Source organism: Athene noctua, chromosome 21, assembly GCF_965140245.1.
Source record: "Athene noctua chromosome 21, bAthNoc1.hap1.1, whole genome shotgun sequence".
NCBI lineage: Eukaryota > Metazoa > Chordata > Aves > Strigiformes > Strigidae > Athene > Athene noctua.
In genome coordinates, this window is record NC_134057.1 from 6,843,565 (window position 1) to 6,915,653 (window position 72,089).

The following is a 72,089-nucleotide window of genomic DNA, read 5'->3' on the forward strand; positions in this document are numbered from 1 at the left end:
CATCTCCAAAAATTTCTGTGCAACATTAAAGATAATGCAATAGCATAGTAACAGGGAAATTACTTTTCTTCTTAATGCCTCATTACTGATATTGCTAGTATTCTGGATATCTGCAGCTGATACAAAAGGTATCTCAAGGGTAAGTTTTAGAAACACAAATGATAAATAATTTTGCCCTCATTTATCTAACAGGAAACACATAGAGTTTTCCCTATTCATAAGCCATTAAAAGGATTACTGAATGCCATATTCTTTGATTGCCTCATTATAAAGACAGAAGTCATCATTATAAGTGTCCAGAAACTTCCATTATCAACAGCAGTAAGAATTTGCTCCCCATCAGCTACCCTGAGCGTTACAAGTAGTTTGCTTACTGCAAGTCAAGGCCTGCTAAAAGTGAATGGCATCGCTTAAGTTTCATTAAACAGACCAACCGTCACCTTTATTTAATACTTCCTAAAATATTAAAAGAGATAATAAAGCCTTGAAAACTGTGTAATCAGTAGAAACAATGCTGTAAATAAGAGGATCTGAGATTTAATCGCGATTTTCATACTACATTTCCCTGGTTTCAGAATGACAACTGATCCTTCCAACATGCTGCTAATTATCTTAGCATGTAAAGTTGAGGAGCGGAAAGGAATCGGAATGCTTACTCCGTTCTACTACTTTTACATCCTACACCACTAAATGCATATATAAGACAGACAGAGTCTTCAGTCTGTGTTTGAACAGTACAGCTTTAAGAGTGTGGTTATACTGCATAGGCATATACTAAAAGATTTTTCTTTTACGACTGTGCTATGCAACGCTCTGGCAATAGAAAGATAACAATACTTCTATCTATCCTCAATACTCCAACCTATAGCTCCTGGTACATCTCACACAAAACAGTCTGCTTTAAATTTATAGAACCCATTTAGCTTCAGTAAGAACGCTCTCCAATGAGGAGTTCATTAAGTAAAGTTTAAAAGACCAAGATTTGAAATTAGTATCACAGCTTCTTTTAAACAACAGTTTAGGAAATGTTGACATGTTCAGAAATCCTTCCAGAGAAGATAGTCCTTCTTCACAAACCACAGCCTTTCACTTATATCAGATGCCTACAACCAATATTCTTTTCTTAAAACATGAAAAAAAAAAAAAAATAAATAAATAAAAATTATGATACTAAGAAATTATCTTTCCTAATCACGTATTCAATTTCAAATATGCTACAGTGCAGCATTACCTACTGAAGTGTCCCATGCTTGTTCGTTATTCCACAATATAGTAAAATTGCAACAAACACATGGGTACATAAACATAAGTCTTCAGTATTGTATAACCATCATTTAAACACCAGAGAGCAATCATTCACCTTAATAAAAACATTATTTTATTCCACCAAAACTTAGTACTTTAAGAGAATTTAGAAGATTCCAACTTAATGGACCCCAGCACTATATTCCTGTCAGAATTTCTATTACACATTTTAAAAAACTATACATAAAATCAGCTGTATACAACCAACACTACATTTCCATTATAGAAAAGAAAAAACAGAGAAAAGAAAGGCTGAATGTTTATGCCAAAGCGTGTGACAATGGATTTTAAAACTACCTGGATAATTTAACTACTTATTTCTCATAGTGAAAAATACATACTAAAGATTATGTATTCTCTTATGGGGAATGCACTTTCACTGTACAGTTTTAGGAAAAATGAGTGATTTGGAAGTATTAGCTAAACCTGATACGTATCCCATCATATGAATTCATGTTTCTTGCAGAGAAATTGCCTCAACAACTACGCTAAGTTAAATCAGCCTGACTAAAGAGAAACCTAATACTGTGGAACATGGTCTGTACTTGTCTTCGGACTCAAAATTGTGCTTTAAGTTGCCTTCAACCTCCTCTAAGCAGAGATCGTTTAATGAAGATGTTCCTGAACTAGTATCTTCACCAGGTGTTAGCAGCAGAACACAATGCTGTCGAGAGAAAAACTTCAAGCAAGATTCCTGATCTTGTTATTAAAAATAAGACGTATTTCCAGTAGAAGGAAAGTTAACATTAAAATCCATTCATTCAGGTGCCAAATGGTTTTGAAGTTGAACTGGACAGTGTTCTGAACTGAAACACGTTTACATCTTTCTTTCTCCTGGCACTAACAGGAGATACTATCAATACTACTCCTAAATTAAGCAGCTCACTTGGTTGACTAAAATTATGAGTTCAGACTGAAGCTCCCCTTCAGTAGGGAGTTACGTGTTACTGTTTGTGCTGCTAGTAGAAGAGACAAGAGCATTTCCAAAACACTATATACTAGGCTTTATGTAGTATTTGGGGGTCTGTATGGAATTTTCTATATTCATCACTGCAACAAGAGCAGTCTGTCCTTAGGACTACACTGGTTCTTACATAATGGAAAAAGTGCTCTGCACAAAGTTGAAACTTTGGCTTCAGTTCAGGGAATAAAGGATTAACTGCTCTATCTCCTCTCATTAGCACAGGTGGCTTTATTTACTTTTTTTAAAAAAAATTTAGAGAAATATCAGACTATTTGCTATACGCAGATAGTATTCTTATTTGGATGGTTGTATACCACTCCAGGTAGGATGCACAAGCTGTAGCATTCTCCAATATATAGCAAGGACTGTATGGAAGCATTATAGTCACTGTAATCTGTAACGCTATGAAAATGCTAAAATGCTTATGTCCCAGCAGAACATAAAACACTCCCTCCCAAAGATTTATATTAAAATAAAATGCATTTTTGCCAAGTCAAAATGACAATAGATATTTAGGGAATACTACAACTACATATTTTTTGTGCTCTGTCTGGTCTCTTGACTTCTGTTTTGAGGCACAGTTGAAGCTCCAACCTATTTCATGCCATTAAGATAGAGGTCTGCAAACATCCAGACAAGCATACGTTAATGAGTGAGCTACTTGGAAAACCATAAAGGAAATGTAAATTGAAAAAGGACACAATGTTGTGGTGCAAATGTAGGACCCAGCCTCAGGAAAAAAAATATTTTAGTGGAATGTAGTATACCAAGACTTATCATTTGGCAATTCTTCCCATTTTGTACTAACACCAAAAATATACTTCTGCTTGCAAAGGATGCAGAAGACTGCAAAATGCCAGAAGACCCAGTTCCTATGAAGAACCTGCCAAAGATGAAAAACTTGATTTAAATCCAAGGACCAATATTTCAGAGTCATTATGTGGGGCAACTTCGGAAAGCAATCACCAAAGCTCTGAATTGACATCAAAGGTGAAGCAAAGCTAAGGGAAGATAGACCAAAGCCCAAAAGCAACAGGCATGTGAAAATCTACTAGTAGCCTATGCTACACCTCTGTTTTTTTCATATCACTGCTATTGTTTTACATTATGTTCTACACTAGAAACAAAAATAAACCTTTTAATTGACCATTCATTTCACAGCTGGCAGCTTATGCTCAGTCAATAAATGGCTTTATAATTCTAAATTCACACAGCAAAACTCTTAGTTCAATGTAATCTATTAAAAATTAAGTTACAACTAAAATTAGGTTACTAAATCCACAGATAGCTCTAAGCAAGACATACCCTGACTTTCTAATTTGGAATGAGAGCTACTAGGTGCTGTCGGTGACAACTAGTGCGAGCTCATTATTTCTCAGAAAGCCTATTTGTGGTACCTAAAGAAGCTCCTAGAAATAAGCCTTTCAGATATATTCAAATTCTGTGCCTTTTCTCGCTTCCACTTTAGCTGCTTTGTAACATAACCACAGTAAAGTTTCCATAGGTACTTTTCTTCACTCACTCCATTCAAATAGCAGGACTCCGTCGTCTTCCCTAAGATGTTTGCCCTGTAAAAATTTTGTTTCTTCTAAGTCCTAAAGTACTAGTATGAACTGATGCAATTTGTGATTAGAACCCAGCTCTGGAAATCACTTAAATTTCTGAGTTCAGGTTACAGTGGCCTTTGTTCTGCTTCTTTATTCTTTCCGTTAACATGTCAGAAGTCCTTAGCTGATGATCACAAAAAGGCCCAAACCTAAATATTTCCCCAGGCCAAGCTCCCAGTATAAAAAAACAATATAAAATCAGATTCAAAACATCTGAGTATGTTTTAACAATACAGGGTATTATGTCATTTTAATTTAGAACCACTATTATGTCCATACAGATAAAAAAAAGGATAGTACATTTGGAACTGCCTAAAAAGTTATGTTGTCATTTAAAGAAGTATTTTATTGTTATTGATTCAGGCAGCTCTCAGGAGCACTACATTACTGAAGTACTGGTGCTTTTCAGACCTTCACTCAGTTAAGATGACTAAGATTCATGGAAACATTTTCATGTGTCCTTTATGCTTAGAGGGGAGGCAGGAACAAGCAGCATGTTGGGTAGGCACAGTAATGATATCAGCAATACCCTTTTAATCCATTTGCTTGCCTTCGTTACCAGAACATCAAGGAGCCATCATAAATAAGAGATTATTTTCTTAATTTAAACAATACAGCTAAACACCACACAACAACAAAACACCCTTAATAAAAAATAAATTGACTGATTTTGCTAAATCAGCTTTCTTACTTTTTTGATGTAGCTTACAAATGTCATCTTCCCCATTTCTTAGGCAGATGGATACACGGGAACTCAGAGAAGCCAAGCTGCAAACATACTCCTTATTTAAATGGCTGTTACTCAATACATCTAAGCCATATCTATTTCATTTCCAGATTTTCTATTTATAACTGCCTCCAAAAGGTGTTCAATGCCCTTTAAATTTCAACTTTTTAAAAGCAGGAGGAAAGTATTTTATTAGGGGGGTCAAGGAATATTTTGATTAGGAAAAATATTAATTTTCTACCTCACAAGCAAACATTTCAGAGTCCAAAGTTCCTCTCAATGTTCCTGGCAAAAATCCTGTCTCCTGTGATGAAGAATGCTTGCTGTGTAACACTCCAACCAGCCATGGACTTGAATGACTCGATCATTATAACCACCCTTTTCCCATAATCTTTGCCCCAAGTACGGATAGTTATACATCAACCCTGCAATAAGACCATCTATTTAGAACCTTTACCCTGAGTTTACACTAGCCATCGCTCCAAACACATCTCTGTTTGTGTATCACTACAGTACATGGTTAAACCAGAGCACTAGAACCATCACAGCTGGAGCTCTGGGGGAATAGGGAACTTTCGGAGTAGGACTTTCGTTAAGGAAGATGGTTAACTGACCTGTTTTCTCATACAAAAAGAAGAGGAAAACAGCCTTACAATTTTATGTATATCTATCAACAAAGCTATAACAACTGTCATGAAACACATTCTGTCAAACCGCCTTCCTTTGAAGTAATCACTATTCTGAAAACACTGCACTGGGATCCGCCAGTAGAGCGCTACTGAAGTGAGTTTTATGCCTGAGTATTGACGTACATTATGGAACCATCTGGCTGTCTTTGGAGTGTGTGGAAAGAAGCAGGTTAAGCTATTGGACGAAAACATCAATGCGGTATGCTGGAATGCTTTGCAGCTAAAAGCATTCGGTAACATAACCACTTGATATTCAAGAGACTGAGCTAGCATACAGGAGGAACAAAGAACAACAAATATGAATCAAGATGTTAAGCTTTGGATTTGTTCCCCCTTAAGGTAGAACAGCACCAAAACTCCCTAGTGGCAAATAGAAATAAGTTTGTCCTCAACTATATTATTTACTATTTCAATCATCTATTTTTAAAGCACTTTGATAATTAAACTACATCAGATTCCTGCAATGCCAGTTAATTTTTAGCAACAGTTAGATCACATGGCCAGCACTACCAAAAGCACGCACTCAGAAACCCTAGGTACAACACCCTAGGATGCTCAATGCCACTAGATTTTTCCGAAGATGATTTGGAAAGATACACATTGGTCTATACTGGAAATTAAGGATAAGTATACTGAAACTCCTCTCTTAAAAGATTACAAGATTAGCATCTCTATACGTACCAACAGAGCAGGTTTTCTTCAGCATGCAACACTACCATATGTCACGGTGCTTCAACAGATTTCCTTACAATACAGCCAGGTAGGTATCCCACAATACAGGCAAATAATTCAGTTAAAACAGAAAACTAATCTGTTTAAATTTCAGTTCAACGGCCTTCCTTCTCTAAGACAGACTTGTATATCACTTCTAACATGTTGAATCAAACCACTGGAATTAGTCTCAGACATTTTCATTATCTATGTGGTTTTCAATGTAACTCTTTTTCATACAAGATTCTTTATTAAAAGATGCCACGTGGTGGTTCTTTTTTGCTATATAGATTTTTTTTTTCCTGATACTTGTATTTTGTTCTTCTACAACTTTTTGAAAGCATGTTCACTGTTCTTGTTTGGAATGTACCAGCATATTGCATGCAGCCAATTATCTTTTCTGTTTGTCCACTCCCCCAGTCTATACTTCATTTATCCTAGAGAAAGGAATAAGTTCACTTGACTACTGTCTGAATTCACCTAGAATTTTTATGGAAATTGCACTTGCTCTATTTTTGACTAATCAATAGAAGTCGTTTAACATCTCTTTTCCTCCTTAGCAATTAACTTCTGGGACAGAAGGCAGCGGTCACGTTCCGCTTATTCACTAACGACATTGCTTGGAAGACATGGACTGACGTGTCTACGCTCACAAAGTTACAGCTTCTTTACTATTGCTGCTTTCTGAAACTGGTTGCCATGTTTTCCCCCCTCTTTCCAGGTTGGGCATCCAGCTGCCAATGCATTTGTAAAACGGCATTGTGCCACACTTTAGTGTTTGTTTCACCCAGGACCAACTGTTAGATACAGCTCAGCACGTTTGTGCACACTTCACGTGAACGGTAAATTTGTAGAAAAAGCAACAGCTGATGCATGACATTTACCTGTAGCATATTTTGTTATTTCTCTCCATACATACCTCAAGATAAGCTACTGAACCCTGTTACTGGGGTAAAAGTTCCTTCACCACCATACATGAGTGTGGCTAATATGACCATAGATTTTACACCATTTGAACAGATATCCTAGCACATATTCCCGCAATACCCATTGCTGCAGTAATGTAACCCAGGCTGCAAATGTTTCTTATTGAGACTATTGCACTTATTGCTTTTCTACCAGGGATTCTGTGCTGGACTTTGGAAAAGCCTCATTTAAAATGAAGGAAGTGGAGTGAACTTTTTGATATTGATGCAACGATATTTGAAAAAAAAATAAAAAAACAAAACAACCAAACGAAAAAAAAACCACCAGACTCTAAACGGGCAAAATTAAGATGCATTAGCAGCTGTTTTAAAATGTTATTGGTATACATTCTGAGTAAGATCCATTCAATTGTTCCATATAGTGATTAGATTCTCTCGACTGTTTGAAACCAAACTGAAAGCAGTCATTTAAATTTGTCGTGGTTTAAACTCAGCCAGCAGGGGAGTGGGGTAGAGAGTTGGAGGGTAAGGAGACTCATAGGTTGAAATTAAAACAGTTTAATAACTGAAATAAAATTTAAATAATATTAATATTGACATTGATAATACTAGTAATCATAGAAAAAACAAAGTAATGCACAATGTGGCTGCTCATCACCCACTGACCAATGCCCAGCCCGCTCCCAGGTAGTAATCCCAGAGAAGAGAGAATCCTGCAATCACCATCCCAGAAGTCAGAGCGAGGTTCCCAATACACCCTGTCTACATATACTAAGCATGGCATTAGATGATAAGGAATATTCCACCGGCCAATTTGGGTTGTTTGGACTGTGTTCCCTCCCAGCTTCTTGTGTACCTGTGCACTAGGAGGACATGAAAAGTTGGAAAGTCCTTGATTTCTTCGCAACAGTAAAAACCATCAGTACGTTATGAACATTCTCATATCAAATCCTATACTGAATCCAAAACATAACACTGTTCTAGCAGCTAAGGAAAAAAGAATAGCTCTATCCCAGCTGAAACCAGAACACTATTTAATCCCGTTGGTTTCATATTTAATTTATTTTTTGTTAATTTGTAACCCCATTATGGCTATAATATTGGCTGTTAATGCAAGTTCTAGGTTTTGGTTACCCACAACATGACAGTTATTTAAAGCCTGCTCTCCAGATCATGCGTAAGAAAGGGGAAGAACAAATCTTGATCAGCACATCTGAAAACTGTTTAATGAATGCACCAGTCCTTTCAGTTATGCACATGTACCAATTAGGCATATTTTCTGCATGCACCAGTGACAGTTCTTACCTGTAAGAAACCAAGAAACAGCCCTAAGAGCAAAACACAAATAAGGGGTGGGGTGGGGGAAGTGAGAATATGCATCGTTTCACCTAAAAGAAAATTTTGGTACAGCTAGATGTGGCTGAAAAATCTTCAAACTTTTATTTTCAGAATTAAAAAAGGAACATTAAAAGTGGTTTTTTTCCATTGTGATCTTACAGTTAAGACTATACATTACTTTGAAATGAACTGTCACTAACAGCATAAAGCTTTGGTCACATCGATTATTAAAATTAATGACAACATTGTTACTAAACTAAATCACAACATTAATGAGAACATAACCCTGTTTCAACAAGGGATTTTTTCTAACACTAAAATACGCTCACATTTTTAATATGCTATATATTAGTTCAATTTTTAATGATATAAATATGATTTTAATAGACTTAGAGTACATATTTATTGGTTTATTCAAGAACAGTTGTATATTAATTTTTAACTCCCATTGCTCTACACATCATCATTTTCATGGTTAGGACTGACTCATTGAATTGTTGATTAACTACCTAAAGAGAATATAGATCCATTTAGTTTGTTAGCAGAAAACAAAACATAATTTTCACAGAAATACTCATGTAGTACTCCAGAACTTTGCATATACCTATGCTTTATTGGGCACAGAGGACTCACTAACCATTGTTGAACTATCATGTTAATCTACTCTTGGTTTATTTACAAAGTTCCTTTTTACTCTTTCCTCTACTACAATACAGATTCTAATAATTGATTTTCATATCTTGCACCCTATTAGCATTAGGTTGCTAACCTAAACCAAACTTTTTAAGAATATGTATGGCTATAGAGAGCTTTTTGTAGATTCTGCTTAATACTATAGTTAGGGAATTGTGTTCAATCAATTCCTTCGATCACAGAAAATAAGAACATCTGCACACATTTTTCCATCCAGTTCTACTTTTCAAATCGTACTAATGTTACCACACATTAACACGCCCTTCTCTATTAGCTTCAGTGTAAGGTTAGCATTGATATTTAAAGTTTAGCAGCTTGAGAATGACTGACCTTACACAAATCACATTTTTAGGTTCTCTCTTCAGTTGTTTTCAGCACCAGAATACGCACAGCAAACAAAGAAAAGTATTGTGCTGTCATTCAATTCTCCAGAAGTTATACAGTTCATAGGAGGGAGATGGTTTTGGTAGGCTGAAGCTGTGGCTAGACAAAAACAAAGAATTTTTTTCCCATCCATTAATAGCTTGCCTTTGTTTTAGAAAAAATAGTTTTCATCTAGTCACAGTGATTTTACATTGCACTTGAAAAATTTTGGGAGCTATGTGCAGGAAGAATGTAGTATAAGTATCTTCCAAGTATTTATCTGTCTATTCTGAAAAAAAAAAAAAAAAAATTAAAAAAATGTATCTGATCAGAATAAAGGTTCGCGTCTGGTAGAGTCTTGGGAAAGAGCACAAGAACAGATGAAACTCTGCAATTTCCATTTGCAGCTCAGGGACATCTTAAGTCAGAAGTGGTGTGCTTGTACTTAAAAGCCCTTGGTGAATTTTCTTGACATGAACTTGCCCAAATATTTTATGCAGCTCTGTGGGATCTTATCATCACAGCATTCTGTGGCAAGGAACTCCACAGCTCAGCAATGAATTTTAAGAAAAACTATCTTAGCAGAAGTTCCTCCAGTGCATTTATCCAGAATGGATATAACGTTCACAGAAAACTCCCACCACCTCCTGAGAGCTGGCCAGGCAAAGACAGACTCATTAGATATAAATTCTCAATTACCCACAAAAGTCCTAGCACATGACTAATGAAATATAATTTCTAACCCTAGTCAGCTCATGCAGAATTAACCTTATTTAGTCCAATAAATTTAAAGTACAACAGAAGTTAGAGTCCACTGACTGCGAAAACAACTGTTAAGGCTCTGGAATTTGGACTCCAACTCAGTGCACTTACAAGCAATGACTGCACACATTATGAGTAAATACCATAAAATGAAAAATTTCATCTTTTTCATCGAGGTAAAGAGCAGCATATAAACTATTCAAAACTAATCCTAGCATTTCCCTTTTTCTTTTTTTCCCTACTGTTATTTACATGAAAAACATAGACATAAAAGGAGCGAGATCATTGTACTTCAGACGACTGAAAACTGTTAGACGTAATTAGATCAATTTAACGGTGAATTATTCTGCTCAAAATAGAGTTTAACAGGAAAGTGAGAATTTATTTAAATATTGGAACTATTACATTTACACTTTAAATATAAAATGTTTGGTCAGATACTCATTTCTAACAGTTTTGTAATTCAGAGGTTTGGGGTTTTTTTTGCTTTGCACACCAGTAGTTTCTAAGGTGGTAAGTTACCCTCTGTACAAGCAACATAACACTGTTAATTACAGCTTCAGTCATCTGCAGATACAGCACTATGGATTCAGTTATCTGCATTATGAACTTATGACCTATAGGAAGGTACCATGTCCCTGAATATACTTTTGATCTTGATAAATTCCTTGTTGCAAGCTGAGGACATTCAGTAGCTTAAAGCAGAAAGTTTCTTCTCATAAATATTTGCCACAGAAATATACCTGTATCTGTGAAGAAAAACAAAGGTGACAAAAATAGAAAGATAAGTATTTATAAAAAGTTCATTTTTACCATTAGATATAATCTTTTATTTGACTTGTGGGCATGTCTATCTGAGGGGAGGATCTGATCCCACAGTACTACCAATACTGTGGTATATGCCAAAATTAGATCCCAGCTCTACTGATTTGAAAAGCAATTTGCAATTTCCTAAGAATTATTCAGCTAAGTCATTATGATATACCCACCCATGCAGACTTATCTTACCATTTGTTTAAGACTATATATCAAGCGATACAGCATTAATACAATTTACTCAGTGTGCATGGATTTCTTCCAAATCAGTACCTATACTCCTACAGAACTTCTCCAGTCTCAACTGTTAAATATCTCCAAGTCTTGTGCATTTGTTCTTATTCCCAAGGAAATTAATAGAATTAAATTGTACATTTCTAATTCATCTGTACATAACAAAACGACAGAATCACTTTTACAATGAAATGAAATTTCAGGATTTTTAGTGTAAATTTGCCATTTAAAAGCCAAGCAAGGATTTGTATTTTGATGATGGCAATGTAATTGATTCTGTAAAGACAAAACCAGAAAGCAACACACAAACAAAAAACCAGCTGAGTTTCAAGATCCTAGGTGAGACAGGACCAAGTCACCAGATGTCAAATGTATCTAGATTTTAGGAAAGTTCAGATCTATATCCACGTTTCCTGACTAGTCATTTATCCTTAAAAGAAACTCCATAGAAATATGTAGAGTTTTTCCCCAAGATACATTCTAAAATTTTGACCTGCACCTTTATAGACATATCAAGTAAAAGCTACTAATTTGCATAAAAAAGAAAAATAGAAGCACCTTAACATGCTTTTGTTTTCCTCTGTAAAGGTATGTTTTTATGACACTCAATGGACAGCCTTGCAAGCTGTCTGCAAATTAAGATTCTCTATTTATTTTGATATGTGAAGGCTTTAGAGAAGAGTGTATCAAATGCTTTTTTGACCCACATCCAGTTGCTCCAAATAATTAATGATAGACAGTGTGTAGTCATATGTCAGACAACAGATTAAAAGATAATGGGCAGTCAGTTCAATTTAAAAAAAAAAAAAAACAGCCTGGAAAAAATAAAGAGAATGCCATTTTAAAGATTAAATGTTAATCCTAACTGAAGGTATTTGTCTACTAAGATACCCAGTGAGCTCCTCGGATTTGGGACAGTGTCAGTGTATTTCTTCCGAAGGCCATCCTCACCGATGAACGTCTGGCTACCACAGCTAAAGTTAATTCCACAGATTTAATTCAAACACACAGCAAACACACAATCAGAAATTGCAGCATTATCCTTTTCTTAAACAGGTTTGAAGACGAGCAGATATGGAACTTTCACACATGCTGTCAGTATCCTCATGCACAATTTCCGCAGCAACTGTTCTCTTACCAACTACGATGGGGTGGGAAAAAATATTACAAGTGTAGGTGGAGTGATAAATTTAAGTTGGCTTTTTTCTTGACCTCTATGAAGCAACCACCTTAAGACTCTAGTCTGGTTGCCTTTGCTAGCACAACTGTGCAATTTCCCAAAACTCGGGGCCAGCAGATTCTATTTGCTTTTACTCAGCAGATTCACTTAAACATTTTCCCCATAGTCCTGTGCATTGACATGCTGTGACAGGAAAACCTTGTCAAATCCAACACAATGTTTATTTTGTAGTGGAAGCAAAGCCTTCTCGCATAACTATAGACGGCTTTCTTTTAGGTAAAGGATTGACTGCAAATACCTTATTTCCTCAGGATACCACAGACATATCAGAAAATGCCTGTAGTCTGCTGCAACTTCCACATCTAGGAGAAATTCTCCAAAGTATTTTGGTTTGCCATGTCTTTGGACATTTTCTTGTATTGACATTGTCTATTAACAATACTCAAGTATTTACTAGACGGCAGTTCATAATGAAAATTATTTCCTCCCACCTTCTTATGTTCCTAACTGCCAGCTACTAAGATTAATACTCATGAAGTAAACTAGGGCAGTATAAAATTTTGTTGAATTATAAAATAGTTCCCAATACTTCAGTGTATTTTGAGATCTTCTACTGAGCAGGACATACAATAAAATAAATTTTCATACATGGATTAGGTTGCAAAAAGTATGATGTACCACATAAACAATTCCATAACTGAAATGTACACCAGTGAATAAAGATGGATGTATTAAAAAAGAAAAAAGTTTAACACTGTGTTATTACCTTAAGATAACTATTAGAGAAATCGGAGTTTTAAGAGCATTCATATGACAAATGCATGGAGAGGTCTCCAATACCTTAGACACTGTTCCTTTTTTTTTTTTTTAATATGGAGCATAGCAACGATTACAATCATCTGTACTTGTGCTCAAAGTTACTTCTCCAGGGAAACTGAAGTCTGAGGGGAAAAGGAGATGCTAATTAATATAAATTACAGAACCAACTGACAGGACATTGAATTCTTACCCCTGCAAGGGGAAACAAATGTCCTGAATCAAAGAAAGTCAATTAAACATGAAAGACAATCTGAATTAATGGACACCCTGTTGCAGATGCTTGCTGATTAAAACAAAAAAAAAAAAAAAAAAAAAAAAAAAGGACAAACTGATAAACTTGAGTGTGGAGGGATGTCTTTGTTTTGTGCTTTGCAGGCAGACACAAGTAAACCATGCCAGTGCTCCAGGACAGAAGAAAACCATGCATGACCAAGCGAGGGTAAGACTCTAGCCCAAGATTAATGGACCATGGACCATGTCTCTTATACTCCCCTCTCTACGCTGGGTATATTCGTTCAGTTACAAACAATTCTTTTTCAACTTGGATCAGGTGAAGAATGAGCTTTTATTTGTTCATGGTGTACAACCTACACATATGCACATGACAGGACTGCACATGTAGTAGGTAACATTAATTTTCTCTGTATTGCTTGTTGCTCTCAAGAAATACCACATCTTGTGAGAAGTGGCTGGTTTTTGATAACTTTGTCATTATCTCCAGATGATATCAGAACTTACCATACTGCCTAAATTTGTACCAAGGCTATTACTTGACTGCAAAGGGACATAAGACAACAGTCACAGTGAGAAAGCAGAGGGATACGTAAACTATTGCCCCAAAAGAAGGAAATCCCTTAAACTTCCAGCCAGTTCCAAAGTGGCGCCCTTGCAGTGCTTGTTCACACTGGGAGAGACCATCCACACTCCTGTGGAGTTCCACTGATTAATTTAAACATTGTTGACACCAGGAAAGTAAAGGAGTGATTTGCCTGCAGTAGGATCACTGCTCTTTAATCACCCAGGTCACAAAAGCATTCTGGACTTTTTTCTAGATCTTTCCAATATACGCCGCTATAAAGTACAGTTTTCTCATGACTCAAAACATAAAGTAAAAGATATCTCAAAAGGGGAAGAAAATCATATAAATTAATAATCACAAAGATAAAGCTGCAGTTTCAACTGAAAAAGTTTTTCTGTTCTGCTTTTAAACTTTTTTGATAATAAAATGAAAGAAATCATTGATTTCATAACTCATGCTATTGAATTGATATGTTCTTAAACCAGTAGCGCTTGAATATGCATTAACACTCAAATTATTCTTATTAAATACTTAAGCCACACACTGACATTATTATCCCTAATGCTTTTTTAAAAATGTCCACAAAAGAGTTCTGTTTCTCAAGACATCGATAGCATGGCCAAGACGTGAGGATGCATCCAAATCCTACCAAAAAGCAGCTAGTCTTTGGGAGCTCAGCTGAGGATGACTCTGAAGGCAGCACACCCTGGTTCAGAACAGCCATCACGTATTCCTGACGCCAACGCTCCCTTCTGCCGGAGATAACGCTGCACTGCTGAGACACCGCTCACGTTCATCGTCCTTCAGGTTTGGTTGTGCCTTTCTAAGCAACAGACTGCACGTGGAATTTGGATCTAGAAAGCCTTCAAAGCAAATTCTGGTGTTGGGAAACTCAGAAATATTTTGTGTCTTGTCAGCTCCACTCCTTAAACCTTCACAAGAGCTTTGGGCACAGCCTGTGTTTGTCCGAACAACCCTTCCTGTGGCCCAATTCCAGCCCAGCAGGAACATACACCCACTGGCTCCTGCTGGGGCTGAGGTGGGTGATGAACACCCTTGCTTCACCCAGTCAGAAAAGAAAAGAGAAAGGAGTAAGGACACTCAAAGTGCAAGCAGGGAGTGGGCACCTTCAGAGGCACACAGCTTTCCCAGCAAGAGCTGCAGGACATATCTCTTCCTCCTGTTGCTGTGCTGACTGACAGGAGCATGCTGAACTCCATTTCAATTCGTGCAGTTGTCAGGTAAATTATTTTAAGACAGTGCAGATGAGCTTCACTTGGAAGAAGCAAAACTGCTATGGGAACCCTAAGGACTGCAAGGCAAAACTGCTATGGGAACCCTAAGGACTGCAAGGACAGGAAACCAGGAAAAACAAACAAACAAACAAAAAACCCAAACCCAAAACCCCCACAAAACAAAACAAACCACAGAACCAAACCAAACAAACAGGTGAACCAAATAAAAACACAGGTGAACTATTCACTGGTTTAGTGTTAGTAACACCTCTAGCCATAAGTACAGTAAGGTAAATCCAAAGGTCCCATTAATAGGCTGAATTATAGAGGTAATAAAGTCTAAGTGTATTGATGGGATGCTTTATTAATCCAAAACTCTAACAGCACTAGCTTATAAAGTCTATATACTTCCAGCTGATAGTGGTCAATACATTTCTAATCCACACTGCCACATTTTAATTCAATTATCTTATGTTAAATATACTAAAGCCTCCATCACTTGATGGCATTTCAATTTTGGCTTTCAAATTCTCAGGCTCACCCGTGAAAGGTAAGCTTGGAAAACAGTGCCACCTAATGCTAAAGAACATAAAAGTAGAAGATTTACACTAATAACTTTAACATGTTGCAAATTTGTTTTACACTGATTTTCTACAAAATTCTCTAATATTCAACAATAGCCTAAATAAAAGTTTAAAATGCATCTGTCAAATGACATAACAGATTTGGAAAACAGCATTTTTATTTCAAAAATACCTTTTATGAAAGTAACGACATGTAATTCAGGTGATTGAGAAGTACTTACACTTGAATAACAAATTCCCAAACTACTGTGTTACCTTCAGAAGTGCCTGGGAACCGGAGGATCTATTCCTAAGCAGTCAATATAAGCTGACATTTAGCTGCAAATCATTATATTGAACACCTCTGAAGAAGATACAGAATAGTGTTGTCATTACCCCAATTTATAAAAAAAAAAAACAAAAAAACAAAAAAAAAACCAAAAAAAAAAAAAAAACAAAACAAAAAACAACAGTAAAAAAAAGCACGAAGACCATTCCATAGTGTCTTGGTCAGGTTTGTACCGTATGTTCTTTTAAGTGCTTTTTTGCCAAACTTCCTGATGCAGGAAAAGAAAAATGAGCAAGATCCTCATCTACACAGAAAGAAACAGAAGGAACTTGGCTTTCATAGGACAAATCTCTAGACATCTATCAGCTTTACATAATCTGGAGTGAGGGCTTTCCTCTCAAGACATTTCACCAAACAGCTTTCTGAAGTTGATTCTTACAGAGCAACGTGGTATGTGCAGAACTAGCAAGACTGGGTTTGTTTTCTGTAATCAGAACTAGGTATTAGTAACTTCTACACACATAAATGTTATACTGAATGAAGGAAAGGCAGCACAGTACTGACAAAGTCCTTTGCACATTTAATGAATATGAGAAACCAAGGAAAGCTTCTCCTCTATAATTTCAAGTAGTCCACATACTAAAATCCAGCCCAGAATATTAGAGAAATTGACAGTGAACTGAATTAATGTTGTCATGTATTAATTCAAATTACACAGAGCATTTGCATAAATTTTCAGCCACTGAACTTTCAACTTGTTCCATTCTCAGTGTGAGAAAAATCACATTTCACTTAAGAACACAAGCACTTTTCAAAAATGTATTCAGATAATGCACCTGTACTGGATGACTTTTCTGCCAAGTCATTAAAACATTCAAGGTTCTCTCCATAGATACCATAACCTTTTGCTTTTAATCCTTCAATTAGTTATTGTATACAACAATGCTGTTTTCCAAGCTGATTTATTGGTTTTTTTCCCCAGACGTCCTTCATTAAAATCCCCCAAATGTCACATAGTTTTTCACACATTTACTACAGGACTAACCCAAAAATAAAAAAGAAATAGGAGGTATCTTGCCACAACCACAGCCACTGTTTCATGACCCTGTTACGCTTAAAGTTTTTAGACTGAAACGCTAAGAGTTTCACACAACATTAATTTTATCTTACTTGAGAATAAAGTCCTATAATCTTCAGCAGGCCTGCTAGGGAGATCAAGAATGGATGTGGATCAAGAAGTTCATTCTTTATTTCTTTCAACTGCCATGGAATGCAGTGTTACATTAATTAATTGCGTGGGCTTGAATGATGTAGATTACTGAGGTAGATACCATCCTGGATTTATTCCTTTATTTTCTTTCTTTTGTTAAGTATACTCTAAATATCACATCTTATTAGAGCGTTATTATCGTAACATCAAAGCTTTTGGGTTTGGTTCTACCTTCATTTTAATTTAATTCTCAAACACACACAAAAACCTACAAAGTCCTTTCCTCACATGGATAATAAGGAAAGACACTGTTTGGGAGGTTCAAGGTAAGCACTTGCCTTCAAGTCACATCACACAAAAGCAGACATGTCTAAATAGTGGCTAAAAAGCGAGAAGCCATCCCTCAGAAAACTAAAGGTTTGTCCAAAGGAAATAGAAAGTATCATAAATTCTCGTAGGCTAGATGTAAGAACACAGGCAAAGAAAAAGGACATGGTGGTTTAGGATCAGCTTACAAGAGTCATAAAACATAGTAACATATCCTTTTTCAAACATATCAGGAACAGAATACCTGTCTAAGAATCTGCAGAAGCAATTACTATTCAAGGTATAAGAGTGCTCAGGAAAGATAAGGTTACTGCATTAAACAATTTTTTTTTTTTTTAAATTCATTTTTACTGTAGGGCAGCTTAAAGACCTTCCCCTACTGGATCCCCTCATAGCACAAGACATGCCAAAGGGGTTTTTTAGGGTTCGCCCCCCCCCTCAAATCAAAAGGCTGCTGGAAGACACTATAGTAAGAGAAAATAACTTCTACTCCGAACACTCCAAACACTCCAAACAATAACAAGTTGCTGGGCTCAGGTGGTACTCACCTGTGACTTTTTGGACAAAATCTACAATGAAATAACTGAGCAGTTAACAGTGCTGCGTAATCTCTTGTTTAAAAGTGCCTGATTACAAGAAGTCTGAAGGTCACACATAAGACAACCATTTTGAAAAACCGTTCTTGGAGAGAGAGGGAAGTACAGCCCAGTTCATCTGAGGGCTGTAGATGGAGAACTGGTAGAAATTATAATAAAGATAATTTGCAAGCTCATAGATGGATGTGATATATTGGGAAAGGGTCAACATGGGTTGTGTAAAAGGAAGTCACACCTCACAAATCTATAGGAATTCTCTGAAGGAATCAGGAAGCACATAGTCAAAGCCGGCTCAGCTGACAATCTTCCAAAGAAGCTACAAGAAAGTAAGTTGCCATAGTAGGAAGGAAGAGTAGAAGTAAGCATTTATATGACTAAATAACCAGTTGCCATTTATAAGTAGCTATAAGCAAAAAAAAAAAATAGAGTAAATTGCAGCAGAAGTAAAAGGATTTTCAAAGTTTCTTTCCTTTTTTTTTTTTTTTTCTCCTTAGGCAGCTCAGTAATTCTACACAGAACTCTTAATATTCCAAATTCCACTGTTCTAGCAATGGTCTTTTTGCTGAAACCTCAGAATCCTTCAATGTGAACTTCCTCCACCTTTTTTCAGGCGGCCCCAAATTCCCAACCCTACCTTTCCTTACCTAAAATCTCCAAAAATTTACTCCTCGAATCTACACAATCCTAATGCTCAGATAGGCTTTCAAGCAATCGCACCAAAGCTAATATATGCAAAAGAACTTGCTTTGCCTGTGGGGAAAGATCTACCTTTTCCCCAACAGTTCAATATAAACATGCCCAGATATAAGAGCAAACATTCTTACTCTATTTTTCCAGAACACAACTGTTCACAACAGAAGCAGCCACAAAAGATGCAATTCTGCCTTAAGCTTCCTCACTAGTCTGTTTGTCTGGATAGGAAACAGAAATGTCCATTTCCATGAGTCAGCAGAAGGCACCCAGCTTTCTCCTTGCAAGATAATGAACTGGTCACAGGACAGGAATTTTCAGCAAACAATATCACCAGAGTGAAACACAAGATAAAACAGGGGAAGGAAACTTTTTGGTTTCTCTCAAATATTCTGAGATGGCATGATGGAACCAATTCGTAATGGTGTCAATCAACATATGTCTCTGCCATATAAAAAGTGAATAACCCTAGGCGTAACGATTGGTTTAGTCCCCATACAGATTTACCTAAATGAATATGATGAATGAAATGGTTTTAAGAGTTCTGCAACAAAGGCAGCTTTACACTACTCGCCGCTTGTACAGTGTGTACTTAACACATGAATAGATCTCGCTATATAAAAATACACATTAACATTGTGAACTTTGCTGTAAGTTCTATACACTAGAAAATGTATGCAGGTTTGCCCTTATTTCTATAGAAAAAAAATAATATAAATTATTCTGGCAGCTCATGGTAATTTTAAAATGGATCACCTCTAATACACCATGTTCCATTATGAATCATTAAAGGAAGACTGTTTTGATGATGTATGTCACAATTTACAGGCTCTTTGATGAGGCAGATAATACACTGATGTAATGCATTCCAGGGATTCAGCAGAAAAAAAATCCACTTCTGTTCTCTTTAAATCAATATACATGGCCATATTCTATGCTCGATACACCCCCACTGACATCAGAATTTATAAAACCACACATTCAACACTGTCATGGTGGCAGGAAAGGATAAGGACCACGTCCAGCAAATATATAACCTTTTTTTTTCTTGTACATAACCATGTTTCTTTTCCTTGTATCTTTCTATGACCTGATCTATTGATTACAAAGGACAGCCTTGATTCCCACTATTCAGCAACAGTATGATCGTTACAGCTCAACATGCACACAACCCAACGCATGGTCCACTCCCAGACCCACACATGTATGCGTGCTACAGCCACTTGAAAAGAGAACCAAGAGACTAAAGCATTATACTAACGCAAACTAAACCACAAGGAAAGATATCATAAGGTCTATTATCAACTTGCCTCTCAACAAGTTCTTTAAGATCTTTTCTGAAGAGATTACTTAACTTCCAGAACAAGGAAGAGGGGGAAAGTTGATAAAGATAGAATTTCAGACTCGACTCTGTTGCTTTCCCAGGTGAAAGGTAAAGAACACCTTGAATTTTGCTGCAGTACAATTTTCTTCCATAAGTCTTTTACATCCTGATAAATATTCAAATAAACAATGTTCTCGGTAAGTGTAATTGATATCACTCTCTGCAGTCAAGAGCAAGACTATAGCTCCTCAGAACATAAAGTGCTCTGTAAATGACTTGAGCATCCCAATTTAGTTCTGTCTGATTAACAGCTTGATGTGACATGGTCATATGATATTCAGGATATTTGCTCATCTCTATTCAATTCCTTGCAGTATTATTCCTTTGCTGCACCTTCATGTCCCATGTTAGAGTCTTCTCTATGAAACCACACTGCTTGTTTCACCCAGGGATGGCTGTCCCACAGCTGCTCCAGATTCAGAGTGGGCTCAGTATGTTCTAGTGTTGTGTTTGTTTGTGTGTCACGCTATATGATTCCCGATGGCTTTGAAACACTGGGGAAGAGCCATCTCATCTGTAAAGCAGAAGCTTTCAACTATCCTGCTAGTGCCACTGGTGTGACCAAGCAAAATCAGATGCAGATTAAAAGTGGGAGGCACGGGGGATTAGGATCATTAGCCCGCGTCTCCCACGGTGCCTCAGCACTAACTCATACATTCCCAAAGGCAGCTTTCCTCCAATTCCCGAACACGATATATGAGATGCAGATGTTAGTCCTGCACATCAGGCCCTGCAGCAGACGAGAAGCTGAAGCACTGCTTGTAGCTGAGAAATTTGCACCTCTCCTCAGTAAAACAACGAGCTGTGGCTCTGCCCCTACCACACCAGCCTGCATGAGTCCAACATGCCCCATCATGCAATGCAGACAGCATCCCCTCGCTCATGTCATGGCAGCCTCTGTCTCCAACCATCTCCAGAAGCCATCAGATTTGTTTTCATAATTATATAAACATGACCAAAAGTATAAACCTACATAAATTACATTTTACTTCACAGTAAATTTGTTCATCCTGTTTGCAAGTCTCTATTTGTGGTATGGCCAACTAAGGCAGAAATACTGACACATCTGATACCATGGGGCATTAAAAACGGATTCTTCTTTTTGATCATTAATTTAATCTGTCAAATTTATGTTATTAAGTGTAACACATGACTGACTTCTAAATGCTATTCTAATGCAGATTGTTCTCACTATCTGATGCAGTTATTAGTATAAACTGAAAATGGTCATTGTAAATTAGTCATGGAACAATTAGTCGTGGAAAAATTCACATGTTGCACTGATTTCACACCCACAGTACATGTCTTCTTCAGAAGCTAATTCTAATTTAAGTCATGACAAGATTACACTCTTCAAGAACTGTAATGAAAAGCAGATCCTGTGCTCTGTTCCTCTGTGCACAGAAGTCACAAGGGAAAGCTCAGCTGATGTAGATAACTAAGGGGAATTTTGACTCTTAAGCTAAATCGAAAAGTGTTTATGACTTTTTAAGACATCAAATATTTAAAGAGAAACAAACAAAAGCAATGAGCAACAGGTAAATGATCCTATACTGTTTAACTAAAGAAACTCTAGGATTACAGCATCCATTATTTAATAAAATTATTTCCATACCATTGTTCCTCTTGCATTTCAGGTGAGGACCAGAGGTTATTCTACTGTAGAAATGCACAGGGACTCATTGAATGACGCTAGAGCAGCACATACTAGTAATAAATCAACACCAAGCCATCTGTCTTTCTCAGATTAAGTACTCCTGGTAATTCAAAACCCCATTATCCAATGCTGTACTCCGACTGTTTGTTCAGTTTCCTGTGGTCTCTTTTCCATTTTGGTGGAAAGAAATTTCTATTCCATTTAATAAGCCACACATCCTCAACCACAGCAGTCATACATTTCTGCAAATTTTCACAGCAAATGATTTCCAGGATCAACATGTCATCTTAATATAACTACCTAGCAGAAAGTGAAATGCATTCCTGCTAGTTTTACATACTGCAGAAGTGATTAGGTCATATCCCAGATCATTATATCAGTAATGATTCATTTCTAGTCAGAAAAGCACCAAACTCTTTCAACAGGAATTCAGCTCAGTGATAACAGAATGAGAAGCTTGAACCTGGTCTGAAGCTTTTCATGCTTTGAGCCTTGTTTATGGGCTCCATGATTTAAACCTTGGTACGTCTCATACAGAAAGACTGAGAAACGATAGACAATTAATTCAGCTTCACAGTCCTACCACTTCCAGCTTATTTATTCTTCTATCTCATTAGAAGACTCACTGAAATCCATAAATAGAAGTTGATCTGTGAATTAAATTTGTTCCATGGTAACAGGTAAGTATCTGCAAACAAAACTGAGTTTGATGTTGGTGCTGTCTCCACCACAATCTCAGAGAATAAACTGGTCAGTGTGGTCATGAATACTCCACCAGTGTCAGTTCCTTTTCCAAAGGATGCAATTATTCCCAAAATGCACATCAATCAAGATTGGCCAGACAGCCAGACAGCCTCTGAGCCATTCTGAGAGAAGAGCTGCACTCACTTAGCCACAGTTTTATCCTGTGCATTACATGTCTTTCAAAGCTTTTTGTCTTTCTTTAGATACATTACAGATGTCCAGCCTTTATTTAGGGTTCCTTCTATCCCTTCACTGATAGAAAAGGCAATTTAAAGTTCCTCTTCTCTATCCCTGCATCTTCATGCTGTTAGCCACAGAACAAACCGATCATAGTGAAATACTTCCCTATTTTTGAACTGGATGGGTTCACCGATATAACTTATCAGGCACGCTTATTAGTTTATGTGATCTTTCCAGAAGCAAAGGAAGACAACAGCTAGTAGCCGTAACCCAAGAACCGTTTCAACAGCCTTCCACTTCGTCACAATGAGACCAGACTGTAACCTGTATGTGGACCCACCTCATACTGTGAATACCTCCAGCCCCACGCAGCAGGAACAAAGATAACATTTCCATTATATAACCCCACTGCTGCTCTCAAAAACAGGCAACAAGTTTAAGAGGCAGTTTATTACATCACACAGTACAATGGAGTTGGAACGAGAGAAGTTGAGGCTTTCTCACCCCAGAGGGTGGTCAGGCCCCACAGCAGGTTACCCAGAGAGCTTCTGCAGTCTCCAGTCTACTTGTAGCAGTAGGTTGGACTATAGGCCTCTGCAAGTCCCTTCAAACCTGAGTTATCCTATAATGTTACCATGCAACAAAACCAATTTTTTTTTTTTAATGGAATGTTTGCTCTCTATTCTTATACATACAACACAACTTTTTATTCAGTGATAGTCATTGATGCTTTGATTCTGTTGACATAATTAAAACAAATATTTGCAGAAAACCAAATGAATTCACAGAATGGTTGGAATACATCTTCCGGGAACAAATATGCCACCTATAATAAGCAGGAAGAAAACAAGAAGCAGAGTCTGGACCAGCAATGTATTCAGAAAACTATATTAGAAATCTAAATATCCTTGCCCCCTTTTCGCACATCACTTAGACTGACAGGAACAACAGCAGTCTTGATTTTCCACCAAAGCATTTTCTACACATTGACAGTTAAGAGGGTGGGGGGGGGGAAATGTGTTTCTCATAAATCTGATGGAAATAGATGTGCACACTTCATACTGAACTGAGTAATATTTTTTCTGTAAACAACAACAGTAAAAGTGAAGAAGGGAGCAAGAGAATAGTTGCTTTTTCGTTATTATTTGGACTGAAGCAGTTAAGAGAGGGAAGGGAGGGAGACAGGTCTTTACTCAATGTTTCCTCTCTCTCAATTGCAATTGGAATTAACGAATGACAATCCCCCCAGCAGCATCCTATTTTCCCTCCTCAATATCCTACTCAGAGTTTAAGGGTCTTTTTACAGACCAGTATGCTGCCCTTGCCATTTTCATGGCATGTTCTGCAAGAAACCATTGCTTACTCAGATGAATAAAAACCTCTCCACCTTCACGGATAGGACATGGACAAATTTCAAACCATGGGACAAACTACCATGGAGAAGCACCTTAAGTACATTTTCAGCAAAGCCAGGAATGGGGGCAGGACAAGCATCAGACACAACATAACACCCTCTTTCAGATGTCAGGAAGAAAAAGAGCTAGTAATAAGTCTTATCTTAGATGCACCCTTCTTCTACTGGATGCTTTTCAAACAGAGCTGGTTCCACTGCTTCATGATGGAGGCAGAAACAAATCAGAATTTCAGGCAAATGGTGGTGGCACATCCTTGATATCTGAGGTCCTAAACTAGAAGTTTACTTAGTCTTACTTATAGCCCAGAGCTAAACACAGAGTGGGAACAGTGCCTTGTTCCCTGACAGTTTTCCCTCAATTCTCTGATTAGGGTGAGGTATTGCCCTCATCCAGATATTCAATTTAAAAAGGAAGAGGGACAGGAGGGGAAAAAAAAAAAAAAAATCCAGGATGGATATTATTTAAGTCAAGCACAGTTTTACAGCTAATTCACAGATTCTGGACAGGAACCATCTGAGGCTGTGACAGCTCAAAAGAAGTATGTTCATGTAGCAGTTAGTGAAGACCCACTAACCTCTTCATTTCACTAATATCACCACCCAAAGTGACTGAACATACCTCCACATCCTCTTTAAAAAGACTGTTAGCCTCAGGCAAAATCCCATTTGTTTTTTCTCCTGCTTTTGCTGCATTCAACCCCACATAGCTTAGCTAGCACCAAGGTCTGCAGGTCAAGCAAAAAAACCACCCAACTGTGCTGTTATTCTAGAAATACTCACTTCAAAAGTTGCTTCTAACATTTCTTTCAAAGAGTCTACTTTACTGGAGGGCTGTTAGCAGTCACAGTGTCAGGGAGATACTCAGAAGAAAAGACAGACCTGAAGGTTGATGTCAGGAAACTAACACCAAACCAAAAGGATGCTCAATAAATGAACATGGTTCAAAATACTTTTCAGGTGACTCAAAAATATTTTTTCAGGAGACTCAGTAAAACTAATACAGATTCATCATTCGGGATCCTGATCCAGGATTCAGGTCTATCACATGGCAGATCTTTTTAGCAAAACAGAGATTCACTGAAAGAAACAACAGCCAATTATGAGACCGGTTTGTAAACTGATTCTAGTAGCAGCAGCACCAAAATATTTTGCTGCAGCATGTTTTGCAACAGCTGTAGTAAACACATAGGCAGTAAAATGTCCTAGGTAGTAGTAGTAGTATCTCTTTCACTGGACCAGCTGGTGTTTCTGGAAAAGTCAGACAACATTCCAGACATAAAAGTCCTTCCTTATACAAGAAAGAGAAGCAGCAGTTTCCAATGTATGTGAGTTTAGCAGAACTGATCAAAGTTTAGGTACAGATCAAGTAGACCATCTTTCAAAGAAAGGAGAATTTAAATTTTAAAAAATCCTAGCAAAATAATAACTTAAGACCATTGAAAATTTAAGTCTAAACATGTTGAATGAGTATTTCTTGAAGAGAAAAATACCACAGTAAGTGTAAGGAAGTTCAGATGCAGCCACCAACCAGGTTATCTCATTTTTCAGCACAGAACATACAAAGGAAAACATGTTCTCAGCAGTGAGAACAGACTTTCCTTTTGGTTTAGAAATTTTGTTAGGGGTTGTAGTTCCAAAACTCTTTCAAAATTCTACATAAACCGTTCCCCTTGAACAACAGGTAAACGGGAAACCCATTCTAATTTGGGCAAGACATAATTTACATTTTTGTCTACTTCAAGCAGGCAGATATGCCCAATTTTGGTTTGCCATTAGAACATTACTGGTTTATGAGTTATGTCTGAGAGCATATCCTGTCCCTCCCACTTCTTTTCTCCTCATCTACATAAACTGTAAGGAAATATTTGGCTCTTAACAGACAAATTAACATCCTTTTGCAAAGGAATCAACAAATTAGTTACATATAGAAACCCACTGCTGCAAGCTAAAATAGTCACTGCTTTATTTGAGAAAATATATTTACAAAACCAAATAAGATATATGTAGTTTTCTGGTTCCATTATATAAAAATGAGGGTGAATCCTTTTACAACAACTCTACTGCATTAAGGAAATATCAACACCCTTCTATCATTTTAATGACGTTGCAGGATCAGTTGAAATTAATGGTGTTGCATCATAGATTAATTCAGACCAATTAAGACAGCAAATTAATTGAAGGCTTCTTACTCTTAAAAAAAAAAAACAACAACTTTGTGAAAGCTTGAACTGCTGTCTGCTCCATCTCTCTGCCAGGAACTGCAGGCACACAGCAGTGCTGGTTGAAGAAAACATGTGCATATGCCTGAGAAGTGGCACATGTGCACGTTCCTGCTGAAGTGCCTGAGATTGTTCACAGGAGCCCAAGGTAATTCAGGTTAGAATGCAATTCAGATCTCCCATTACTGAAGGGGGAGCAGCAACCCTGAACAGAAGGATGCAATAGCACAGTAGTTATCAGCTATAAGTCTAAGCCATAATTACTAGATCCATCAGGCCTACCCCTTGACAGCCCCAGAAGGGTCACAAAAATGATGCACATAGATCCTGCTCTCTATTCTTTCAGAGAGCTGCTGTGTAACAGCATCCATTCCTTTCTGATCCTTTTACATAAGTTTTTACGCAGCTGAGCTAACTCTCATCTAATTAAGTCAAGGAGACTTTTGACACTTAAAAATACCGATGGAATTTTACCCTTTTACCCATAACAGCATTCAGGATTTCATATAACTTGTTAGAGGTACTACCCTACTGCCTACAACCTGGAGCACTGCAGGGCGTGTCCCTCTACAGTGTTTGCTTCTCCCTGGACTTCATAATTATAAATAAATATGCAACATGGTGGGCACCGTCCTGCAATGACTTCTCCAGTTAAGACACCCTTCACACGCTGATGTGAAGCATCACTGCCTCTGCACGAGCACAAACCCACCGATCTAGACACCGTGATTTGCAGAAAGTTGTCTTAATTCATATAACTTCGGCTGATTTATGTTTTCATGTCCTTCAGCAAGAGACAAAGAAGCCACAAAGTGAATTCAGAATGTCAAAACGGGTAGAACTTTAAGACTAATTTTGAAAAGCTGCATCATACAGTTATCCTCCAAAACAACTGCTTTTAGTTGAAATGTTTCAAGAGGATTTCCACTGAATTCTAATTTTCATTACCAAATGTTTATGATCCGGGATGTTCTGTGGTTAGCTGGGGCTTTCTTGTTTTCTTCTTCTTTTCCTCCTGGTGGACACTGCCAGGAGAACTACAATGAAATGCAATTCCTCCTACTCCGGTAAAAAGGTACATATTTGATTTTAAATTACAAAAGGCAATACTTTTTTGGTGTTGTTACTTTTAGTAACACAAATCAGGGCAGCTGGAGATGTTATTTCTACCCTGGAGAGTCTTGTGCAATGTTTTAAATTGTAAAGGGAAATAAATGATTCTAGCTTTTATGATAAAACAATTCACAGTGACTTCTCCTGGTATTATTTTTCTGGGAATTGCTGCACACTGCAGACTAACGTAAACTTATATGAGCACCTTGAGAGAAATATGCATTTAAAAGTTTATTTAGGCAAGGTAAAAGATTACACTGAGAAGAATACATTAGCATACGCTAAGCAGAATAGAGCCAGATCTCCACCATGGCTTCATTTTCCTCATGTATATGTGGACAAATGAATTTAAAATTCCTAGTTCCAACTGGATGCAAAATCCTAATCTTTACATTCCAGTTAAACCCAACGGACAGAAACACAAATTCTTTTGTCAGAATAACTGAAAACGGTTCTTCCTGGGCAACATGAGTGACAACTTGACATAACTTCAGCTGGTATTCATAAAAAGTTTTCGAAAGCGATTTAATTATGTTGATCCTGAAAAATTAATTTCTCAAACCAAAATGGAGGAAGCATCATGAGGGCTTTTGTGTTTTTAATTGGTATTTGTTCAGTTTAGATCCTGGGATAGATACCACAAATTTATAACGAACAAATACAGTGAAGTTTGATAAACCTGAAAAAATAACTGCTGACACTGCAGAGTTCTTCTATTCTATGAGCAATTTTTTTCTTTCTAAATCATCTCTGTAATGCCAGTACGCCCACCTTCCATTTGACATGAAAATGTACCTCTCTCCTCAAACACTGTTGTTTGCAGACAATAACAGTGATTTCCAAATCCACGTGGAAATCAAATTACCCCACACCCTGTGCTCCAACGTAGCAAACAGTTTTGAAGAAAGCCAAGTTCCCTTTCCACTAATACACTTTAACAACAGATCTGCACATACTATCAGAAAGGAATGAGATAAACAGTTTGGAAACAGCACTCAGTGCTAACTGGTGGCTCAACACAGAAACATACCGTATCACATCTTCATATTGTAATGGAAAGTTCCTGCTGTAACCTGTATTTCAAAGTCCAAGAGTCTTGGCCCAAGCTAACTTTTTAAAACCACTTTCAGCCTATATTCTGTCCATAAAAAGATTGTAACTAAAGCTCAAATAAGGTTTTTGACAGTATATTAGATTTCTAACATTCTAATTCTTCTCCTACATAACAGATCGATTTTTTTTTTTAAAAGTATGAAAATTAATTTGAATAAACACCCTTAAACAAATTTAAGTCAGGTGCATCTCATACAAGAAATTATCTAAGTTGCCCCTTTTCTACCTCCTCTTTCTGCTTCCCTAGTTATATTTTCCAAACATTGAAAAAAATATTAGCTGTATAGACAGACAATTAAGATCAGTCTATCTTCTGGCACTACTGGCAAGAAGAAAAGGGTGTAGTAAGAGTACATTTTGCAGTAGGAATTGCGATGAAGTGTATATGAAGGTATTACATCAATGAATTTTCTTCACTCATGAGAAATACCAACCTAATATTCCTGTAGAAATGGCAGGAAAAGACACTTTCTTCTCTGGGGAATATGGAAAGAAATGGACTAGTGTAGACTCGACTCCTGAATTTATCACTGTATCTAATTTGAATGTTTACAAATTTACATACATTTACATATAAGATTGGTAGATAAAAAAAAGTTAGCCTTCTCCCCTAGTATGTTCCTACCTCCACAGAAACATACATGGCTACTCCATTAAACAGAAATAGTTAAGCTGCTTTGGCCAAAAGTGAGAATTTTATCTTTTTTCACAAAACCGCAGAGATTCCTTCCAAAAGCACACAAACTAGATTTCCAGATTGCTATATTTCTTACCAAGTCCAGTCTAAGTATGTTTTCATGCACACTGTTTTTATCCTGAAGTGATTATTCATTCCATCTTTTCCCTTAAAAAAAGTTCAGAATAAGCAATTCTTAAGTGTTCTTGTATATAAACATTTGCAAAAATAAAAGTGACAATAGAAACACAGTAGGAGTAAAGGAGTATGGGACACCAAAGTGCCTGGTGTGCTTTGTCACCCTTCTAAGAGAAAAGGAGGAAAGTTCTACACCCTAAAGTGCTTATTATAGTTTATAAAAAAAGAGTAGCTGTTAAAGTATCACTTAAAAAGTAATTTTCCACACAAGAGACAAAGAAGGTCAGAGGAGTTATATTTGCTTGGGTTTGCTGCTGTTGTTTTTTGTTTGGTCAGGGTTTTTAATATGACACAGATTGCAATAAATTTTAATCAATTGCTTCTTAAGGGCTCTTGCTGGAAAAAAAGTCCCTATTCTGTAAGACTGTAACGTCCATCCGATTTTTAATGTTTTCTTGAGTGGAAGTCTAAATCTGTAAATATAAAACAGTTTATTCCCAACATGTGTTCAGCAGCTACATCCCTGCGAGACACTAGAACATGGAGAAAGATGACAAATTCATTTAGGAGACCTGTCCTATGCAAAGGATTCAGTGAGGAAAAAGCAAAAGGCAACTGTGTGGCAGCTAGGCAAGTGGGCAGACAAAGATGAAAAGTTTTAAGAGGACAATAGAGATGACATGCAAAATTAAGATATGAAAAAAAAAAATAACTAGATGGCAGAAAGAGTGAAAATCTCCCAAGTCAGCAAGAAGCTTGGAAACAACGACCTCTCATCACCTTATTCTGTCCCTCTGTAGTTCAATTCCTTAATTTATTTTAGTCCAGCACATTTGCAACTGCAGTCTTCTTGAAGAAATCAACAAGCCTGTGGCTCAGCATGAAGATCAAACTGATTGTTAAAGCTAAATGATGGTTTGTCAGATTGCCAGAATGACTCTAAAATAACTATATTACCATTTTATCAAATCCATTACTGTCACAGTCTAAAGCAAGTACAATGGGTATTCATTTTCCTGCCTCATTGCTAGGTATGTGTACATACTCCTGGGATGAAGGCTAAGCTACTGCTGTAACCGTTCTATTTTACATCTCTCATCTTCCGAACTTCCTCCCATAGATGAACACAAACTGTGCTACCTCTTCCCTGTTTTGCAGTCATATGCAGAAGCCTCAACTAAGATTAGGGCCCCAGGGTGCTGTACAGCAGTAGCAAGACACAATCCTTGCCTCAGAGAGCTCACAGGTTAAATAGCCAAGACAGACAGACAGTAGGAGAAATAATGGAGAAAGCTGGAGATAAAGATAGTTGCCATAGGTCACAGAGCAGGCCAGGAACAGAACCCCTCTCTCCTCTTCCCTTCCTAATAGGTCACATTTCCTCTCACCTTTGGCTGAACTTTCTTCCCTGCCTCTTCTCCTCAGTTATTAATATTTCATTCCCTAGCTCTCAGGTCAGGATTGCTGTTCACATATGATAACATTAACCAGATAAGAAGTCTTATGCAACCATATTAAAAATACTAAAAAGCATGGTAAGATGAAAAAACTTTTCAACCAAGAATGTTGCTACTGTGGTTTCTTTACCCATATGCATTTAGAATTGTTTCTTTTTTACTGATACAGGTATAAATAATTTTGTCTCTCTCTGCCAGTCCATGGCAAGGACTTAATTTCTGCAATTCATGGCTTAAAACATGAAGAAATTCTGCATTCAGATTAGCTGCAACATTTCCTTTGCCCCATAAGAGTTTTGAATTTGTAGAGTTTACTGCAAACATGATAACAAAATTTAGTAGTGTCAAGGAGAACTGCTAATTCTGCTACTAAGAAAAGCTCATAACTTTTACATGTAAGACTGGATCACCCATCCAAATGACTTGGAGCCTGAAATTTTAACTAGTGACTTGCTTTAGATAGATAAACAAAATTGTCTTGACATTTAACTAGACTAAGTTACTGCACTGAACAAAGTTCACTTGACCTGATTTCCGAAAGTGCTAGATACAGCTCCTATTGATTATACCTGTGGCAATAAATTGACGTTTTGTAAATGAAGGTTCAGTGCTCAATTACCCTAAATCAGTTTGTCAAAAAGAGTGTCCTTTGGCTACCTTCTATTAATTATAGCATAACACCTAAGAGTAGTTGTAAATAACATGCCTTAAACCTGTAATAGAAATGCTGATCACATCCATCTTCTGTCATTATCTTTGAACTCCACACTTAGATTCAGGACTTTTATAGTTACATTTCCATGGAACTCTAGACTGGTTTGGGTTGGGAGGGACCTTAAAGACCATCTAGTTCCACCCCGCCTGCCCCGGGCAGGGCCACCTTCCACTAGCCCAGATTGCCCAAAGCCCCGTCCAACCTGGCCTTGAGCCCTGCCAGGGAGGGGGCAGCCACAGCTTCTCTGGGCAACCTGTGCCAGGGCCTCACCCCCCTCACAGGGAAGAATTTCTTCCTTACATCTCATCTAAATCTACCCTCTTTGGGGTCTAATCTAATCTTATATCTAGTCTAAATCTACCGTGTGTTGGCAGCCCAAGAGCTGGACCCAGCACTGCAGGGGGGTCTCGCAGAGCGGAGCAGAGGAGGAGAATCCCCCCCCTCGCCCTCCTGCCCACCCTGCTCTGGGTGCAGCCCAGGATTTTCTTAGTTTGAGGAGTACAATACTCACACTGCACAGAGAACAATTTGCCTAAAACAAATTCCATGTCAAAAAGTAAAAAGAAACACAGAAACAACGAGATCATAAAACCAAAGAATCATGAATCTTCAAGCTGAAGGGAGACTGTTCTGAGCAATATGTTACAAACTGGCTTGCACATGAGGGCAGAATTGGACACAGTGACTTCTAGAGATACTTTATAGAGTCTACATCATTCCAGTGGTTCTATATAAGGTGCATGTTTGGCCTCTTATTTCAAAGCTTGCCCTGCCCTCATTCAGGCTCACATAACATTTCTCTTGAACAGAAAAGGAATGAAAAAAGATTTTAAAGGCAGAAAACTCCCACTATTTACTCATATATAAAGGAAGGGAATTTTAGAATAGGAAATAGAAATAGAATGTAATAGGTTTTTAAAAACTTATTTGTAGAAAAGTTCCTGTGGCCTTTTCTGAAAATAATTTCATAAAGTGGTAGTGGTTGTTTCAGTTCCAAGCAAATACCTGCCTGAGACCTCAGTAATAGAAGCACTAAAGAAAGGGCACTCCTACAGGTGGAGAAAGGCATGTGAACTTAGTCATTCTTCACACATATTAGGTTTAGAATTTAAAAAAAAATAAAAACCCATGCAGCCTTAATTGCTTATCCTTAATCTAAGAGACTCACATTTTCTACCATTTTCATTTAATTCCAGACATAAATACTTCACTTTTTCAACAGTTTTCCCTGTTGCATTGTCTTTTGAAATCCAATAGCAGTGCAAGCAGACACTAAATTAGTCTGTAGTCATTAAAAAGACAGGCTGAAAAATGGACTAGCAATAAAATCAAAGCATAGAACCATATTACTATAGTAAGAGATGTATTTGAGCTGTCTAATGCTATATATAATTGAACTGCTAATGCCAGTTTATAGAATCTCATGTGGCTGACATTAACATTATAAAAGAAACACATCACGAATTAGATAATAAAGAATAGGTGCTACATGTGACTTTTAACCTCTTGGCAGTGCAAAAATCTTCCCCCAGGTAGAATCTGTGTGTTACACACTGTACTGCAACTCGACCCTCACCATTTTCAGCACTGTGCTACAATAGGACGCACAGTAGGATATGCAGCAGGCCTTTACTGTGAGATGTTCCTTAATTTTATGTGAAGTTTAACAAAAGTATCCTAAGCAAAACAGATCCTCTCCGGCTTGAAATGTTCCCTACCACTGTTGGAAATTAGCCGGAGAGGTCGAAGTTACAAGCAACACTTCCGGCACATTAACTACCTGGCAGCACACAGCAGTGAAGAGAAACAACCATCACACACAGAGGAAAGGCCATTTAAGTATGTGCATATACTAAATTCCTTACTGAAAGTGAGATGTTTGTGTCACTTTTCTGACAAACTATTATTCATGTACCTAAAATGAGCTGGATTTGCCTTTCGTTTTAATTGACGCAAATTCACAGTGATGTTGCATCTTTACATATTCCTGAAAAATTTTAGGAGGAAACTAATATGAAATGGATCTAATTTGAAACAGACCTCAGAGCCTCCAAAATGAAGTGTTTCCTGAAAGCACGTTACAAAACATCCGGACTTTTTCCACTAATTTCGTTTATGACAGCCAAGACGACTCAATTCTGTTTGCCTACGTGTCTTCAGAATCTCCCTACTACTTTACACAGGCCACAACTTTTCTCCACGATTCTCTAACTACTTTTTGATTCAAGTAATGTTTACACTCACAAAAACTCACTACAGTTTTAACACACTGATTAGTGCAAAAAGTTATGTTTTTATAGCAGAGAACAATTAAAAAAATATTTCTTACTTGGTTTACGGCAGATAAACAAAGATCACAAAGAGACTTGAGTGGGATGACAAATTTTGGATAACCAGAAGCTATTTGCAAGTTTTTATTTTAATTTATTTAGTGCTACAGATGAGGATAAATAAATATTAAGGAACACAGTTTATCTGTTTCAAACCTCCCGTCACAGAACTTGGAAAAACAGGTAAACATCTTTCAGTTTAGTACTACCATAAGGAAACCACACATACATTTTTATCTAAGCAAACATTTCTCCTCTAGAGTAACAAAACAGAGAGGAAGATGAGCCACTTACATCAGCTTAGGTGCCAGAAGTTCTGACAGTGGCCTGCAGCTCCTGTGAACACTTTTCCATGACCTGTAAAAAAATACAGAAATATTTACTGAGGTAGGAAGAGACTTATTTCACACAGTTTAGCAAGGATATTCACAAAAAAACCATAAAAGTCACATTCATGCCTATCACCAATTCCATTTTAAACTAAGTTCTCCATTCCAAGCGTAACAGCAGAAGTACCCTTTAACATTAGGACATTTGATTCAGTGACAGAAGACACTAAAAAACCCCATACCCCAATTCTGAATCACTCTGAACACAGACTGAAACTGATTTATTTCCAGAAACCTTAACTTTTTAAATACTTCACCAGTCTATGAAATAGTTTACACAAACTACAATCTAGTTATATCTTCATAAACAAAGAATTAAAGCATGATAATATAATTAATGCCATCCAGGATACGTTTATTGAAAATGCATTTCAACTAACTTAATGAGATTAAAAGTTTGTATTAAAAAGAAAATTGCTTGATGTAGTTAGAATTTTATACGGGTAAATTAGACGTGATACTTCCTGAAATGTTGACTGAGAACCTCAAATGAAACAAAGTCAATGCATGTCACGTGCTAATCAAATTAAAAGATGATTAACTGACAAATCTCAGTTGAAAGTCTAAGCAGAAAATCCTCATCATGGAAGCAGAGTTTTTAACAGGTTCCTGCAGGCTTTACGTCTTTTAATAATTTGTTTTTTACAATTAGCCACCTGATGGGAAAAAAAATAACTAGTAAAATCTGAAAATGAGACTGAGAATGGTAAGCAAGAAGCAGGGTGTGTCATGGGTGCATGGGAACACAAGCAAACATTTGAGCACACAAAGGGAGAAGGATTGTTTCTGAATTACTGCATCACAGGACAACAGTAGGAGCTCTGATGTGTTTAGGTCTTGCTTGTTACTGTTTACTGTTATTTTATCTTCTTACAGAAAATCAACTTCAGTTATTGAACACATCTAATTTTGATGGTTACTACATATGTATGTATGTGCATGCTTCTCTAAATGCACATACACGTGTATAGAAAAGGATGTTCTTCCTCAGGGTAACAAATATGCAAGTGGAAAGAATGTTTACACAAAAGGATTAACATGCTGCTATGGAAATTTGATTAATTTTTGTATGGATCCGAGTTCTTCGCCTTAGTGAGGAATGAAATGAAAAACCCTTGTGTCATGACACTCTGATCCATGTGCTAGAGTCAGTGGCAACCAGCAATTCCCTCTCCTCAACAAGTATCATCCTGAGGGCTGGGAAATTGTATTTACAAAAAGATACAACATAAAATTAGTTGAAGATAACGAACACCCCCCATAAGTCAAAACTGTGTTACTTAATTCTCAAGGTGTTACGTAATTCCAATATTATTCTTCTCTTACTATTAGACTTTTCTTTAAAATATCTAGTTTGAAGAGGGCCGCAGTTAGCATTTTAAGCATCACCAACCAACCCTTTAAAAAAAGATGAGGACCAAGCAAAAACACAACCTACGTGCTACTCGGAGACCAACCCAGCAGAATGATTAGACTGAATTAGAAGTCATATGAATACACACCGATTTCCCTCATCAGGTTCAGAAACAATGCAGGCAAATTGTTCTTCACATACTTTGCTTTCAGCGTCATATCCTTTTTTTAAAAAATTTCCAGTCGTATCATGATAGATAGAGAACACTAGCAGAGAAAGTACTAAATCTGCAGAACTAAAAAATAATTTTTGCTTATGATAGTCAATAGTCTGGAATATATGAACTTTTCTGAAAGGCAATGATTGTCCTTTCCTCAAACAGGACAGTTTCACAAATAATACATCATATCAGTCGTAGAGCACAATCTAGTATTGGCTTCACACGCACCATTCCCAGTTTTATCAGCTATATAGGTTAAATAAATAAATAGGTGTGGGGCAGGGGAGTATGTCAGCACTTGATCAGAAGTTTAAGTTGCTGTTCAGAAGAGAAGCGTAGTACAGTTTCATGTTGGATGTAACTCAGTGCCCTTGCTAAACTGCTATCGAAATGTGGGCCCTTCTCCTCATCCTCTGCCCTCAGCCACTCGTTGACAGCCCTCCCCCTGCCCTGGGCCTAGCCAGCGTGCTCATCTGACACAAAGAACAAACCCAAACATCAGAACAACCCCCATCATCTTTCTATTCAAGCGCACATTAAAGTCATATTTCTAGAATTATTTAGGGGCCCAAAGACACATATGTATGTGTAACTACCTTTCCAAGCCCAGTCCTCTGATGCAAAAATCTGGTGTTCAAATGAATGATGGGATTCCAACTTGACATCAAATGGCACATATGCCTCAGATCTGACTACAGCTATTAGCATTCATATCTAACAGCCCAGCATCTCCTGTGGTAAATTATTCCCTATAACTGAGAAGTAATTATCACAAAGTTATTGGGTTATCAGACCTCTAATGATGGTATAATCACTTTCATTATACAATTGATTTGTCACAAATGCTCATATTACAAATATTATTGACCTCCTGCCACTCCTATAATGTAATTAAAGTTAGTTCAGCTTAACACATTGCCCTCCTGTGCTGCTGAAGACACATCACAGAAGCCACGAAGTATATGCAGAGTCACTTTTTGGCTCAGCAGCAGTGACTTAAGACAGACGTTTTTGTCATCTACTTTGCTACTTATTCTCTGAAATCTTACTTTCTCAGTACTTTGCCTCGATGTTGCAATACCCTACTCCACTTCTTTACTTAGCCATGCTTGACTTACCCCAACTACATCATATTTCTTTTCAAGTACAAAATGTATTTCCTATTCTGCAGCTTTGCTTTGTATGCTTACTACACTTGCACCAACACCAAATTAATTTCTGCGTTTCTTTGCCTGGTATTTTTCTTCCTGATGAAGAAACAGCCCAATTAACTACCCTTCTAATATTTTTCTGATTGTTCAACTTCTGCTTTTCAGTACAATTATTTTTCCCATTCATTTCTCTCTGGAGATTTTGCTGAATCTATCTGAAAGTTCAGAAGAACGGGCTGAAGGAAGTGCATGTACACCATCAGTCTTATTTTAGCAGCCATCCCATCCAAACCTACTAGGTAGGTTTCATATGGCATCCTTATCTTCAGCAAGCTGTTGTTTTGTAATAGCATGAGAGCTTTGTGAGTAACCTTTTGAAAATGAGAACCCTATAATCTAGTATTGTTATATTGTTATATATTGTTAATACTATTCAAAGTTGCTATTTTCAAGACCCATCTTTTCTTTTTTTCTTTTTTTTTTTTTTTTAATCTCACAATTGCTTTGAAGTTTAACTGGTTGAGGCTAAAGTACCAGCTAGCAACAGGGGGTTAATATAGTTTGCATATTGACTTCTGAAAGTCTATGGGACCATTAAACTATCCATCTGCCTACACATCTCCTGCATCTCAGAGACTACCACATTTTAAAAGCTGTAGAGGATTAAAAACACAGGATGAGAGGAATCATTTCCCACACACACACACACCCCCCCTGAAGTTTAACATTATTCTATCCTCTAGGACCAATCCAACTTGATTAAGCATTAGGGAACTAGGGAAGAATAGTACTACAAAAAAAGGTGTCCAAAATAATAGAAATTGTGCAGCATTCTGGTTAAGGTATATCTTTAAGTTAATAAAAAGGGAAGATAATGCCAAGAACAAATAGTACTAAAAAAAAATAAATCTAAAATACACAAGCTATTAAAAAACTCTAGAGGAAAATCTTGGTCAAAAGGACTAAAAAATAATAAATATTTTAGTTTTTGGCATTGCTGACATTTAGAAGTACTACATTCTAAATGAGAAGGAAGGAAAACAACAAAAGTTACAGAGCAAACATATATTGAAGAAAGGATTAATAAGTCATCATTGTCAGAAGTGAGAAACAAATATCCAGTAAGCCTTCTAAATTGTCTTCATATTTATATGTAATTCTTGCCTCTGGAGGAATCTGAATTGACAGGCCACAAGTAGAATACATCCGATATGGAGAAAAGACTCCAGGAGTAGATTAACAGCACCTGACTTGCATTGCAGCTACATCGGTGAAGTCAAGGGAATGAAAACAAATCTGACCCATCATTCAGTAGTCACATCTATTCATAACCCATTTTCTAGGTGACAAGAACATTAAGCAGTAAACATGCACATGAATTTTAAAATTTCAGAATCCATTTTATAGTTTTCTAATGCCCTGCACCTTATGTCACCATTTAAATCTTTCTGAAGATCTCCAGAAATTATTATCATCACACTCTAGGAACATAATGCCAGCTGTGCGACAGTTCAAATCTGTGAACGGGTGAGAATCAGCCATCTCATTTATACTGCAGACCACTCACAAAAATGACAAAAACAATGGGAGAAACACACTTTTGTGAAGCAAGAATTATAATTTCTACCTTAAAATTCCATTTTATTAATAAGGACATTTGTGTCTCCTAAAATAGTGTTAAACTGCTTATGAGAACCACCTGTGCCAGAATTTATTAGTAGCCCTATCAGCTTGGAGACAACAGAAAGTGTTTTATGTAGCACAAGGCTTTCGTAGGCTATCTTCGCAACAGACCTAAGTGCTATGCAACTTCAGCTATGAAATTCAGAACAAACACCGCAGAAGATACAGGAGTAGTAGAGGCTGGCTAGAAAATACAACGCTTTCACGTAAATAATAAAGCTTATGTCACATAAATCTTTTTAGCTGCTACTGTGCTACCAGTTGCTTAGCAATGTCCTCTGACAAAAAATTATCTTTTGTTCACAAGTTCACTTAAATATAGAGATAATTGTACTCAGACTTTAAAGACACTTAGCAGGACAGCTAAGCTAATTTTAAGAGCTCGCTGTACTCCAAAACGTCTGTCTTACTGCTTGTGCCTCTCCAACTTGCTCCGTGCCTGACTGTGCAGTCCCATCTCCATCCATACTCCACTATAGCCACTTCCTTGACTGCACCATACAGTTTCAACCCAGTCGGACAGCAGAAAACTACTCAGCGCTTTCTACCGTTAGTTTCCTGCAACCTTAGTGAGCTCAAGCAATTCCTTGAGGGATCAGACGAACAGAACTGAAGCCACACACAGGCAGAAGTGTGGAAGGAGTGAGACTGCATCTTCTAGTTGCCACAAGCTATTAGACCAGTTTAGACCACCTGCAACTTCAACCATAAGGAAGAGTAGCTGGAGATTCAATTTGACTTTTTACTCAAAGAAAAAAATGTTTTGCTGTTACAATAACATAGGAGAAGGACAGTACTGCCAGGCTACCAATGTCTAAGAGCTCTTCACAGGAGATTCACTCTTCAGAAGAATGTTCTCGCTCTTCAGAACAAGTGATCTCTAGCAGGCTGATGATGCCGCATGCAGGGAGGTGGAAGAGTTCAGGCAGAACCAAAGAAACGCATTGAGCATTTTTTTTCCCAGTGTGGAGACAGAATTTTAACAAAGGAATCTTCTTTTCATATGCTCCCTGACATATCAGCGTTCTGCCTGTGACTGCACAAATAAATTTAAATCACATTTCTGAGGAATTAAATATCTCTTCAGTGTGCTCCATTTGGAAGCAGTTTAGGGAACATTGGGCTAAAATAAGACACAAAACCGAAGTGACAACAGCAGGGCTGAAAATAGAGACCTAGTTTAAAGGTATCTAGAGAAAGTTTCTTTCAGAGGAGTCATCAGTCACATAGCAAGGCATAACCTATGGTGCAAATGCTCCTTTTTTTTTTTTTTTTAAGAAAATGCAAAGCATAATACTTATTAAAATTATATTATTAATTTTTTCCTCCTTCTTAGAATCCTGAAACAATATTTCTACCTTTAATACTCAGCTGAATAAATAATAGATACATCCATCTTAAACTCTGTCATGGTCACAGAAATTTTTTATTTTCCCCCCAGCACCCCACTTAAGTAACTGAAACAAATGCATTCAGTCTAACAGCAATTCTGAATTATAGATGCCAAGATTTAAAACTAACTAACTAGTTCTAATTAGAGATACCTTCCTCTGTTTTAATCAGTGGTCCATTAGTCCAAAAAAATCAATTATGTGTTTAATTAACGATTTTTTTTTTAAAAGAGCAAAAATATAGATGACTATGCTACTGCTGTTATTTTCTTGCTATTTTGAGTTTAAACTTAATTAATGTCTTTTGGGAATACAGTTCTTTTGTTCTGTGGAGAATGATGCAATTAATTTTCACCAGTATGATTAAGTAATTCTTAGTTATACTATCACATCACTTCTGTAAGTTTCTCCTTATTCACCACATTCACATACAGGGACCCATTTCCATTTCCACACATAATACTAATGGTCGCTATAAAATATTGTGGACACTGTACATCCATCATTTCCAAGAGGATGTATAGAGAAGCGGTCAGAGGATTATTGATTCTTATCAGATGTAATTAATCATTCTGCCAAGCACATTTCCTTATTCCTGTGCTAAATTCATGCTCAACTGGCACTAACCACTCTTGATCAGACTCTGGTCAAACTCTCTGGTATATGCCACTGGTCCCCCATCCAGTGATCCATCATGTAAAGACGTAGAAAAAATGTTGTGTTGGAATACATGCCTCATACAAAACAATCCCCCTAAAATATCTAAAGAACAATGCAGCAAACTACAATAATGACAGCAGAAACTGTAATCTACAGAGTTCATGTGTGATTTCCCATGACATCTTAAACCAGGTTCTATACAGTTCAGCACAGGATTACCATCATTATTAGTAGCCTGACAATACTATATTGGAAAGTGTTAACAGCAGCCACCAAGGGAGCCCAGGATCTAAAGGCAATCCTAAAACTTCAATAAAGCCCGTGCTTGTGCCAGTTACACTTCTTTTGCCTCATCAAGAAGAGTAACAAAGTCCCCCAGCACAGCAGCAGACAGCGTAACAGCTAAGGCAGAAGTGAATCTCTGCAAATACAACACGAAGTCTTCTATTTGTTGGAAGAAGTATGCTGTCAGCATTAAGAATACGGTATCGACAGAAAATTAATATTAGATTTTTTTTTTTTTATAGCACACACTGGAGAAGCCTAGAAGTTTCTGAGAAAAAAAAAAACCTGTTGGTGATCATTTCAGGAAGGTATCTTGCTTTCTATTTGCCCTTTGTGTTTGCATGAACTATGCTAAGGTGCAATCTGTATTCTGGGTGCAAACCGCATCCTGGGGTGCATTAAACACAGCATAACCATTCCCCATAATCCAGAAAGGGGATTATCCCTCTGTATTCAGCGTTGGCGCAGCCTCGCCTGGAGTACTGTGTCCCACAATTTAAGGAGGATGAGAAGGTCCCTGAATGTGCCCAGAGGAGGGCAACAAAGGTGATGAAAGGTCTGGAAGGAATGTCCTATGAGGAGAAGCTAACGGGTTTTGGACTTGTCCAGTTGTGGAGGAAAGGAGGCCGAGGGGCGACCTCATCGCTCCTGCAGCTTCCCGAGGAGGAGAAGGGGAGAGGGAGGTGCTGAGCTCTTCTCCCTGGGATCCACTGATAGAACGTGTGGGAATGGTTCCAAGCTGTGCCAGGGGAGCGTTAGACTGGACATTAGGAAGCATTTCTTTGCTGAGAGGGCAGTCGAACACGGGAACAGGCTTCCTCAAGCGGTGGTTGATGCCCCAAGCGGTGGTTGGTGCCCCAAGCCTGTCAGTGTTTAAGAGCATTTGGACAATGCCCTTAATAACATGCTCTAGGTTTTGGTCAGCCCTGGGGTGGTCAAGGCAGTTGGATTAGAAGTTCATTGTAGAACCCTTCCAACTGAAACAGTCTTTTCTATTCTAAGGCAAGATCACAGCTTCAACCGATCAATGAAAAAATAAAACCAGTGAAACTTCAATCACCTCTTACAGATATCACAACATCCCAGCAGTGCAGGCAAAGTCTCTTTATAACACTAAATAATTTTTCGGCTGCCCAATCTAAATACTGGCTCTATTTCTGAAGTCCTGACATTTGGCAGTATGACATTTTAATAGATATTTAACTTAAAATTGAAAAGTCTCCCCTTGATCATCAGGAGAGCATGACATATATTAGCAGCATGGTAGTGCAGAATGAAAAGGCATATCAGGAAGTTTCCTGACACAGCATAGAATCAAGACTGTGCATTAAAATGTTAAAATATGAAAGAAGGAAAAAATTACCAATGGTTCATTTCAACTTACCCAGCCCTTGTACCAGACAGAAATGTGAAAACTCCTATTGAAACCGGCTCAGCCAAGCTGTCTCCAAACCAGTTTCTCCGAGAAAGCTCATATGCGCAACCCATCAATGTACTTTGAAGAATTATAATCAGCTTCAGGTAAGGAAGACTTCAATGCCCTCTCGGGGCTTCACATCCTTTTAAATCCTCAAAAAACTGCTAAAAGCAGTTGGGTGTTTTGTTATGTGTTGGTTTATTTGTATATATGACAGTGAAAACATTTCACAAAACAACAGATTTCTAAGGCAACTTTCTACACTAAAATAAGTTTAAAATCACTGAAGGGCTGGTAAAACAACACCAAGTTATCAGACCTGGATCTATGTGCTAAGTTTCAACTGGACCTGGAATCAATTTAAGAAAAAAAGTCTCTTAGTTAAAAAAAAAAAAAAAATAAGGAAAAAAGATAAAATACTTTGCCTTGTGAAAGGCTGTTGACCTGTAGAATAGGTACTTCATGCTCTGTCCCACCACTGATGGGTTTTTGTGCAAGATCCGCTCTATGAGGTTTCCCTCCTGTCCTTAAAGTAATATATGCAAAAGACTATCTCCAGCTCATCACAAGCATCAAGGAAGGAACCCGGACCCACCTAGCAAAAGGACAGAAAGAAATGAAAACTAGTTTCAATGAAGTCGTGCACTGAGCTAAGTATAATCTTGTAGTATTTTGACTTGATTTCAAATACAGAGAGAAAAAAAAAAAAAAAAAAAAAAGAACATCTGCAGACAGGTTTACTTTAGAAGAAAAAGATCTTTCAACAGCATATTTACCTTTGAAAAGATGTTTCAAAAGAAGTCTTCTCTCCCAGACTAATTTACAAACTATCAGGTTTGTTCATGATAGACAAAAACATTCGTGGTAATGATTCACACGAAAGACATGCTGCCCAAATTAGGTTTTCCAGATGCTTCCAGAGGTGAAGGCACAAGCAAAGTTATCACTACACCGTAGAAGACTTCGATTTCCACTGTTTTTTGTTTTGTTTTGTTTTTTTTTTCCGGCTCTTCTTTGTACCTGTGCTTCTCTGCATAAGCCCCCCGGGAAGGTGCCCCACAACTACTTGTACAGAGCACTGTTGCAAATTCAAAGTAGTTTTCACTCAATCCAGGATTAAGAAACTGCTCAAATCACTCTGTAGAAACACACATTGCATAACAATGGTTTTGCCCAGACTAGTGCATCGCTTTTAGATCACTAAGTGCTCACTCAGTTACCTCTAAATAATTAGTTTGCACTAACCAAAAAAGCCTTTACCTTTCCCATAAAATAGTTCTGTTTTGGCAACCACCTTCTGGGAAAAATCTGAAATATCCAATCTAGATGAAACGCATGAGCCCAGCGGCAGAGCTGCGTGAGCCTGTCCCTCAAAGCCTGTGGAACTCCGCTACTGATGGAGACTCACAAGAACCACAAACCTCATGGTTCCCAAAACACAACATTTATTACTACATTAGAGCTTCTCAGAACTTCAAGTCCCATGAAGGAGAAACAGTAAGCCTGAAGTAAAAAAATGTTACAACTATCTCTGGAAATAAAATAAAGCAAATCAGAGAAAATATATGCCTTCACATTTTGACATAATTACTTCCAAAGTAACTAACTCTTTTATACTTTTTGTACTTTGTCTTTGAAAAAGAATTACCAAAAGCACCAACTGAAATTACTCCAGCTCTAATTGCTTTGGAAAATACGGGTTTTTTTCCTCCCCAGATTTCATTTTTTTAATGTATTTTAAAACTTCAAATGCAATATATAGCTGTGCTATGTTACATCTTACATTTAAAAAAGTGATGATGACTGACTATATCTGTCCCTATACAACTTCTGCATTTGTGGAATTTGTGGAACTCCTCCCTTTGTTCTGCTCTTCAGTTTAGTTTCTAACTCCATTGCAGGAGGAGACTGTCATTTTTCTCCCTTCATATTTTGAAATTAAATCCTGCAGGTTTTCAGGCTACTTTTAACTCTTGCGATCTTACCAATTAGCCAATTTCTAATAATGCTGACAGCAACAACATAGACACAGGACCTGTGCTTTGGCAGCTCCCTGTAATTGTTCTAGCAGAAAGAAGAAGAAAAAAATCCCCTCTCAGTTCTTTTTGGTTTTACAGCTTTCTCTTCAAGATGCAAATTGTATAGATTTTGATGTGATGGTATCCTATCAAAACCCCAACAAAAAGCCTTCTGCTGAACTCCCCTCTCCAACTAACAAACATGCATGCCTCATAGTACACGTATTAGAGTTTCTGCATAGATTTTTATATATATAGGAATACTCTCTCAAGCAGATACTCTATACACCTTTAAAATCATAAGTACAAGCAATTAACTGGAGGATATAAATCTTGCATTCCCCCCAAAAAAGAGTAATGCATCTTCTAACTAATGGACTACAATTGCTATAAAAACCTCAGGCTTATAGGAGTGTTCTCCTCCCTGCCCCCCAGTGCTTTCTAGATAAATATCTAATGATTTGAAACTATAATTTCAATACATGAATAATCTCAGCAGATTGCTATAAATAGATATTGATATATTCCTACAAAAATGTCTTTAATGGCTATAGAGCCCATGTACACTTTTAAAGCTTTTTATGTATTTTTAAGTAGTGCATTTTTGAAGTCTGCGATCAAAGCTCAACACACATTCTAATATATATTTTTAAACTGCCAGAGTTTAAATCAATTAGAAATTATTCTAGAATTGACATGAGGTCAGTAGAAGCTATGGGCACCTGTTTTAGATATAACAACACAATCACAAATTTCATCTGAAAGCTTAATAATAATACTTCCAGATAGATCAGTATTTTAACTATTCTATTAAAGATAGTACTTACGAAAAGTTTACACTTACTAATACCAGTCAAAAAATATCAAGCAATTAAAGTAGTAACAGTGCAAAAATTTCTAAAATCAAGGATTAGTTATTAACTCCCACATTGTTCATCCTCCTAGCTTCTGTTTATTACACATCCCTGAACAAGCAAGACACGTTGCTGACTCCACTGAGGTTTTTCAGTTTTGGAAAGAAAGGAAAAAAGCTAACCCTATGAAACAAGTTGCATTTCAAGTCTGTGGGCATATTGAACCTATTGCCCCAAAAACATTACAGTAACCTTTTTGCTTAAAAATGAAAAATCACTATATGCTTTTTTGTAAGGTAGACCACCTGGATTGTTAGAGTGTGTTTTGGTTAACAATGAGCTAAGCCATGAAATTTTGAGTAGAATGTATTTAGGCAAATATCTAACAGCAAAACCATTCCAAGCAAAAGTGTTTTTCTATTGATACATGAAACTTTAAAATATTTATATGTCTATAGATAATCAGTATATAAAATAAGGTGCCTCAAGAATGCTTAGAGGAAGGAGATATTTCCCAGTTTGTCCCTGATGACTGTACCAGGCTTCTGTTATAACCAGAAAGTGATAAGCTTTTGTTTTGCTGATCAGGGATACCAATTAAATTCAGACACCAGAGTGAAAAGAGCAGGCATATTTTACTTAAAATAACTAAATAATGTAACAGAACAATACAGACAACATACAGAAAGAAAAGACAGAACAGCGCGCTTAAACAAATGGGAAAATACCGTGTAATGCATCAAATCGTTACTACCTGAGAAAGAGAATAGTGATTAAGAAAGATCCATCACCACTCACATACGTTACCATCACCCAGCCCTGCAGTGGCTGGGCAGCCCCGGCACAGCGAGGGTTTGGGGAGCCTGTCCCGGCAAGGGGGAAATCCTGCGACGTGCGTCCACCCATAGGCGAGGCGTCCAAAGTGGCTGTGAGCGGGCCCAGCCTTATAGACCCCAAAATCAGCAAGCCAGAAGAGCTGGCACCTTTGTTTTGAGCGGAAATATTTGGTTTCTATCTCACATTAGGTTCCCCCCAGAGCCTGGCCAGGGCTCAAGGGAGAAGGTCAGGGAGTTTCCCTCCTTATCTAATTGGATTATGCACAAGGTCTCACATCAGCCCACAGTGACATACAACCATCTCCACGACCCTGTTATTTTATCCACACACAAAGAAAGATAAATATGCATTCAAGATAGCTACATCTTCCATACATATTTCACTAATGATTACACACCCAGTCAGCAGTTTCAGTTCAGGGCCTGTTGCTCAGGCTTCAACACACCTTTTACATTAGAATAGGTGGTTTGTAATAACTTAGTAAAGTACCTATTAGCACAATGGTTATCAGTTATAAAATATACAGGATTCATCTATAGGCCAACTCTGGCTTGGGCCTGTTGTCCAAGCCTGAGCACTTCAGCTTCTGTTGAAACGAACCCGTGGTTTTCTCTAACAATTTTATGGTGACATGTCAGAAGAAAACTCAGCAAAAGGCAAAGAAAATTGGGTGCTCTGGTTTTAGTCTAATCTGACTGAAGCTCAAAAATGATCCCTTTTTATATACAGTACATTGTAGATTTCAACAACCAGCAGTTGGTTGACTGCATCCTTTGATGCTGGAAGTGTGCACTATCCCTCCGAGACCCTTGATTGTTAAAACCTGTCACAGGATCCAAACGAAGCACCTCTGAATTCATTTTATTAACGAAGGATGCTGCTGGGCTGAGTGCCATGAAGAGGGACAAAATTAAATATTGATGGCAGGGAGTGGTTCTAAGAGGAGGGCTTAACAGATTTAAAACTAACATCAACATCCCAAAGTTGGAGCTAAAAACTGTGGCAATATGAAGCTTAATTGCTGGGTAAAACCAGAATTAAGTGCTGGTCAGCACTGAACACAATACACTGCGATAGCACAAATACGTAGTAATAAACATGGGCTGTTCAGTCCCTGGAATAGTTTTGTAAGAGGTTTATCATCCTGAACACATGGCTAGAACTCAATATGCCTTCCCTTTCTGTATGCAGTGATTTCGGTTTTGAAGTGAAAAGCAGCAATTAAGTTTACCATGTTAAAAAAAAAAAGCCAAAAAAAAAAAAAAATGGTTGGCACAAACACAGAAGATCACATCCTGTATTTAGAGATGCAGTTTGGTTAGAAGTTATTTGCTAAGTAAAATGCTTGCTTAATGAAAAATAATCATATACCAATCCACACTTTGACTTCTTGTAAGAAGAGAGTTCCCAGCTACCCAAGCATACTTGAAACAGAGACAATTATTTTGTAAGCGTGACATTTACCTTGACCCCCCTTTCAAAAGCATTTAGTGAAGTTTTTCATCTCAGGGAACTTAAATATGGTCATAAATAAAACGTTTTGCATACTACAGTGAAGTGAGCTTGCAATCCTAGCTTAGCTTGCTTTTACAAGGAAACATGATCAGCATCATAAGAAACCAGGAATATTTTATCAGTTACAACTTACAGGAAGTCTGAATGCTTGACTCAGTGGTATAGCTCCTACACTCTTTCCAAACTAATTAAGAGATGTATTATGACACTCAGGAGAAAAGCAATTGGTGGTTTCCTGATTTTTAATAAATTAACCATGTCATTTTATTCAGTGCTTTCTTTCCCTATTGTGTGCTTCCTATGACATGTACTATACCAATTATTGTTTTTAAGATGACTACATCTGTTAATTGTCAAAATAAAAAATTTCATAATGTCTTTGTCATAAGATACCTTATTTTATAATAAAAATATTTTTATTGCATACCAACCTGTAAGATCAACTATTACTTTCAGAAATTCATTAAGGTGTAGGTGTGTGAACAGAATACTATTAAAAATTAATATTCAGATTTGGCTGTCATGCAACTCTTGCAATAATCAAAGCTCCCAACTGGCCGATAAAACTGTAAAAGAGGGAATTCTTGCTTTTCTTGACCAATACTAGAAATGTTGGTGGTTATGACCTAAAGCTGACTGAAGTAACTGGGAAGCTTTCTGCTGATTTCTTTCAATCTCATTCAATATAATCATATTATTTGTCTTTTGCATAGATAACTCAGTTAAAAAAAAAAAAAAAACAACTAACCAACAAACAAACCACCAAACAAAAACAGGAACACAAGAGATCTGATGCAGAAAACAAGCAATTAAAGCAATCCCAATTTTTAGGTAAGCTGTTTTATGGTACACTAATTGTATCAACACTAAGTACGTCGTCCAGTGTAAAAAAAGCTTGGAAGGTAATGTGGGAAGTCATCTGTATATCTGTCACAAAAACACAAAGTTTTCTCCAATGCCAGATGGAAGGCAGACCACAAAAGAAGTCAGTTTGCCCAGTAATTTAAAGCCTTGCCAGGCAAATGAGTCTCAATAGTTTGCCAGACAGAAATGAAGTGAAAGCAAGTGGCAAGGCAGTTTCTCCAAATCACCCGTTTCTTCGACAGTTTTAGCCTTCCCTAGTGCACCTGCCATCATCAGAGAAAAGTATGCTGCAGGGAGGCAGGCATCCAGCACCTTGAAAATGAAGAACATGTCTATCAGACATAAAACCAAACACCTCTCTACTACCTGAACCAGCTCCAGTATGATGTGGCAAAATCCCAGGGACAGAAAAAGATCGTGCAAAATGTCAGAGGTGGGACTCTGCTTCCTCAGGAGGAAATGAGCATGTACTCTTGTGTGCTCCACAGAAGCTGCAGAAAATCTCCTCATCTTCCTAGTGCATCAATTCCTTGTCCTCGCAGGTTAAGGGAAAGGATTCAGGGTTTAAGGATTAAGGAACACTGGTAACATACACAGTGGGAGATCGCCTTGGCAAGATAGGGCCTAAGCTTCAGGGCCTGCCACCAGCTAGAAGAGACTAACAACCAGGTCTCAGAAACCTGCCGTCCCCTCTGGTTACGTAGAGGTGCACCAGCTCAGAGGATGGCACGTCCTTTGCATTTCTGCAGCAAGATCTCCTTCTGCAATGATAAGCACAAAAGGGCTGCTCACCATCCTGCTGCACAAGAGAAACTGCCGCACTGGAAGGGAACGTTGCTTTGTGCCTCTGCTACTGAAACACCAGCGCTGGAAAAGCACATTTGTGAGGATGAATGACTGAAGTATAATGGCAAGGACTTGTTCCAGTGCCAGCACTGGAATGCAGCCAGTACTGCCCTTGAAGCCTACAAATGGTTCCAGGAATAATGACAAAAGCCAGCTGATGCTGCCCAGCCACAGAGAAAACCAAACTTGCAGTGTTTGCTCACAGCTGTCCACAGCCAGAGATGTCTGCTTTGGCAAGAAGAATGTCACCCACCTGACAAGACCCCCTGGTGACCCCAGATACTATGAAATCCTAATCATGATCCTAGGAAAGCTTGGGTACAGCACAATTTCGAGATGACAAAAAGGAGTCATCTCCTTGCCCGACTCAAAAGATTTGCACTAGAAGTTTCTGGGGCTGCCAGAGATAAGACTGCTCAAAACTGGACACATCACATCCTTGAAGGGACAGTTCTGGAGTCTGAGCTCTACACACACTTTATCCAGTGGCTTGCATACATATTCATTCTCTCATGGCGAAAGGGCATTACAGAATGTGGGAATGAAGAAGACAGTGCAAGCGCCACAAGCAACAAACAGTCAAGAGGAACCCTTGGGTGAGGGTAGGTAGACAGAAAACAGCACAAAACATTTGCTGCTCTACTGGAATACAATTTCAGAAGCAGAGTACTCTGTCTCAGCTAGGCAGGAGAAAGAAACAGAAATCCTGAAATCACATCCTCCACATCTGACCTGACAGAGAGAAGGAACAAAGGGGGAAGAGGGGGAGGCAGGCACAACAAAAGGGGGGGGGAGCTTTCTAGTCTGAAGTAAATTGGGCACAAATATACTCATTATTAGAATGAACATGTGGACACAAAGAAAAATTGCACTCCTTAAAACAGCATGCAGGCACCATAAAACGGATTCACCACTCCAAAAGAACATTGCTGGTTCACAAATGCAGACTACTGCTGAGATATATCATTTAGCTATCTTTTTGAGCTGTGCTACCTTGGGTGGTTAATTGGATAGTGCCATGGCATAATTGTACACAACTGTTCAGTGTAAAATCCTCAGTTACTGGAATGGAAAAGTTTTAGAAAAATAAAGAATAATTCCGATAATTGTTTTAAAATATGTTGACAACATGCTTTTGCTTCCACTCCACTGAGCTGACTTCTGCCCTTCTTGTCTGCTGTAAACTTATGCTACCCAACCATGTCAGTTTTGTACATGTGGCAGCTAGTCTTTTTATTGAAGGAAGACAACCTCAGCAATGCAAGGAAACCAGATGATATTCTAGTTACTGAAGTTTCAAAGAATTTCTTTGTTGAGACTCAGTAGCTGTTTCCCATATTTATTTTAATAACCCACAATTGCTTACCCAGCTTCAGATTTTGAACTTTAAATTAGTCTACAAGCTGTCACATGCTTTTGAGGGATGGTTCCAGTGCACTGACACCTTACATGAAGAAAAACATTCAAAATACACACACAGTAAGTAATGAATTGTCAAAGCTAATCTAAAGCTACAGGAAGCTGTATGTGTTTTTACACTGTAGAGATGAATGAGCAGACAGCATTACTTACCAGGGGACCATGTTTAAACAACTCTTTTTTTGCTAGCCAGTACTGAGGGAAGAATACCAGGATAGCTACACTGCAGTCCAGTCATCAGCTCTACTGCCTGGATCTGTGTACATTTCTATTTTAAATTCTGTTTCTGGAAGCCAAACACACAGAAAGTTATGGAAGTTGACAAAAAAATGGAGCAACTGTTCAGCATACTAACTATGCAACATGAAATCCCTTCATTATCAGAGTGCACAATTAGTTCACCTCAGTCCGTTAAATGGTTTTTGATGTTGACGTTTACATCCCTGGGCAACCAGACACTGCCTGAGAGAATCACTGCATATGCTGGCTAGAATCAATCCTGCCCCATTTATCAGTTCTAGATCATAAAGATCACCAAATCAAAACTACATTTAATAGTGCTGAAGAAAACTATTTTTAAAAAATATTAATGTAATTACTCAAATCAAAGAGCAAGAAAGCTGACATTTTCTTTGGTGATAAACCCGACCATGACTTCTGATATTGCAAAACAAAGTTTTGCAAAGATACAGTACCTGCAAAGCTCTGTGTACCTGTAAAGTCAAGAGATGAGCATAGGCACCAGCAAGAGAATACGTAACAAGAAAAAAATAAAAGCAGATCAACTTTATGGATTATCAGGCCATCGCAAGAGTGATTGATATCAGAACTGTATTCTCACTAATTCTGAGATATATTTTGGCTTTCTTGCTTGTTGGAGATTTCCATTCCTGCTAGGATGAGTTTGGTGCACTAGAAATGAGATGACACACACAGTGACCTTTGCCAACGTGACATTGCTATATAACTAAAGAGCAGTAAAGCATATGTAATTCCTTATCCGTATTACAGTCCTCATTGTTGGTTTACATTTGCTAGAATTTAATTAAGTGCAAAGATAAGATGATGATTTCTGGTGCAGCAAGAATTTTATTTTTTCCAAAAATATTGCTACATCATCTAATTTTATAGTGAAATCGTTGGCAGCTACTTCTGCAATTAAAGCATATAGTTAGTTTTTAAGATATGGATGCTGTTATACTTAATTAGATATTCTGTATACAGTTTTTCTTCAACTAATTTATACATAGATTAGGGCTAGTTTATTATGCTATTACATACTTTATATATGTAAAAATATATTTGATCTGAAAGAAAACAACTTGCACCTAAAAGCAAGAAAAAAATTAATCTGATTAACTTCAAGTTATTTAAGTCAATAAAAACACAGCTAAAAAAAATAATCTCATGCCAAGATCATTAACCATTAATCATTAAGATCAGTGGTCTTGCTACAACAATGGTGGTAAAATGTTCCAGCAAAATACTACTACAGTCATGGAGTACTGCGTGGTTTTAGCTCTTGCTTAGCTGAGTTAATGGGATTCTTTTTGTTTGTTTGTTTGTTTATTCTACGCACAGTCTGCAATACATCTTAATGTTTTACATCACTGGATTCTAGAGACAGTTTCTAGTAAGTGTTAAAGTACATTCTAGGAAAAAGTGTTTATAATATGGACACTGAGAAGAGCTAGAAAGCTCTAATTTTGGAAGAAATCCCTTCTGTTGCATAACGTATGGTAATGTGTAAATTACCCATCCCACATGTCTTCCATGGGGCATCCATCTTGTTTGGCAAAAAAAGGGAAGAATTTAAAATTTTTGTCAAAACCAACTTTGCTACCAAGAGAGTCAGGTTTGAGACCACCACGAGCTCAGGAAGGTGCCTCCTCCTCAGGCTTTCATTCCCCCTCCATGGGCCACTGCTCCCACCATCTCCTCCCTGCCCAGACCGACCTTTTCTTCACCACGACCATTCCTGCTCCTGCTCTCATGCATCCCCATCAAAAATGCTGCTTTCCTCGCTGCCTCAGCCCAAGCCCACTCACCCTTCATCTTGCCTGCTCTGTGCTTCAGCCACATCACCATGCCTTTCTGCAGAGCACGTCCTAACATCATCCTGACCTCCATGTTGGTACCGGTCAGTTCAGTACCTGAGGCAAATTGACATTTTGGCCAAAAGAGCCAAAATTGTCCAAAACCCTAAACAACAAAACACCAGAAATAAATGAAAAAGCCCTGAGGCATCCCTCAGACACCCTTTCCCTGCAGCCTTCCAAAAGCTCCCAGGCCCCACCACCCTCTCAGGGCACCTGGCCACCTGCCCTGGGAAATGCATGACCTGTTTTTAAGGCAAGGTACAACAACAACAACAACAACAAGGCAGGGAAGAAGGTGTGTGAGGGAAAAAGTGGAGGGAATGATAAACACATGAAGTCAAAGGGGCTGGCTCACTCTCAAAGCAGTATTTTGCAAACCAGCATGCAAAGTCCTTCAGCACAACACAACCCCAGAAATCAGCCAAAAGTTTATGAACAAATCAGCTTTCACATAAAGTCTTATTTCAAGTCCAAGGTGGGGGACAGGGGAAAGAGGAAAAAACCAAGTGGACCACTGTAATCTACCTGCCAGTAGTACAGGAAGCTCCATATCCCCTTCTTGGTTCAGCACCACACGCACAGCAGGAAAATCCTCACTTTACAACCCCTTTCCTAACAGAAAGGGAAGTTTCATTTTGGCTTGTCCCTGAAGACTCAACATGCCTAAGGAAAAGCAGCTATTAAATACCAAACAGTGCAACACACCAAAGAAAAGTGCTTTGCTTCTTTAACATCAGTTCTATTTTTCAGGTTTTCCCTTTGCTGGCTGCTATTTTATTAAACAGAGCCTTCTCTTTCCTACCAGACTTTTTTTTTTTCCCTTGGAGATGTCCCTCCCAGACATGGATATTTTCACAAGACTCCCTTTCTAACATCAGAAAGCCAGCCAGTGCTTCAAGATCCACAGAGCCTCTCCACACATCATGAAGAGGTGACAGCTAAAGCTCATAACTCTGCTGATACTCTTTCAAGCCATAAAAGGAACTGTTCCACAAGAAAAAAAAAAAAAAAAAGTTACTGGGAAAATTAAATACAACCCAGTCTCAAGCATTCTTCCTAAGTTTTCTTAAATAGGCACCAAGAGAAGTTATAATGCACAAATCTCCGTACTCCTGAGGACTCGTGATCTATTTATCACTGAAATTTGCCTCTAACCCAGGAAGATAATCTATTCCAAGCACAAAGATCATTGAAAAAGACCCCAACAGGACACTATGTCCTGCTTCCTGTGGAGGAAAGAGATCAAGTTTGTTTGCACAAGAGATAACAAATCCAGCAGGCAAAAAGTTGTGATAGATGGACCAAGGGGTCCGGCTTTAAAAACTCTTACTTTGTACCCCATGTGTAGTTTGCTTACCTGGAGGGGGAAAAAAAAGGAAAGAGGAGGGAAAAAGTTACTTGCATGCATTATGGCTCTACTGTGAATGTCTTCAGCATCCAAAGCAACAGTGAAGGGACTATTGTGCATTTTTGGTTTTTTATCCAGAGATATTCAAAATACTGCAAAAAGATCTCACAGAAGTCTGATTTGTTTCTATTTGAGCTTTGAGAGATAAACGTGCAGAAATAAAAAAGTATTCAAGTACACACACTGATCTCATGTCCTCCTACTTTTAGCGACTGAACTTGACGTTGCCTATCTGACTCAGAATGTACCAAGCATCCCCCAAGGCAGCTGAAGCGAGTGATGCGTGCTGTCGCCTCCTAACACTACACTGCCATTGCTAGTACCACAGACTACATGTACCAGGTGTGCGAGGCCTCGGAGGATTGTCGGACTTGCTCTGTCTCAAGCTTTTCAGGTCTGCCTGCAGCTACATTTTGTCTTGCTTAGCTACAAAAGCAACATTTTTCTTCTGACCAGGTAGTTCTAACTTGTTTTACTTTTCTGAGGTACCATTGTAGTTTTATGCGGACAACAGTAACAAGTAGTTTTTCTGTGTAGAATGAAATATTTACAGCTAACACCATGGTGTAGGATACAAAAATACAGGCTTGGTATGATAGCAGAGGCCTTTGAGAAGTGTAGACACAGGATGCAAGACAGAGCAACACAGCAGGGAAGTGATGGGGCCCCAGGGCCAAAAACAAGTCACCTGTGATCAGGTAAAGAAATGCAGAGCTGGAACCGGAGGCAAACACATTTTAGGAATAAGAGAAGTAGTATTTAACATGTAAAATGCATCATACACTACCAATTCAGATGCAGCGTGAAGTTGAAGACCGATGAAGAAAGAACGTGCATGCAAAGATATGCCAGAACATATAAAATAGCCCCGTGTAAATGAAAAGAGACAAGAGAGGAGTAGGAGGAAAAAGGAACCATCAGTGTAATGCACTCCTTTGCCCTGGATTGCATCACCCCTACCCCCAAACAGGTAACTCAAGGTCTTAATACCAAGTCTTCAGAGGAGCAAGGAATGGTGAGCGTAACACCAGGAAAAGGGATTGAAACTAGTTTGTGTGTGTATAACAAACAATTTTACCTGTATTATTTATTACGGGGATAATACTTCTGCATGCAGCATTGACTTGTTTTATTTTTCTGAGGTAAATAGATATGAACTAATAATGATTCTTCAATTAGACTGTGAAGGTTTCTATTATAAAGCCAAGAATTTATTGCTAGCATAAGGTGTGTTTCCTTTTTGCCAACAAGATTTTGAGCACAACACCACAATTTCAACACTCAACATTAGAGTTAAAACTGAATCAAATGCTCTGCTTGAGACTTTACCTCACCTCTTGCTCATCTTGCAGGACCAAGACACAAGAATCTCCAAAAAAATAAGGCATTACATTTGTCCAAATTATCAGGTCATCTTTCCAATACTGGAGGAAATGCTGTTGGAGAGAGTCAAAACACAGCCTGTACTCCGTTCCTGATCTATCTTCTTTAATCAACATGGAGAAGCTGATTGTAACAAACCAGATATATTCCTGAAATCTGTTATCTCTGTTTGGGGGTTTTCTGCGGGGTTTGGTTTTTGTTTTTTGTGGGGTCTGAGGGTTTTTTTGGTTGGGTGGGGTTTTTTTAATACAAAGTGATTTCTCTTACATAAGAAATTTCAATCATGAAGCAAAACTGCAGGAATCTTTGAAAACAGATTTTTCTCCCATAAGATTTTTTCCCTTTAAGGCTGATATTACCAGTAATATCAACTGAAAAATAAACAAGAAAATTGTTCACTGAACTTTCTTGCCCTAATTATTTGAAATGGTTAATCACATGCTAGCAAAATCAATACACATATGGCAGTTTATCTATACTCCATTACCGGCAATTATAAATATAATTATGAAGAGAATTCTCCCAGTTTTGCTGCCCTATAGAATTACATGAGATTTTTCAGAAACTAAGCAAAAATATTTGTTTGGTCAGTGAAAAAGGAGGGGAGTAAAGCAAAGAGCAGCAGTTCACCCCCATCTGGCAAATGGTATCTGAAAACTATAGTTAAATATCACTTTGCCATCCTGCATCTTTGGAGGAATGCAAAAGCTGAACATTTTAAAGATTAATTTAACAAACCAAGCATACAACATAAGGCAGGGGTTATTACATTTATACTGCTGTTACAATGGGATCTGATTTTAAGAGTGATCTGAGTAACTCCTGCCTGATAGGCTCCTATTGACAAAGAGCTCAGTTGTACCTCTGAATGGAACAATAGTGAAAATAGTGAAAATTAGGAAGATCACAAGATAAAACTGGGAGCTTGCTTACTAATTAGATCTCCTGGAACTCCTTTATGCTTTACCTTAGTAAGTTACAGGTCATCACCATCCCTTTTATTTGCCTTTTACTTGTTTGAGCAAACATTTCTTTCTGCCTATTTGCAAGCTTAGTAATTCCCATAGTTACAGTTTTCTGTAAACGTAATGGCTAAAAATCAATAGACGCTATGATTCTTTCAAAGTTCATTATAAATTTCAGTGCAACCAAAACTAGTTAAGATCCCCTGGCTGCAAAGACTCGAACATATGAATAAATCTACACAAACGAATAACTATTTTGGGCCAACAAAATTTTTCATCAGTATGAAAAAAGTTACAAAACTTTTTATAAACCAGATTAGGAATGAAGCAAAAAATCTTCCTGGGACAATTAACATTTAAGTGTGTTCACCGCTGTAGTTTTGTTCTGACCTGGGTTTTTTTAGTAATAGGTGTTTAGTTTTTAATCTCATTGGCAGGTCTCAGTGTGTCCTTTTTATATTCTATAAAATGAATTTATTTTAAACACTTCAAACTCCAAGTTTATAAGCATGACTTTTTATCTCATTTTATTACATATTCTTTTTCAATTTACTAGGACAAAGTGGGAAATGTTATACGTTAGTCCTACAGAGAACATGGCACATTAAACCACCCTTGTTTCCCTTTATTACGCTTTCAATTTAGACACCAGTGTATGACCTTAAAGGCACTCATAAGTCCAGACAAAATTTCAGTTGGGCAACTCAAGCTATCAGACCTTTATAAGGTTCCACAAAAGAAGAGATCTTTCACACATAAGAGGAAAACATCCGAAGTTACAACAGGAAATAACTTTTAAACCATCTACCTGTGGAAAAGATATAATTTCTCACACATTCTAGGTTGTAAGGCAGCCTCAGTTTAACAAGAGTCAGGATTGAAAGCCCTCCTTTGCAAAGGTCTTCTGTAACTCCCCGTTTCATGACTGTTGATTTCCCTTTGATGTCCCCACATGGAATACACCAAACCTCCTGGACCTCTGGTCCAGCTTACCTCAGCCTGTCTAGTCACACACTACTCCAAGCAAACAAGAAAAGCATAAACAGACCAACTGTCTAGTAGGATTGTTTTTCTTCCCCCTCCAGCACGGCAGCACTGATCAAGTTTTCCCTAAATAGGTTGGCATGGCACAAAGCCAGCTTACATAAACTAATGGAAATTGTGTGCACAGCAAAGCCATGTAACTGCCTGAATAGGACTCTTAAGTAAGGGGAGTATTCTGTGAAGGCAATGTAAACAAAGTACTTCACAACATCTTGATCCTTTCTTACTCTTTGTAGTTGTATATAATCAATATACCACTATCACAAGGAGTAAAAATGTGACTGTAAATGCTGTCATGTACCATTCTACAAGCGCCATTACAGACCTAAGTTTTTACAGTTCCTCAGAATATTGTTATAAAGTTATTTTTCTAAGTACGTTAAATTAAAGAACATAACATACAAAGAGCTTTAAAATTAAAGTAAAATATTAGGTTTCTGAATAAAAGCCTTCTAAGGCTGAGAGAAGAAAAAAATTCAAAAAGAAATTGCAGAGCTAAAGTTTGTTGGGGGGAAAAAAAAAACAACAGGCATTTAATAACCATGTGCCTACTGCTTTCAACAAAACTTATGCTCTAAACCAGTGGTTCACAGCCTGCGGTCCCTGAGTCATCACCAGGGGTCCGTGAAGGCTTAAAGCAGGGTTGGGGAGCATCCAGCCCAGAAACATTTGGTCTGGCCCCTGGCAAGCACTGCGCCTCCTTTTCCCACAGCCCCCTCCCCTCAACGCTCCTCTCACAGCCAAGCCCCTCCACCACCCCACGCCTGCCCTGGTGCCCCAGTATATTCCGTGCCAGTATGGTCGGCGGGACCCACTTCAACCAGGCAGTTTTTCTCTTAAAGACGTGTTCTTAACCCAACAGCCCTCCTTAGGGCCACAACGGGGCTGAAGCCTGTTCATCCAAGTGGTGGCCCTGGACCCGGAAACAAAAATATATGGTGACTGAACACAGACAAACAAGGGGGGAGGTGAGAAGAATTGTAAAAATTTTTCATCAAATTTGATGTAAAAATGAGCATCAAATTCAGAATTAGCATGTAAAAGCACCATAAAATGGGCCATTTGAGCAAGAAGAGTGTCGATGTTGTTATTTTAAATTCATATGGAATCATTGCAATAAAGATTATAATAGGAGTGTGAGCAGTAACAGATTAATTTGTTTTCCATTCTCTCCAAATTTGAAGACCCTTCATGACAAAACTGAAGTAAATATTTTATGCAAGCTAGTGCTTTAAATTTTGAATTAAGTCTTGGTGGTCGGCAGCCACGAAAGGTATTTAGAGGGGGTCTGTGGTGAAGGAGAGGTTTTGTCAGTTTTGAGGCAGGAACTCTGGATTGTAATTTTCAAAACTATCGATCTACCAACTGACACGTATCCTTAATTTTTACAACCAGGACCTATTTAACACTACTCCGCTCAGCAGTGTTTGAAGGTCTGAAGATCCTCTGAATTTTACAAAAAGTCAGATATTTACTCTTTGTCACAGTGAAGATCAGGACAATACGCTTTTTTTCTCTCCCAGTATTTCATGAAGTTTACTGCAGAAGAACTCTGTTACAGAAACATCAATAAATGCATTCCAAAAAATTACCAGTAAACCCATAGACACTGCTTAAAGCTCAGTTTTACACCGACTACTGCTATAATACCTTGTGTATTTATATGTTAGTACAAATACAAACAGGTTTGAGGCTTGCTCTTATCATCATGACAGTGAAAAATTTGTTCGTACAAATGACTGAAGGAGCAATGGGAAAGAAAGAACAAACTTTAGACAAAACTGAAGATAACCTTATAGCATGGTATATACACACTGTCACTGACTATACATTAGTTTATGCTGTGGCATTTTCTCTTATATCAGCTTGAAAGTACTCAAAAGTCAGCCTTTGACATATTTTTCTTTGTAAACTATTTCTAATAATTATCTAGTTTGGTTCTTATTCTCCTGGATGCAATCCAAAATTGTTTAGGAATTTAATAACAGAAACTGTAATTTATAGTACAGTGATTTCCTTATTAACTTTGCTATCCATTTTGACAGGCAGTCTATAAGATCGGAACTATGAAATCCATTAATACAATTTTTAAATTATGCTTACTGATGAAAAATGGCTCCCTATTGCACGTCTGTCAGTTCTCACTGTCAAAAAAAAAACCCAGTTCTTGCATGGTCTTCTGTCAGAAACCTATCCTAGAGATTTCTTCAATGTTTCTCCTGGTACACAACACTTGGTTTATACCCAATTCCAAAATCCCCTACATCACACAAAAGACTTCACTTTTCACCATGCTGAAATACAGGGAAGTCCGCCCTTCTGCTCTCATAAAGCTTTAACTATTTTCACTGTTATTTCAACAAACTTAGGGTTAGCAACAGCGAAGGACCGGCAGACTAGAGCTAGAAGAGGCATTAAATCACTCACAAACACTCCCTAAGAAATACAAAGTGCATGAGCAATGGACGTCTAAGCTGCACTCCTTGTCTGGGTGCTTGCAGCCTGACCGGGCTCAGTTGTTGTTTTGCCAATTATCAGGCCTAGCATAAAGGACACAGCCAGCATAAAGATGAACCAATAACCAAACTGTATTTGATACAGAAGGGTCAGTACATGGGTGAGCGCTGGGGGTACAAACAAGTCAGTCAGGTTATACATAATCGACATCAATCCCACTGACCCCAACAACAACACCGCACGACCAACAATGGGTGGGATAAAGGGTGACATGCAGTCTCCCATAGAAGGGACGGGAGACAACCGAGTCAACCAGCCAAACACATCAGACCAAGGAAGCCACACCCTGAATCTCTGCACAGCCCGCGTTGACAAAAGCCAGAGCTGACTGGAGCCCAGTCCCAGGGAGGCGGGAGGTCCTTCCCCAACAGGGAACTCTGCCCAGGGCATCCCCCTCACAGACAGACACCCCCCTTCCTGCAAGGGGTCCCAGCTGTTATCCCCAGGTGGGACCCCTGACCTTGGGTTACTGACTGCGGGACCCCTGGGGCTCCTTTACCCAATGGCTCTGTCTGCCAGGCCGCCCCACCCTGGGGGGAAGCCTAAAGGGAAACTCACCCCCCCTTGGGAAGGGCTGTGGGAATCACCCACATGTCAACCTTAATTTGGGACTTGGGGTTGAAACCCCAGCGTTTCAGTTGTCATTTGAGTGCCTGGGACATCATTCCCTCTCCAGGTCTCTCTGAGGAAATCCGAAGGGAGCAGATCTACAGGTACCCTTCAGAGGCCTTACACACAGCAGGGATGGATCCACAGTAGCTGTGAGCATTTTGGGTTTTTTCCTGGCTACTGCTCTGTGGGCTAGCAGAGATCGCAGGAGTGTGGAGCAAACCATCAGCAGCTTTCCACTGTGCAAAATAAGGCTAATGAAAGTAGTTTGTTTAAGTGTCTTGCCCAAACTTGAATGTACATTGAGCTTCAGAAAGTTTACATGCTTTTGGCTGTAGAGTTATGGCTACATGATAATGCCTCCTTTTTTTCCTCACGCTTCCACAGGAAAGTGATGTACTAGTAGCTTCAGATACCTCAAATTCTGTCTAATATTTTTCAGTCTTCACCTCTATCAAGGCTACCGTGTCAGAGATACTAGATATAAAACACTGAAAAATTCAAAAGATTTGTTCAGGGATATTGTAATCCAGTGACATAAGTACTACGATAATACTTAAGAGAGCCATAAAAATAATCTCCTTTTTTGTTACTGTCTTGGTGAGGAGATGTATCTTTTAATACCATGATATATCCCTTAATACCATGATGCCCAGACTGTCACGTGTAAAACAAGGACCCCAGTACTTAACTGCATAACTCAACAGTGCCTAAGAAGTAGGATGTAATGCAGGGGTTCCAAGTCCATGTGTACTCAGGTACCGCAACCAGCCACAAGACCCAGCTCTGGTCAAGGCTTTCATACCTTCCAGAGCTCCACATGCACACAAACTGCCACGTCTAGTGAGTCAGGTGGCAGTGCAAGCTGATTTTCATGCAGGTGGGAAGACTGAAAGACTTCATGCAACAGGTAGGGGTAAACATGTTTAATGATACTTAATGATGTGCAAAGAAACTCAGTTAATACAATGACATCAGCCTCACTACACCAGAGAGATGTCAGACTGTCTCAAGCTGCTACAGTAACGAAGAGCAAGGATAAATCATTTGAAATGCTAAATTTAGATTCTGGTCCAGACCACAAAATCTGAATATTCTGGAAGAGCAGCCTTCCAAACACACTGACCCAGCATTTGGCTTTAAATAAAAAAGAAGCTTCAAAAAATTCCAAACATCCTTCACATGCCATATTGAAATTTTTTAGGTTGACTTTCTTCTGCAAAGTTGCCTCAGCTTGATTTGCAGTAATGATCTTCTTTCTTCCTTCTTTGATTACGGGAATTGTCCAGTGGCTTTGCTTACAACCCTGACCATTATTAACCACTTGTGCTCCATATCATCTTGGCACAGCAGTTCATTATGCCAGAAATCTTTTCAAAACATCCAAATCACAGAATGGTGGCCCTCTGGTTTAGCATTCTTTTAACCCTCAAACTTCAGATTTGCAACTAAAGTTCACAGTCCCAGAAGCTACAAGGTTTTGGTTTCACTTGCATATCATCAGAAGAAACCCCAGATATTTTCATTGAAGAAACAGAAAATAAGAAAGCAGGATCTCCATGGTAGTTAGAGTAGCTGAAAATGCTGTTAAGCAATAAAAATTTAACACTCAAAATGTCTGGGCAACAGAGTTGTCTCAACAGCAACACTTTAAGTGCAATCCTAATTTGAAATCTTTTGTCTGCGTTAAGCAATATGTGAAAAGGCTACAACACATAAAGGTTTAGATGCCGCCAGAACGAAGTACTTTAGTGAATCTCTTCTGTTAAATCATTTTGCTTTTATACTACTCCCATCAAGTCTAAATCTGGTTGAGCTGCTTTTGAAAGTAGTTATCTTACAGCTAGCAGTAGGAACCCAGACATTTTCATAACGGTATTTAACTTGATTTTCAAAATAAGAGATGCCACAACCAGAAAACAATATGAAAAAAGCAAGCTGCAATATTTCTGTTTACATTGCAAACTAGACTAGATTAAATATGAAACACTTCTAAGCCCTCAGTGTAAACAACTATTTCATACATTTTAATAAAGATACAAAATCATCCAAGGAATTGCCCCTAGATAACATGGGAAAATTGGAAAGCAAAGTAAAATGCATGACGTTTTAGACAAGTGAAAAATGCACTGACTTTCTATTAAAAGCTCTGTCAAAAAAAACCCCTCTCAAACCGCCAGTTATATGGGGTAAAAAAAAAACAAAAAAAAAACCCACCAAAACAAACAACAGGCAAGTCTTTGGTTTAGACTAGATAAGTTCTACACATAGAAGGCTCCACATAGGTTTTATACTGAGTCCATCTTAACATCCATTAGAAAAATATAATGAGAGTACCATTATGCAGTGCTATACCAAGATCCTGGCCTGTTTGTTTTTCTCTGTTCTTTTCTACCTTCTCAAGCATGTGAATAATTCTCCAAGTACAACAAATTGCCCCAACCAGCTTTACTGTATAGAAGCTGCTTCATGAAAATTCTAATACCAGTGATCACTAGATAGGTAAATATTTCTTCATGTTGCACTCTCATTCTTCTTATACAATTAATTAATTTTCTTCTGAAAATGTACAGTTTTATTAATACTGGCTATGTGGAAGTACCTGTCATTAATATCACAATTACCTGTAGAAAGACGCAATATTGCTGTGTTATTTGATATATTTTATTAAATAACAATATTCAAGACTAATCAGGTTACTGTGCAAATTCATACATCTGCTTCAAAATATTCACATGTTCAGATACACCACTGCAACACAAATATCCCAAGATAATGTCACAGTATATCTAAGGATACTGCTATAGATTATTATTTATCAAAACAGGAGCTAATTTACATTTACAATTCTGGAATGTTATTCCAGGCTTGAGCAGTCATCACACACAGGCAGTGAGACTCAGATTACTCTGTCTGCTGTAAGACATTCCTTAAAATTTCCTCTTTTGCACGCTTTCAAAATGAAAGTAAATATCCCTCTGATACCTAAATTGCCTTTGATATCCAGGCTAAAGATACACTAGTACTAGATTTCTGCCCTGGGTTTTTTGCATTTTCTAAAAAACAAATACACACAGTCTTATACCACTGTCCCTTATCTAACAATTTTTACAAGGCTATCTGTAAATACATTCTCTTTCCAACAAGAATCTCACCTAACGCATCTGTTCTTTCCAGTTGTTTCTGACCAACGCACTCTCTACATATTATGGTTGACCAGCCCTTACCTTACCTAGTTACCCCTAAACCAGAACACTGAGGAGTCACTGACATTAGCTCCTCCAAACATGAGGAATGTCTTTTCAGCCTGCTGCATAAGAAGGAAATCTCTTTTCCTTCCTCAGCTCCTCTTTCATATATGTGGAGCCAAAAGAGAGCTCTTCTTCCAAGCAGCTAACTACACCCCTAGCATCACCAATACCTGCACATGTTCTGCCAGAAGAGATGTTCATGTCATGGCATGACACTTTCAGCAAGTCAGCTTCATGCGGTGCTTCATGTTGCTGAAAAGATACTTCAACCAGCTCTGACTCCCATATCTTTGTACTACACCACAGTTATTCCTGGAAGCTATTAGATAACTGATAATAGGACAGGATCCAGAACTAGGCTAAAAGATGAACAGTCAGCTGGTCTGTACCCTGTTGCCACCATGATAAAAAATAGACCAGTTCTGAAAATCATCAGCAAAACTGTACCCATGTCATTTACTTAGTCCTAGAGTTTCACACTGTTTTTCTAATAATCTCAGGTACCCATGGGTTCAAAATTCTTATGATGTTGAAGTGTTAGTAAACTTACATAACAGAGAACACCACCACATCTTTCCTCATACATCTAACAAAGCAAGATTCAGATATATAAATACGTAACTTGCTTGCTCTCTTGGATTTGGACTGTCTGATGACAACTGCATCTCCTGCTGTAAACCAGCAGCTTCCCACGGTGAGGAACAGAGAACGTTTTCACCCCTATCCTCATGCTGCTGTGCAAGGCACAGCAATGACAGAGACAAGCAGATGGCTTTGGACATCTTCAGTTTGCAAGCAAAGACACTTTGCTGTATACCTAACAAATGTGTTACCATGTTCCCAAAAGTATGTCTGTCATCACAACCACCTCCTGCTGTCAACTTCAACATCAGGGTACATACAATAAGCCCAAACAGTGGAAGACTGAGCTGTTGAAATATCAATGGATTAGTGTGTTCAAACACTTTGAAAATCATGCTCTCCGGGGAGAATGAGAGATCTGCTTATCCTAACAGGCAAAACATTATCAGGTTATCCAGAACTCTTGTTCATAACTTGTCTTTCCAATTGGCCCAAGTTCACATAGAAACTGAAGAGCACGTCTTGCTGCTGATACATTTCTATTCACCTTCTGGCTATCATCTGAGTGCCTGTAGTTAGCCCCAGAAGAATTTGGAAAATTGATTACCTTAAAGCCTGTTATCATTCCGGCCTGTTAGCAGCCTGGCAGCTGAGAGTGAACTATGGTATCAGCTGCCTCACAAACTCACTACCACCACGTGCTGATTTGATGTGGCCCAAATCCATCTGGACAGGGACTGAGTTACCTCACGTAGCTGCTGAAGCTTATTGCAAGCCAGTTTCTGCACATACTTAGGTACCGACAGAAGAGAACCAAACCCTCAATGAATACAGCATCATACAAAAGACCAGCCAAGCCTTACCCATCTCACTGTCAACATCCCAAACCAGATTCTCACTGAGACGACAACAGGCATGAACAAGAGAACTCAATGCCAGAAACACTTTAGGAAAAAATCACCCATATCTAAGAACATGAGGACAGAACAAGCATATGTCTTTGACACTAAGATGAACTGCCCTCTTGCCATACATAGTTTTAAATGTTTTAGACTCTTATCCTAAGCATCCTATGGAACAGCAATTGTGGTGGATTCTCAAAAATCTAGAAAATAAATATGTCCTGTGTGCAGACTGCTGGTCTCTCTGGAGAAGTCCTCTGCCTGACAAAACCATCGCCCAGCATTCAATGGCTAAACAGCCCTCCTGCCACTCAGACACTGTCCTTGCTCTTCCTTAGATACCGTAAGTGCCCCACAACAGTGCAGGAAACAGCAAGATGGAAGAGCACTGAGAATAGCGTGTGTCTGCAATGGCAACAGACAAGGTCAAAGCCTCAAAGAAGTCTGTTCTGTTTGAAAGGTATAACTTTTTTAACAAGGTTATTGTACCACTTAAAAACAGTTGAGCAATAAAACTCAGTCCTCACATCTAATCACGCAAATACGTACTCTAACCATTCTCTTCATATTTTATTTTTTTCTCTAAAAATATCTAAAATAGTAAACCATAAACTCTCCAGCAAATTAAAACAATTAAAAATTTAAGTGATCACTAAGTCCACAATTTGGTGATACAATCATGTATCTTCAATTAGATATTCACGGCCTGCAAATAAATTTATTTAGGCCAATGTATCAGCATCATCAACAAAAAATATTCATCATAATTACCACTTTCATCTGGCAGAAATTAGCAGCAGATGTTATGGAACTTTTCCATGTTTGTATTCATAGATGCTTGACATTCCCCCATTGAGTTCTAAATAAGAAAGCACAATGAATAATCATCCCATGTTCACAGAACACTGTTTTGACTCATAATCTGTGCCTACTTTCAAGTCACATCTCAGACTGCAGCAGCCATTACTTTTCGGACTCAATCTTCAGCAACACAATTTGCTCCATATAAAGGATGCAAAACACTGAAGTGAAATATTGGCTTGCAGTTCAACTTCTGCCCAATCACTATAATTATTCCTTGGCAAGTCTGATTTGCATCAACACCACACCACCAGTAAGAAATGTCCGGTGTCCTACTCTGTAGCCCACAGGTAACCAGCAGTATTTGTTTTACTTGCATAGTAGAACAGATCTTTAAATGTACAGCAAACTCTTCTCCAATAACGAATATTTTCTTAGTCCAACCACACTTTCAACTGCAAACATTTATTCAATAATGATAAAAACTGGGATTTAGGATTAAAAAAAAACAAAATCAAAACAAACTCAAAAGCCAATACACAAAAAATGACCTTGTTGGCTGCCCCAGCGAAGTTATACCTGTTCTTTCCGCTGGTCAGGAATCACTCAGCACAGACTGGTGACAAAGTTTGGGAAGGGCAGGGAGGCAGCTTCTCATATGTACCTCCATGGGAAACAGAAATCTGGGTATTTCAAAAATCAGATGGTGAAACTGTTCAACCTAACATACCTACAGACTCTTCTTGCTTTCACATGACTGTACTGTCCAAGAGCTACGCTCACCAAAAGTGGCTTTTTTTGTTATCTTCAAATGATCAGTTTTTCAATAAATCAATTTACTGCATGGGAACAGGAACATGAGCACTAAGACAGGGAAAGTAGCAGGGACCTGTGGCAAAGGCCACGGGAGGGGAGGAGACAGCTGCCTTTTCTTGGAGGTGACATGTGCTTGCACTGCCTCCTGAGACACAGCAAGCAGGGATTGAAATGAAAAGGACCCACACTATAAAGACATAACAGGGACTCATTTATTTCCATACTTTTTTAATCCACCTTGCTCTTCCAGATGATCTGAATTCTCAAAGATTACACTGTTTTGCTTTTCTAGTTTAATATTTTGCAGTCTGCTGCAGTCTAGCTCTGTAGACTGGGCAGTGTGAGGAATTCCAGCCTACCCACAGAAGAAGCAGGGGAATGCAATAGTGGGAAGAAAAAAAAAAAAAAAAAAAAAGGGGGGGTGGGGAGCCAACCCCAAACCTTAATTTTGATTCTCTTTCAAAGCAGGCATGTACACCTACCAGCATCCTAAAAGATACTGTATTCCACAGAGACAAAGAACTAGAGAAGCTGGCAGGGAGGTCAATAGGAATGACAAGATCAACAATGTTCTAGCAAGGAGGTAAAAAGAAAGCCATGGTGCCTTAGACAGAACACTACCAACTCTAGCCCATAAAAACCCTGATATGCCCTTAACTTCTACTTTACAGTAGATAATACAAGTAGAGAATCAGATCAAAAGACAGCATTGTACCAAAACCATACAAACATAAACTGATAATAAAACCAAAATATTCATGCAATGTTAGTCTGCCGAAGCATCTATTCCGTCTACCAACTAAAATAGCAAGAAAAAACCCACAGCATTGCACTACTCCCTTCCATTTATGACCAAAAAAAGTATAGAAATGCATCTGTTTTCATCTTACTGAAATCCTGTATTTCCTTGAAATTACAGATTGTTACACTTTTAAATTAAATACAATGAGGGGAGTATTTGAGTTTAGGCATGATTATAATTACAAATAATTATAAATATGTACTTGGAGTCAAATCTTCCTGCAAACAGATGTAAAATATCACATCTACTGGTCCAGATTAAGAGTAAACTATCACGTGTAACAGTACATGTGTAAGTATCAACATAGAAATTTCAAAAATTTTGGCATATGTATATGTTTAAGTATGTTTGATTATTTAAAATGTAGCTACATTTATAAATTTGAATTAACGGTGAATATTTTTTTAATCCAACATTACTTGTTACTGAGAACTGGGAATACACAGAGCTTTGTTTTGTTGGGGATTTTTGGGGGGAGTTTTGGGGTGCTTTGGCTTTTTTTTTTTTTTTTCAATAAATTAAAAACCCCATAGTCCTCCTTGCAAGCACCACTTGACTTACTCCTCAAAGACACCGCTCCCAACCCACACTTAGGGCTGAACCACTCTGAAGGGAGCAGTAGCTCAGGAAAGTGGCAGAAAGAAGTACCTGCTGCGAGTGTTTGAGTCGCTCACCTTGTCTGCGCTCTCACGTTAACATTCACACATTCTTTTGTGAACAAACCAAAGCCCACAAACACAGCCCACAACCAAAGACCAAACTGAAGTCACCATTTCATAGCTACAGCGACCAACTCTTGCTACTGGTAAAGGTACAAATGTAAACAAAGCTCTTCAAAAACGCATAGGGCATAGACTTCTATCATAGTTCTTATAGTTCCCCTCTTTAATGAGATACCAATAGAGCGGTAGATAATTATAAACAGTAACTTGGAGTGTATGAGAGCAGGAACTCTTTGTTCTGCTCACAGAGCGTTGTTCCCAAAGCCATCTCAGACATCCAACAGAAATATAAACCTAGCATAGTGAGCATTGTAAAGCTATTAATTTATTTTAATGTTTTCTAGATCATGGGGGGAAAATTTAACTTAACAAGGGAATCCACTGAGCTCTCAACTTTACTTTTTATACAATATTCCCAAACATTTATCTAGAAACAGTAGTTTTTACAAACATAAAATAAAAGCTTCTCATGTCTAGCAGCAGCAGTATCCATAGCATACCTCTTGCTCCCTCTTGAGCTCATTCCTGATTCACAAGGCAAGAAGCTTCATTTCTCCACTATGTGTCATTTTTCCTTTAGTCTTCTTGATATTTTCAAACTCTTAAGCTGCCCATAGATAAACATAGCCAGTAGAATACAGGAAGATCTGCAAGTTTTTAAATAACTGATCTCCCTGATAATCCCACTTTCAAACAAGCAGTATTCTTTTGTAAACAAATAGTTTCTATTTCTGCCAAGTGAAATTTTGGCTAAATTTTCTGTTAACAAACTTGATAGAGAAAAGACATGAGAATTAGCTGGCCTTCCTAAAGGCAGCAGAAATACTTACTTCATTACATATATACCAATAAGATGATGAGAGGGCAAGTTAAATCCTGTAGCTGTTGAGATTCCAAGTATTTCATGAATATAAAGAACTAAGCACAACATTAATGGAAATTGTCTACCAGATCCAAGGTACATGGCTATTCTGCTCAGAAATGGAGTTACAGGGAATAGCCAAAGCAACCATCCATGTTGGAATAACACACTATATCAGGCCAGGAAAAAGCATAATGCATCCACTGTGAGAATGAAAAACTGGAGGCAGTTGTATCTTAAGAGTCTTACACACTACAGCTCATGTGAAAAATTCCATTTCTCGTTCTATGACTTCCTTTGATAAAAGGAAGAAAAAACCATCTCATTTTAACTTATTACCACTGAATTACATGTGCACCTCCGGTTTTGACAGCAGCTTCCCCTTGGAAACAAGTATTTGCACTTCCAACTTGTTGTGTCTTCTCTAGTGGGCAGATATTTAGGCAGTATTAATCACATTGCTAGTCTGCATAGTTCCATTTGTCTAAACCACAGCTGTTCCAGCTTGCTCCCCATGCAAGCTGAACACACAGAGCATGGCTGAACAGATCAGAAAAACTAGCAGTCCACCTTCCTCAGAAAATCTTCTAGGAGCTAGGGCCAATGTACTTTGTGAACATACTACACATCTCAAAACAGTCATGGATATTGTCTACCTCTGATAAAAATTCAAAGCAAGAAAGGGATAGATTACCACATAAATTTAAGTAAGAAGGCATATTTTATTGTCTTACATGACAGAAATATAAGATGAAAAGGATCCATGGGAAATGTGTATCCATCTGAACAGTTCCCTCAGTGCAGACCTGTAGGCAAAGAACAAGCTTCTCTTCTTGCCAAGTGCCACGATCCTGCAGGACACGCAGCACAAGGTCTGGAGAGGGTCGGCACATGCTCACATCGTGCCACGCAACACTTGACCTTGGGGAAGCCCAAATACAAGTTTCCTGTATTTGCCTGAGGTGCTCAGTGCAATGCAGAGACACTAGCCTGGGTTCTCACTTCTGTGAGTGTGCGTAGTCACTGCTGGTGTTAGTAAGAGTTCAAAGATGCATTTGCCTTCATGTCCCTGCTCAGAGCTCCACATACTCCCTCAAAGGGATATTTTTTCTGCTTCAGTCCTCCATAATGAGTCTTTCCATATCTGAGTTTTCCCTTCACTGCTTGCAGACTGATATTGTTTAAAATCAGTGAAGCAAAGAATGTAAGAGACTGAAATAAATATAGATAGAGCAAACGAGTGCTACGCTGCCTTATTTGGATTTAGAAAGGGTAGTGGAGAGACAAAACAAGCTGTGAAAATTATACATATTACAATACTAATTAAACCTTTTCTTTTGAATCTCACTAGAGTATTTTTAAGTTTTCTATAAACTGCAGCTCATACCAACTTCAGAGCAATCTGCCACTTCCAGCAAAATCAGACAGCTTCTCAGGTACCCAAGTATAGATTTTTAAGCCTAGATTTAATCACTCAATTTGAAAAATTTTTGTCATGAAAGGGATTCTGGAGGAAGCATCTCAATTCTAAATGCTAGATCCAGATTGAAATAAAGGCCTCTCACATCAGACCTATGCTGTCAGTCACACGTTCGCACATATTTAAAAAAATTATGCAAGATTCAGAGCTGATTGGGTAAGAAATGTAGAATTACACTGAACCTGTCAAACACTCCATTTTGGAGGACTTTTCCCACAGAAGAATTAAAAAGATTGTACTGTTTGGTTTTGAAATACTAGTAAGAAGGCACATCAAATCCCATAGACAGAAGTTATCCTTAATTAAGCAGTACGAAACCATCTGTGATGACCTGGTTGATAAGTCACAGCAGAGTGACTACAACTACATCAGCAGAAAAACGAAAAGAAGTCTGAAATTGTTGGATGTGATCAGCATTCGATAACAGAAAAGAGCATCTCACACATGGAAAGTAAAAGAGAGAAACTCAGTTTTGTCTCTTTAGGAACAGTGGCTCCACACAGCCGACAGCTGATCAGGAAGCCCCAACTGTGCTATAAGTAAGTGTTAAAAACAATTCATGCAATACGTGTGTTGAATATTAATGAGTATTAAAAGCCTACGTTGTAACTTGCAACTATCCTGGAGACAATTGTGAGAAACTGTGTGCGGGCAAGAAGCCAGAAAAGACTGGATTGCAAAGGAAATTCTCTCCATCAATAAAACTGTAAACAGAACATACTAAAAAGAGCTCTGATAACTGAAGCACATTTATTTCCACTGAGAAAACAAAATAACACCTTTAAAGCTATTTTCTACTTTTACTTAAGTTTTATAAGATACTTCATTTTTGCCAGTATACCTTTTGCTAATACAGCTTTGCTAGCCTAACTGCTGGTTTCCTCAAGAGTTCTAAAAATGAGCAAAATACAAGATCAAACACAATCAAGAGCCTAGAGCTGGCTGGTAAACCAACTTCTG